This window comes from Elaeis guineensis, chromosome 2, assembly GCF_000442705.2.
Source record: "Elaeis guineensis isolate ETL-2024a chromosome 2, EG11, whole genome shotgun sequence".
Taxonomy (NCBI): Eukaryota; Viridiplantae; Streptophyta; class Magnoliopsida; order Arecales; family Arecaceae; genus Elaeis; species Elaeis guineensis.
In genome coordinates, this window is record NC_025994.2 from 96,731,240 (window position 1) to 96,802,345 (window position 71,106).

The following is a 71,106-nucleotide window of genomic DNA, read 5'->3' on the forward strand; positions in this document are numbered from 1 at the left end:
AGCGTTAGTAGTTGCTTCAAGAGTGTCTTACGAGTTGTTGCAATCGGCAGCATGATTTTCTGTCACGGATATGGCAACGCCCGTTATGTGGCAATACCATATCCCACCAATAGTTTATTACGGCTCGGTATGCCTACTAAATTGAGTATCACACTGAGTATGTATTCTATTGGTATCCGGTTGGATATTGGTATGAGATCTGATATCGAGATAGAAAAAATAATAAAGGGACCATCAAGTATACTCAATAATTTTTTATATTGAAGTAAAAAAAATTTCACATTATCAACCTTACATTCATTGTTTTTGTGATCCTCTCTATGCTGAGTTGGAGAGAATTTTGTGGACTGATTTGTGATTTGATTTTTGACTTCAATAAAATCAAAAAAAATTCTTCACATGATCAGTCCATGCATAGGTTGTTTCCATGATCCTCTCAATGTTAAGTTGGAGAGGATTTTGTAGACTGATGTATGATCAGATTTTTGTTTCAATAAAATCGAGAAAAATTCTCTACATGATCAGTCCGTGCATGGACTGTTTTCGTGATCCTCTCTATGCTAAGTTGGAAAGGATTTTGTGGTCTAATTTCTGACCTGGTTTTTGGCTTCAATATCCTAAACATGATTGGCATGAGTTCTGCCTATCACAAGTTGAAGATATGCAGTACCGAGGTTTAAGTATCAAAAATTTTTATTTGTTGGTAATTATTTATATCCAGTGAAGTACTTGTGAATGAATTTTTTTTATGCCAATCAATTGTTTTCTCCTTCTTATATAATCTAGTATTACATGATTGGCCATCCATTCAAATACCGAAGTAGTGCAACAATCATGCGGTGTCTCTTCAAGAGATGCTGAATTCAAACTCAGTATATCATTTTTCAATATATAAGACTTGATGAAGAAATGAAGATGCGGTCTGTAGGTTTTGTAGGATATTTTATTTTTTTAATTTTTTTAATTATATTTATATTAGAATGATATGATTATCTATTTGTATTAAAAAAAAATAAAAAGATAAAAAGCTCTTTGATATCGGAAATTAAAGAAAAATTAAATCTTAAAGTAACCAAACTTCGTTAATTTCAAACATCAAATAACAAACAAATCTGATAGCCACGTACGCCATATGAATGATTGGTTCCATTTGGTAAAATATGAGACTGGACAATTAAAATGGTGTGCACACCACCACTCTGGCTGTCTCATTTGTTTGTTCCTCCAGGATCATGAGCAATCAACCATAGTTAAGGCGGAAAATGTCATTTTGCACGCAAAAGCTCCCATGCGGCAGAGGGATCAACTGAAACATCTGCAAGCAAGATCAAAGAAAATTGCCAAATCACAGACTCCATGCCTCCAGCGATCGCAGTAACAAATCCCTTCATATATTTTTGCAAATCATATAATTTCTCAAACATATTTGCTAAGATGTTTGGAACAACGGTTATAGCGCTAGATCTATAAGACATGCATTTCATGACATAAAATAAGAAACATATAAATATAGTATGATTTATATTTTTTTTAAATAAAAATTATTTAGAATAATATGTTATTCTGATAGTGTTAATTTTATTTTTTTTTACTTGATAGACAAAGTTATAATAAATGCTTCATAAAGTCTTTTTTAATTATTTTTGATATAAAATCCAAGAAATATCAAAAATTTCAAAATCTCTTCAAATTTTGTCAGCGAGAATGGTTGTTGATTTTTGCACGTTATTAGTATAGTATTACCCTGATTTCCAATTTAATGTGAGATGCCTAATGAAAAATAGAGCTGCAAATGGATCAAATTGGACATCGGCATGGTTGACCCAATGTGATCTGTTTTCATTTTGGGTGTTGGACTCCAAACAAACCCCTTCGTTTTGGTATCATCAGGCTCATGAACAAGATAATAGATCAAGGAGGCTGTTTAGGTTGATTAATTTGGGTGCATAGTCAAGTATGACCAAAACCCAACCTAAAGTGTCCGACTGTACATTGGAAACGGGCTGAGTTTGGAGCTCAAGTTAAATATTTAGTTACCCTTTTATAGCTAAAAATACAATAATGGATATTTAAATATAGTTAAATAAGAGCATGCAAGAAATCTTGCTAGTTGAGATGGAAAAGACAAAAAGAATTACTCCGGGTGAAGGTTCATTTAATAAAAGTATGAAAGAAGGAAAAATCTGGATTTTTAGGCAAGATTGGATGGAGCCTAGATTAGATTAGACAAATTTTTCATTGATCCAAATTAGACTCGGATGATATATGAGCTACAATAGGTTAGATCAAAAATCACAAGACCCATACCAGACCCTATTTTCCTAAATTATTGGGAAGGGTCCTCGTCATGGCTCAAATCGATCAGTTGGTTTTCCTAAATTGGAAAGTCATCAAGAAATGGCGAAAACCCCAAGGAAATTACATGGCGAGGGGGCCACGCATGCTTTCTTGAGTGGGTTCATAATCTTTCCCAGTTTGTCTTTTTAATGACTCAGCGTTGTTTCCCAAATAAACTATATGAATCTGTACCGGAAACCAAAGAGCTTACATTCCAAAAAAAAACAAAAAAAACAAAAAACACATGGATCCTCTATGGTATGTGGTCCACAAATATTATGCATTCCTGAACAGCCATTATCAAAAGATAGATGAGATGACCATTAAATAATATGCACCATGCATATGTATGTATCAAAGTCATCCATCTTTTAATAGTGATTATCCATGACCATGTGGCATTCTACGATGGCTACACCCTAGAGATCCGTGCTCCGAGAAAAAAAAAAAAAAAAAAGAAGGGCTGAAAATTTTACCTGGCTGAACTTAAGCTGGTGCTCCTCCCCCGATAGCTGGAGATTACCACTGACAAACACAAGAATGCCACCACCGAATGGTGAGAGCTGGCTATCGATGGTGGAGATAAAATGCTTGCACTGCTCAAAAGGGAGTTGTGTGAGCTTCCGCCCAATGTCCTCGACACCCAAAAATTTCTGACCCTCAAAAGACAGCATGGAGGTGTGGTGGTAGAGAGTGGCAAGGGCAGCGCGATTGGTGTCGAATAGGTGGTAGTAGTGGTTCACAAAGGCCTTGGCCACCATCTCATGCTGCTCCTCTATGCCCATCTCCACCTTGTCCATCTCTCTCCCTCTACCTCCTACGCCACTCTCCTCTTTTATGTTGGTGCTGATAAGCGTGGTATGAGGATGTTATGTTGTCATGTTTCGATCATTGGGGAGCTGTAATATAGTGTCAAAGCTTCACCATACACCATTGGGTAAAAGATAGGGGAACAACTGTTTCCTAGTCCTTCTATATAGTAGACCTTCACTTTTGGAAAATTATTGGTGCACCTTTTATTTGCTTTATGTAAAAAATGTACCATGCTTAACTCCAAAGCAACTTCCAATCATCTTTTTTTGATGGTGAGGGGTGGGGGAGAGGAAATCTATCTAGCTTCCTGATCATATTAAAAGGTATAAATGCAGTGAAAGCCATTTATTGTAGAACAGATATAATTAGTATCTTTTCTTTTCTTTTTCTTTTTTTTTTTTTTTTGCCATTCAAACTTATAATGGGGTGTTTCTCTGGGTGAGTGATGACTTGGTGTATGCATTACAAGCAATAACAGAAGCATCATAAATCATTTCATGAAAATGATAATGCAATATCCTCTCCTAATGATGGTCGTTATGGACAAAGAAAAAGCCATTTCATTAATGATGCTTGCCATAAATCTAGAGGAATATATTTTTTTCTCCCCGATGCTTTTCTCTTTTTTTTCTGGATAAGACTCCTGATGCTTTTCGTGATCTATTCGGATACAGAAAGTGACACTATTGTAAAAATTTATTTGCAAATGGCCATTTCAATAAGTTCCTCAAACACAATTCAAAGACGGTCAGAAAAAGGAAGGGTCGAGATTGTATCTTTCACGTGTAAGAATGATTCCTTCTTTCCCAACGTCAACTGTTGAATTTCATAATATCTTTTTTTATATAAAAAAGGATAAAAAAAATCGGAATACTTTGAAACTATGTAATATATGATTCAATGGTTAATGATATGAAGAAAAAATAAATCACTTTTTTGCACAAAAAATAGAGCCCTGCCCAAAAGAGATGCCGGTCGATGGCGTTTCCACAAAAAGAACCTTCCGCCTGCAATGGGGGAACCAAAAAAAAAAAAAAAAAAAGCATCGAAGAAAAAGAAGGGCGTCTGTACCAGAAAAAAGGAGGAGGGCGGCGCTAACAACACTCCAACCCTTTGACGGACATCCCCCATTCTTTCTCTCTCTCCAAGTGGAGAATGGCATACAATTCGTGCATGGATGAGAAACGGAGTGCGTTTAGCGCTCGGGGGAGGAAAGGTCGCTGCACCACGTGGAGGTCGGCGTTCGCTTTAATAAAAGAAGAGATTCTGCGATCCTGCGGCCCAAAATAAGGACACACGTGTGATAGACGTCGTGCACCCAATTGGCACGTAACATTTTATGCGCTGGGCCCACAAAAACAAACCTTTTGGATGCTGATTGCTGGGCCTCTACCGGCTCCACTTCCGAACTACGAATAAATAAAATAACATAAAAAATAAAGGTATTTTACTTGCACCGGCTAAACCGGCTCCCACTTATCCTACCATCTCAATCACATTTTTTATTGTATTTTATTTTACTTATGAGATGGAGGAGATTAGGTTATCTAATTTTTTTTCAATTTATTTTGATAAGTTTTTTTTTTTTTTTTCTTCCATAAAAATGAGATTATCTTTTCGTTTTTTCCCCTCTTTTTTAGTTGCATTCCAATCACAAAATTGGATATTGATTCATATAAATTGATTATTGTGTGAGACTCTCGACTAGAGGTGGGGATGGGTTACAATGAAGTATCAGAACAATGGATTGGAGGTGTCAGATAAAATTTGATGGTCCCATATATTGCATCAGTGATCAAATATAATTTGCAATTATCAAATATAATTCATCGATTATGTGACACCTATCCCTCCTTTTCCTTATGACGCCATTGCATTGGGTTGCTAGCTACAACTAAGTATAGATGTTTCTGGCTAACAATTGCTACCATGGCTACCAATTGCCCTTATTTGACGGTAGATTATTTTTTGGGCCCGCTTGTTTTTCTACCTTGCTTCTACTTCTGGTTACAATTACCTTCTGCTTCTTTGCGTGACATGGATTTCTTAGAAGATTCTGGCTTATATGCAATCCTTGTCCTTCCTCACAGCTCTCCCAAACCACACCCAGTTTCATTCTTTTCTTTTCAAGAAACCACCTGAAGGCATTATCGGGATTTGATCAGGTATTCCAAATTAACTGTCCCAAATCTCGGCTTCTCCTCTAACATCACTCTCGGTATATTTTCATTGCTTGGCAGGGGACATGAAACCACACTACTGTTCTACCATCATGAAATTTGGAAAGACTTCATGGAATTCCCTCGAGCTTCATATGAGCTATGCACTTTGTTACCATCAAAGGATAGAAAATCTTAAACACCATCTCGAAAAATTGGAGGCAAGAAGAGAAGATAACCAAAAGAAGGTGGATATAGCCACTAAGAGAGGAGAAATCATCAATAACGAAGTGCAGCAATGGCTTAAAAACTTTGATACCGTCCATCAGGATATGAGAAGATTGGTGGACTCAGTGGACGACAAATGCTGCAGAGGATTGTTGCCGGATATGTGCTTCCGCTACAAGCTAGGCAAAAATGCTGAAAAGAAGATGGCTGTAATTAAGAAGCTCTTAAGCGAAGGGAATTTTGAAAGGGTGTCACATAGCCCACCTCCTCCAATTAGTGCTCCCTTGCCTTCTACTCAACTAGCTGAGGATAGCCCTCCTCCTCCAATTAGTGGTCCCTTGCCTTCTACTCAACTAGCTGAGGACCATTCATCCACAGAATCAACTATTAGTAGAATTCTGGATGCACTAAGAGATGATAAAGTTCACATAATTGGAGTATATGGCGTTGCAGGTGTTGGCAAGACGACTTTAGTTAACGAAGCTGCAATGCGAGCACGGGGGGAGGGACTCATTGATGAGGTGGTGATGGTCACTGCGTCCCAAAATCTAAGCATGAAAAGATTGCAAAATGAGATGGCAGAGAAATTAGGATTGAAGATTGATGAGGAGAGCGAGTCGGCAATTGCAGCCGCACTTTCAGCCAGACTGAAAGATATGAACAAGATCCTCATAATTTTGGATGATCTATGGGACAGGTTTGATCTTAGCAATGTGGGAATTCCATGTGGAGGTGAACAAAAGGGCTGCAAGGTTATAATTACATCTCGGAGCAGCAACGTTTGCAGGGCAATGGAGTGCCAAATGGTCATTGAAGTGGGAGTTTTGTCAGAGAAGGAATCATGGGATCTGCTGAAGAAGGTTGCAGGGAATGTGATGGAATCACCAAAGCTGGAAGAGGTGGCAAGGAATATTATCAAGGAATGTGGAGGTTTGCCTCAGGCCATCGTGACTGCTGCACAGGCGATGAAGCAGAAGAGTACCATGCTACGGGAGATGAGACGACGCCCTATACCCATCGCATAGAACTGAGGCATGCAAGGCCAAGGTGTATAAATCTGTTCAAAACGCAGCACCAAATAATCGTTGATTGATGTAACCAAATATGCATTCAGTGTCTATCTTATTTGTTTATCCATTTATTTATTTATTTATTTGTAATGTTATGCCTCTATCATATTCCGAACTTGCTATCCGTGTCGGATACGCTTATGTAAACCGTAGGACGATGCTTCAAAGATTATGTAAGATCTACAAAATATACAAAATTTTCAAAAAAATTCTTAATAACCATGTCAGTGATAAAATTCAAATATATTAGTCTAGGTAAATAAATCCATTATTATTGAATAATAAGGTTTACAAATTTTAAATATTCATCGAGTATCAAAAATTCAACTCAACAACTCCAACAATCATATCACATGCCCCATAGATTTAAAAAGAAAATAAATATGGTGTGAGTTTTATAATCCAATAAAAATTCCCACACTTACATTAATGTGATAATATAAGTAAAAAATAGTAAATAAATAATATTGAAGTGAAAACATAGATCATGAAATCTCATATCAAATATCCAATATATCTCAAATTATTATATATACATATATCATCACAAATATGACCAGTGATTTCATATGACTTATCATATATGTCTCGTTAATAGGATCCAAATCAGTCAATAAGCATCTTTTAAGTTTTGGACTAACCATGATTTGCCTCAATCTGTGACTAGCAAATCACAATCTGTACTTCAGTTTATGGTAGCATACCAAAATATTCATGCTTTAGCCTATTATGGCAAACCATATATAATGCTCATACTTCGCAAATTAAATTATCCATGCTTCGGGATGTGGTGGTAAATTAAGATATTCCCTCTTCAGCTTAAAGTAGAAGATAAAATAATCATGCTTGAGCCCATGATGATAAGACAAACTATTCATATTTCGGCCCACAATAGTAAACCAAGATTTGCCCATGACTTACCATTCAAAGTGTCACGATCCCACCCATGATTGGTAATCCATATCATAGCTGATCCAGATTCTCTTCACCTGATCATCAAATCATTCAGTTTTATTCTTGTCAAATAAAATATAATTTTCATGCCATAGTTTTTGCTCAATTTCAAAACAATCAATATTTATTCCCAGCAATCAATATGTGATACATGTATGCCATAGAGAATATAGATTTATAGATTCACATCAATAAATCATGCAATTAATAATAATCATCTGGTTCTACCAATAATAATAATAATCATTATCATCATCATCTAGGCAAATAAAAAATCATCATATATGATATATATATATATATATATATATATATATATATATATATATATATATATATATATATATATATATATATATATATATATATATATATATATATATATATATATATATAGACACACATGTGATTATGTAAAGAGATCTTTTTTTCTACCTACAACCAAATGAAGTAGAATAGATACTCGATCTGCAAACTCGGAGTTAGGTTTCCGCTTAACGCCTTCTTGTCCCAATAATTATTCACCTAGAGAGCTAGATCTCATCATCAAAAAATAGTAACTGTTCATGGATTATGATAGATGGCCATGACAAGATTGATCCGAAACCCACTCCTAGGGCCACATGATAATGGTTCGGGGCCGATTAAATAATACTAGACTAGAATGTCTCCTAAAATCAATCAAAATTGATCTAAATTTTTTGATCCTTCACTGATGCACAAGACATTTGGATAGAGGTTGAATGACGAAGAAAGATCAAGAGAGAAAAATAAAGAAAGAAAGAGAAAGCAAAAGGAGAAAGATAATAAAAAATATTATAGTTTTTTTTTGTTTTTCCCCTTTTCTCCCATTTCTTTTTATAGATGAAATCCTAGAGCTTTAACTAGATTAATCTAGCAAGCCCTAAGACCCGATTTTCCACCGGAAATTGGGAAGAAAAGGTGACTCCCATGGGAAGTCCCCTTCTTCATCAGTCAATCTCGTGACCAGCATGTGAGTTCTAATTTTTTGCTTTGAATTCATGCAATGCAATCCTTAGGTCCGGTCAATGGCCAGGCCCTTATACTCACTATCTTTAAGAACAACGTTCCCACCTTTTGTCATTATCTCCATTGACCAATGTAGCAGGAAAAGTGAGCATTCCTAAATATGGCAATTGAAGTCAACCGTTTTTATGCAAAGAAGAATCCAACTTCTTATCATGACGTCAATTGCTTCACAACTTCAAAAATCAATAAAAAAATTGATGAAAAATCAACATGTATCACCAGATTAGTATGAGTATATGTTTAGAGGCTATTTGAGTGCTTGCCTTTCTCGGCACAATTGCAACTAGAAATGCTGCATTTGCATTTGCATGTATCATTTTGAGTAACTTGCATCTGAAAAACGACAATTACGGTTCTTGCATTAGTTGTTTAGCATGAATAGATTGTGGTCACCTTGCAATTGGTATGGTAAGATTACCTCTACCAACATTATTATATAACAATATACTATATAATATAATATAATATGAGATAAGATAATTTATTATAGTATATATTGCTATAGAACATTGTAACATGTTATATAATATTGTATAATATAATATAGTATAGTATATAATCTTATATTATAACACAAAATTGTAGTATAATAATACACATAATGAATGTTCTAATATAACGACAATCCATTTAGTTATCATTGATAACATATTAAATAATTTTTATCTTATTCCACTTATAATAGTTACCATACTTGTATATATTCATACTATAATTATGTTATATTATTATAAGATAAATACATAATATTTTGTAATATAATATATTGCCACATGATATTATGATAGTAATCACTATTTTAATATATAAGTTACACTAAGAAATATTGATAATTATTATAATTTAATTATTAGTAATGTTCTTATTTATTATTAAAAGAAAGGAAGAGGGTCGCAAGAATCCTTCGAGGCTCAATATGAAGCTTGCTTCAAGAGGTGTGACTATTTTTTGTTGCATCTGCAGACATAGCTAGAGAACTTAAGGATCACATTCAATTACCTGCACCTCGTAGGATGTTGCATTCAAGGCTTAGATGCAAGGAATCAAATAGCTCGAGCATTGAGAGATTTTGTGTGCTCAAACATGACCAAGCCAGTTGTGAAGATAAGAGGTGTTAGTTATGAAGGCGAGTGTTGCTGAGTTAGGATGTCGCCGACTACAGAGGCAAGGGACGCTACCTAGTAGGATCCTGACCAGCAGTAGAGGTGAGGTATGCCGAGTCAAGTTGTGGCAGGTAATGAAAGCGAGAGAGATGTAGAATTGGGTCATAGCCTGTAGAGGCGGGGGATGCTAGGTTCGTCTCATGGCCGCCAGAGGTGAGGGAGATGCAGAGTGAGTCATGGCTATGGAAGCGAGTAATGCCAAGGTGGCTAATGGCCATGGAGGCAAAGGAGACACCGAGCCAGAAAATTTTTAGTTAGATTTAATCTACCAAGTGTTATAAACAAAGCTAATGTAGAGATGCCACGATAGTATATAGCAATATATTGAATGATTAAATAATGATATGTTGAGGTAGTTACAAAATTAAACAGTGGTGTATTGAGAGAGAGATTTTTGGATGTATTTAGTCTACCACATATGCTATAGATAAAGTGAATGAGAAAATGCCATATTAGTATTTGGAATTTAAAAATTTTCTAACCACCTTAATATATTTTTTAACTTTGTAACCACCTCAACACACCGTCATTTAACCCCTCAACATATATCTACGTTCGTGGCCATGACTCGAGTCTTGGCATTCCTCACCACCACATATAGAACTTGACTAGATGGAGACATTTTTGGACAGACTTGGTCTACTATATGTGCTGTAAACAAAACTAATGAAAAGATACTATACTAATATTTTAAATTTAAAAATTTTATAACTATCTTAACACACCATTGTTTAACCTTGTAAACACCTCACTATATATACCGTTGTTTAACCACTCAACATACCGTTGTATAGGTTGTGGCATTTTTTCATTGGCTTTGTGTACAGCATATATGGTAGAATAAAGTCTATCCAAGAATTTTTCGTGTTGAGATGATTACAAAATTTTTAGATTCAAAATACTAATGTAGCATCTTTTCATAAGCTTTATCTAAAGCACATGTGGTAGATTAAGTCTATCCAAAAATTTTTCCATAGATACATGTTGTGCTTACAAAAAGAAAATTCTTGAGTGGACTAAGTCTACTATGTGTGCTCTACATAAAGCCAATAAAAAAAATAATATAACAACATACAAAGGTAAATTGAATATTTAAGCAGCAATATGTTGGGATGGTTACAGAATTTTTAAATTTAAAATATTAATGTAGCATCATTTTATTGGCTTTGTCAGTACTACATATGATAGAGACTAGAGAGACAACACTAACACATCTCAGAATGGTTGAGTCTTTGTGGTCGCGGAGGCTATGTCTGCGTTGTTGGAAGCCGGCCTTATCTTCTGGCCTTTCTCACTGTCGAAATCTTGTTAGGCCAGGTGAGCCTTGAGCCCTTGTTGTCAAATGGCTAGGTCAGAGATTTCTCGTTGTTGTAATTGGCCTCGCATGTTTCAATGTGGCTGCCTGTTTCTGGGTCGCTGAGCGGATAACCCAACCTTGAATAAAACAGCCCAGTTTAAGGTCACTTCAGTTGAATCATCTACCCGTCTTGAGCCAGTTCCTGCCCCCAGTCTTATTGCAAACTCTTGGGTACATGGCGGAACGTTGTCAAGCGTGCCGGACATGCTTCCAGCTCCCCCAAAGCAACAGATGATTTCAATCTCGGAATATGAGGAGAAAAACATCAAGACGAGAATAAATTCTTGATGATGGGGAGATACCTGACTTGGACTTCTTCCTATGGACAGATACTGGAGCTTCTACATTCTTATTTTGTCTTGTTGGTTTTGGTATTTTTTTTGGTTGACAGTATCTTATGAGGCTGTCTTTTGGAGTGATTTTTTCATTATTTTTTCGATGAATATTTATTAATTTTTTACGGCCTCAGTTTTATTTGTACAAGTTTGAACTTCTCATGTATTGTTTCTAGTTGCGAAGTTTAGATTTGTGACTTTAGACCCTTTCTGCTCTTTTATTTGATTTCATTTGCTTGACAAAACGTGGGCCTAAAGCTCTCCTATTGCCTCTGAAAAAAAATTGTTACTTCGAGTCCTCATTGCTCATGTAATATAATCGAGCCCGTGAAATCTTTGGCATTTTGCAAAAGTGTAGCTATTGATTTTAGTAATTATATGTAAACTATGTTTAACTGATCAGTGAGTATATAATACATTAAAGAGCTTAAAGAACAGAAAACTTATGGAATGATCAAGCTTCATGAAACAGTTGTTAACCATAGCTATAAAATATTGATAAGGATTTTGTTGGGTGGATGTCTGGCCAGGACACCACCTCCCAAGATCCTTTCAGTACCACGCGATGCAGCAGGAAGAAAGAAGAAACAAAACAAAAGGAAAAACAATCAAAATACGTGGATCAGCCACAAAAGGGCTCGCCTCCACGGGGCATGAAAACTTCACTATGAAAAGAAAATTTTACAAGAGGAGACCTCACCCTCAACCCTTGTACACCCAATTCTCTCTCACATGAAGTTCCCCTCACAAAAGCTCTCTCTCTCTTGGAGACCCCCTGAACCCCTGAAGAGCCTGGCGACCGCTGTCCAGGAGCCTCCTGCTCCTTCTCTCACAGCGCCTCACGCCTCTCTCTCTCTCCTCGGTTCGTACGGCGGCGAGAAACCAAACCCCATGCTTCTCTGTTCGTCTCAGGCCTTTTTAAAGGCTTAAACCTGGTTTAAATTTGATTAGAGAAGGATTAGGAATCCTTAATCAAGCCAAATCACGTCCCAAGCCGTCCGATCAACACCGGGAGCTCTCTGGACCCTTAGATCGCGCTCCGGTCCACGGAATAGGGCCGTGGACCGCGCGAATCGAGTGGGAAACGTCCACGCGGTCCACAGGCCGCGCCGTGGACCACCCGGTCCACGGTGGACCGGGGATGGGCCAGCAGGCTGCTGGGTCGCGCGTCCCGCACGGGCCTGGGCCTGGGTCGCGCGTCCCGCGCGGGCCTGGGCCTGGGACGCGCGTCCCGCGCGGGCCTGGGTCCCGCGTCCCGCCCGGGCCTGGGTCCCGCGTCCCACGCGGGCCAGCGGGCCTGGGACGCGCGTCCCGCGCGCCGCCGCCTGCGGCCGCGCCGCTGCCGCCCGCCGCCGGTCGCCGGCGGTCCTCCGCCGCCTCGGTTTTCGTGCTATCTTCGAAAGCTCGTATCTTCTCCATCCGAGCTCCGATTCAGGTGATCTTGGTCTCGTTGGACTCCGTTTTTCGCCGCGAACCTCACTGTGGGCTCAATGTGGGCTGAATCTCGAGGCGTCAAATCCTAACAATCTCCACCTCGACTCGATATTCGGCCTCTTCCAAACTCCGAGAGCTTCTGGATCTCCTCGCCCCCATGCCCTGGGGCAATCGCCTGCTGATCATGGATGGGCAAACATGGGAGTCGAGCCAGGCTGCTCGATCCCATCTCCGTCGTATGCTGTGCTCCTCCTGACCTGAGACCTGCTCGGGGCATCATCCTGCGGCAATAGGAATCTTACCTTGCGACGTCGCCTCTCGTCCTCCCGAGTCTCTTGTCTCGTGCCCGATCCGCCTCCTGGAGCTCCACCTCGCTCTGGGCTCCACCTGGCTCCCGATGCTCCACCTCGCACTGGGCTCCCTGCCAGGTAATAATGTCCTCTGCTCCCCTTCTTCCCCTCCAGCACAATCCTATCGCCGCGTAGCACCCTCAGGATTCCTCCACCAGCTACCGTCCTGTAGCCTCTCGAATCCAGTCTGCTAAGTGAGATAAGATTCCGCCTGAAATCGGGTATGTATCGGACCTCCCCCAATCTCCTCACTGCACCGTCATGTGTCCTCCAGCTGACCGTCCCAATGCCTCTGATCGCACAGCTCGATCCATTCGGCAGATATACAGTGCTCTCACTGTTCTCCAGGAAGTCAAACTGCTCCTCTCTGCAACACACATGATAGGGACATGCAGAATCTAATATCCACTGCTGGGAAGAAGTAGATACCTCGTCAGATATCTCCAGGACATCTCCATCTGAATCGCTGCCGGCCGTCGCTACAGCAGCCACCGTCCGATTTTTCAGTTGAGGGCAATCTCTGGCTAGATGCCCCAACTCCTCACACCGGTAACACCTGGTTTTGCTCAAGTCCCTCCTGGACTTAGACCGCCCTCGATGCGATCTCCTGTCGCTCCGTCTACCGCCTCCTGCACCTCCAGAAGCCACCAAAGCTGAGCTATCGACACCTGAGCTCGAAGCTGGGTTCTCCCTCCTGAGAACCTCGTTCTGGAGTATCGCCGCGGTGACCTCGTCCATCTTGATAGTGCTCTTCCCCACTAGAAGAGCAGTCACCAAGGACTCGTACGAAGAAGGAAGCGACGCCAGCAAAACCAGCGCCCTGGTCTTCTCCTCAACGTTCTCTCCAACGCTGAGAAGGTCGGTGAGGATCTTCTGGAAGTGGCTCAGATGCTCCTGCACGCTCTGTCCCTCAGTCATCCGCAGTTGGTAAAACTGCCTCCAGAGGAAAAGAGTGTTGGTGAGAGACTTCGCCATGTACAACTCCTCGAGCTTCGACCACAGCACCGTCGGGGAAGTCTCGCTCAGCACATGGATCACCACCTCATCCGCCAGGTACATACGGATGGTACTCACCGCCTGCATCTGTAGCCGTTTCCAATCCCGCACCTCCATGGTGGTCGGTTTCTCATCGCACAAGAGAGCTTCGATCAACCCCTGTTGGATGAGCACGTCCTTCACCCTTGCCTGCCACAAGGAGAAATTGCTCTTACCATCAAACTTGTTGATCTCCATCCTGATTGTTCCTGTTTTCTCCATCTTCAGTCTTGCTCACCACCACTGCAATCTGCGTCCTTGTACCAACTTTGCTCTGATACCACTTGTTGGGTGGATGTCTGGCCAGGACACCACCTCCCAAGATCCTTTCAGTACCACGCGATGCAGCAGGAAGAAAGAAGAAACAAAACAAAAGGAAAAACAATCAAAATACGTGGATCAGCCACAAAAGGGCTCGCCTCCACGGAGCATGAAAACTTCACTATGAAAAGAAAATTTTACAAGAGGAGACCTCACCCTCAACCCTTGTACACCCAATTCTCTCTCACATGAAGTTCCCCTCACAAAAGCTCTCTCTCTCTTGGAGACCCCCTGAACCCCTGAAGAGCCTGGCGACCGCTGTCCAGGAGCCTCCTGCTCCTTCTCTCACAGCGCCTCACGCCTCTCTCTCTCTCCTCGGTTCGTACGGCGGCGAGAAACCAAACCCCATGCTTCTCTGTTCGTCTCAGGCCTTTTTAAAGGCTTAAACCTGGTTTAAATTTGATTAGAGAAGGATTAGGAATCCTTAATCAAGCCAAATCACGTCCCAAGCCGTCCGATCAACACCGGGAGCTCTCTGGACCCTTAGATCGCGCTCCGGTCCACGGAATAGGGCCGTGGACCGCGCGAATCGAGTGGGAAACGTCCACGCGGTCCACAGGCCGCGCCGTGGACCACCCGGTCCACGGTGGACCGGGGATGGGCCAGCAGGCTGCTGGGTCGCGCGTCCCGCACGGGCCTGGGCCTGGGTCGCGCGTCCCGCGCGGGCCTGGGCCTGGGACGCGCGTCCCGCGCGGGCCTGGGTCCCGCGTCCCGCCCGGGCCTGGGTCCCGCGTCCCACGCGGGCCAGCGGGCCTGGGACGCGCGTCCCGCGCGCCGCCGCCTGCGGCCGCGCCGCTGCCGCCCGCCGCCGGTCGCCGGCGGTCCTCCGCCGCCTCGGTTTTCGTGCTATCTTCGAAAGCTCGTATCTTCTCCATCCGAGCTCCGATTCAGGTGATCTTGGTCTCGTTGGACTCCGTTTTTCGCCGCGAACCTCACTGTGGGCTCAATGTGGGCTGAATCTCGAGGCGTCAAATCCTAACAGATTTGACAAAACAAAGTGAGTTGTGGTTGATCTCAGTCTGTACATGTGTTTTGATGTTGAGCTGGGCCAAGCTCGCGTGTATAGTTTTATTGGGCCCTTATATGGCTTGAATTCTGTTCATTCTTAAAAATTGAGTGTTGGTCTTGGACTCTGGTCCAGCACAGGGGGCCTAAAATTTTCGTGAAACTGCTAAAAACTTGACTGAATAAATCATGCCCATTACCGCTGAACTCTGGAATCAGGCTAAGATCGATATGGCCGATGTAATAATGAGGTCGGTTTTCTTCTGATATGTGGTGAAAATTCGAGTTTGTAGCTGTTATAACTCCTCGATTAATAGACAAATCTAAAATAAAATTCTTTTGTCGGAATTTTTCTGACAGAAGATCCTCTATTGTTCAAGTCGGCTAAAATTCAAAAAATAATAAAAAAAAGAGTGAGTTAAGAAAGAGAGCGGGAGCTATTCCACAACTTCCTTCCGGATCCTTGTTCTTCGCTGTTTATAGAGTAGCCATCATCAACGTAGGCAAGACATGCAATAATTGCATAAAAATGGCTATTATTATGCTTAACTGCATAGTAACAACTACCATATAATCTCATAGTTATAATTATTTTAAATGCACGATAATTATCGAGCGGACGTAACTACCATCTATATTTTTGGACTGGCATAATTGTATTTTCAGCTCATCTACGTTCAAGATGAATGAGAATGGATCTTGTTAAGATGGCTTTACTTTGGTTGTTATCGAGGATAGGCAAAATATCTGCCACTCCTGTGCCATTTAAACACAACTAACGTTTTAGCTGGTCTTGCTTGGTTGCACGGTCCAAATGAATGGAATGGAACCGCTTATTCGAGCTTTATACTTGGCTGGACGGAAACTAAATATGTCCAATTTAACTCGAAAAAAAAAAAAAAAAGGATAGAAAAAGAAGTGTCTTTTCACGATTGAAAGCATGAAAAAGAAGAGAAGTGGCACTTTTCAACAGAAAGAACAGCATTAGTATGGTGTTATTGATCAAGGGCATATTCCAGTATTCCCTATTCAGGTATTTTCGAACGTGCAGGGGAAGGGAATTCTACCAAAGAAAAAAAAATAAAAAAAGGTCGGGGGAAAAGAAGGAAGATGGGAATCCCCTAGGTGTGCCCTTCCACGAGTCCCTTTTTCACACACACACACACACACACAAAGATCATTAATAATTTATTAGTTAAAGAGAGAAAAAAATTTAAACACACTGTTGGACATATTATTGTTGCACATGAAATGCAGAAAAAGAAACCTCATACACGTCCCCCATCCTCCACAATGCCCATGCCAAGCTCCCCTCCGGCCTCACGCTTCACCTACTTCAAGTTCTGCACCTCCTATATATGTCAACTACTTCCTCCTCTGACACCCACCTCCTCTTCTCCCCGTGTGACCCTCTTTATCTGTCTCAGCCTTTCTCCATAACTCACTCGTCCACACTCATGATACTCTCTGTCGTCGCAACGTTGCCCTCCTCCTTTGCCACATGTTCCATCGTGGCTCGCTTCTCGACATCCATACCTTCATCTCCCTCTATTGGCCACCCCTTTCATTCTACTAGCCTCACACCTGACCCCTCATCATGAACTTCCTTATTCTAAGTGCTGCAATTTTGTCTCTGCTTGTCAAGTGTTTGGAGTTGTAAACCTTAAGAAGAAAATAGATCCTTGGAGACTATTTTCCCGCTCACTATATTCACACCAGTCTCCAGAAGGATGTTGGGTTGATATAGACAATATTCAAGTAAACTTTAATCCACGAGCCTAACAGAAAATCTAGTCTAATTCTATTTGATTCTCTCTCCCTCTCTCTCTCTCTTTCTCTGTATATATATATTATAAAATCTAATTTATTAATCTAATCCAGTTAAAAATAGATCCATATGAATTAAAAAATAAAATATTAAAAAATTTAAAAAAACATTCGATACAACATTAATACGTGGAATAGGGCCTTACAATTAGTCATATAACTTGCCATCTCGCAAATGACACCATTTGTCTCTATAGAGATGGATCACCTTGAAAAAATACAGAATAGAATATAGGATAAATATTTGATACATATTATTCATGCAATCAACATCAAAACTCATTCATATACATTAACAAGTTGCTAAATTAATTAATAATATTATTACAATGGATGGAAGATTATGATTTTTTTTTTCTAGTGTGTGTATATCTTAATATTGTAATTTAAAAAAAAATAAAAAAAATCAAGAGATGTATTTTTGACAAAGAGTGACAAATGGGTAGGATGAGCTAGAACGACGGTTGAGCCGTATATATATCAATTGATCCCTACTTATTAATTTAATTTGATCGCATATTCAAAATTTCATCTATTTTTTATTAAATAATAATTTGATTTATCTCTCATAATCAATTTAATAAATAAGTTTGATCAAATAAATATGTTAGATATATTTTAAATAGATTAAATAAAATTTTAGATCATGTTGTAATGACATCGTTACAATCTAACAATTAAATGAGTTAAATAAATTAAATAAATCAAGTTTAAAATCCGAATCCGTCCAATTCAATAAATGTGTCATATTGGATCCGTTTTTCGAAAATTCCAGTGAGAGGTTGCCGCTGCGGCCGCGTCGGTATATAAGCGGAAACCCGTCCATGCGAGATCGTATCAATCCACCGCGGGCCCCAAAGAACTGGGACCCAAATGGAACTCAAGATCCCCCGCGTCCTCCTCCTCCTCCTCCTCGTCGCCGTTGCGGCCCTCATCTCCCTCTCCTCCGCCGCCTCCCCAACCGCCGATGACCTGGTGGCGGAGCTGGAGACCCTCCGATCCCAGTCCCCCTCCGGCGTGATCCACTTCGACGACAGCTCCGTCGCCCGCTTCCTCACCTCCGCCCCCCTCCCCCGCCCCTACTCCCTCCTTGTGTTCTTCGGCGCCTCCAAACCCGACCACCACCTCCGCCGCCTCCGCTCCGAGTTCGCCCTCGTCTCCTCCTCCTTCGCCGCCCATCATGCCTCCTCCCGTCGCGTCTTCTTCTGCGACCTCGAGTACCAAGAATCCGAGTCCTCATTCTCCCTCTTCGGCGTCACATCCCTCCCCGACATCCGTCACGTCGGTCCCCAGCATCGCTCCCTCCGCGACTCCGACCGGATGGACCAGTCGGATTTCTCCGGCCTCGCCGCGTCCATGGCCCAGTTCGTCGAGGCCAAGACCAGCCTCCCCGTGGGCCCTATCGTCCGCCCTTCCCTGATTTCCCCTCGACAAATCGCCTTCTTGGCGGTCGCCCTCCTGATCTCCGCGCCGTTCTTGATCAAGAGGATCCTCGAAGGGAAAACGATGCTTCACGACCGTCGGCTCTGGATGGGCCTCACGGTGTCCGTCTACTTCCTCGGCGTCGCCGGCCTTATGCACAACATCATCCACAAGATCCCCATGTACGTGAAGGATCGGAAAGATCCGAATCGGCTCATCTTCTTCGTCAAGGGCTTCGGGATGCAGCTCGGCGCGGAGGGCTTCGCCGTAGGGTTTCTGTACACGATCGTCGGGTTGATAGTGGCGTTCGCGACGCATGTGTTGGTGAGGATGAGGAATGAGGCGGTGCAGAGGGGGTTCCTGCTGGCGGCAATGCTGGTGGTGTTCTGGGCGGTCAGGAAGGTGATCTATTTGCATAATTGGAAGACTGGGTATACAGTACATACCTTCTGGCCGACCAGGTGGAGGTGACGGAGATGTGGATTGGAGTGGTTGTCTTGCTCCCTAAACAAATAATTGTAGGTTGGTTTTAAGTTTGCATCTTTTCCTCTACCTTTCTAATTTTGCTTGGAAAATCCCAAGTTTAGATCAGCTATTGACTAATATGATTGTACAGTACCTATGAGCAAATCAGGATGTATCCAGGAAAAAATTCTGTTACACTATAGAGTAAAATCTTATTGCACCAAATATGCCAATTATTTTGGAATTGGAGTTGAGATCAATTCAGGGTTGAACCACAACCGACACTAGAGTGCTTGAAATCGGCTAGAACCATAAAATAACTTTATGGAAATCTCCTTAAAGATAATCTGTTCCAAGCTGCACCGTTTAGTCTTTAATTAAGATATTTGAATCTGTACCTTTGTATGATAATGACATTGTGGTCCAAAATTAGTAATATATTTTTTTGAAGAAAAACAATGCTGTTTCTGCTGTGTATATTCAGCCACTTTCCATGGCCATCAAGTTGCTGCCACAGTTATTCAGGCTTCGCACTTGTTAACTCTAAATCTCCTATATATGTTTGGTTCTTATTCTGCACTTGTTAAGGTTTTCACCCAACGAGTTGAGATCCTGTTGCCTTTTCATATTCCTTTCTTCCCCTTCTATGGTCAACACATATCAAAACATTTTACGTCAAAGTAATATTTAGATGATGCAGTTATCAGATTTTTTTTTTTTTTTTGCTAAAATTAGATCAAAGTTCTGAACCAATTATCTGATATCCTATTGTGAATAAAAACTGGGATACCAAAAGTCCACTACAGCCTCAGACCATGAATGTAAATATGAAAAATAATGCCCAATGGATTTATCACTGCATGATCTTACATAATCTAATGATTCATATTGATTTGCTAGAAATTATTTGACATGTGTTGGTCATAGATAAAAGAAGATGCGATGAGCTGATACTATCTCAAACTCATAAGATAAAAGAACTTTACAAATCAATCACATCTTATGTGATCTATTAACAAAATAGATTAAATGATGCATATAAGAGTGAATTTTATGCATCAGTCATTGTGCCTGGGGTCTATAACTTTTGTCATTTTGACTTGGGATTATGTATCTCATGTGAAACTCAATCTTACAAATTTTGTCAATAAAATTGCAATTATGATTCAATTTTTGGGATTGCAAATACAAAATATTGTCTCTTGAAGTTGGTTATTTGCTATAGATACTCATAGTTAATGTTGGTTTTGTAGTGTAAGAGTTAGGATATGGCCTTAATAGCTGTAATGTAAGAGTTAGAATGTTCAGATGTTGAAAACAGGAGATGATGCTTCACCTAAGTTGGAAGGGTCCTGCAACAAACTACCACATTTGGTGAGTCATCACTGTTTGTGCTGTCTAAATTGAGTGATGTCAAAGAGGACTAACTAGCTCTGGAGAATCTGTAAAGAACTGAAAAATTCAACTGTGTGAAGCATGCGTGAGTGAGCTTATGCAACACGTACAATTTGACAAAAACTCAAGAACAAAGCATGATGCAATAATTTTTGATGTTTATGAGTTGTAAATTGAAGAGGCAAAATTTCTCTTTTTTCCATTATCTTTACCTTCTAGGTTCTTGCTAAAGATAAATCAGGTGAGAAAGAAAGAGATATTTGTGTTTCATTAGTTATTGACCTTAATGTCCACAAGGATGATTGGTGAAGGAGATTTAATCAATCTGTTGGTCTGTGAAAAGTTACTCAAGTTGAAAATTTTTCTAGTTGTTGTGATTAAGGACTCGTGTAGTGTTTTGGAGACGTTATATAATTATACAGATCTGACCAGTTTCTTTCTACTTTAGGATAGTTCTTTTAGCTGTTGCCCTCTAAGCTTTGGTCTACTTGTGCATCAAATTACATCAAACATTGTATTATTCCCTTCCATTTCTATTAGCCATTTTTAAAGCTTATCATCCAGTTCTTTTCTTTTTGTGGTGCTTATGCAAGCTAATGTGATATATCCTTGTTCAGATCTTAATCCTCCTGCTTTCCTTCTCCGTCCTCCTGTTATCAGTGTTTCTCTGGTTCCAGTATAAATCCTGATATATCTTCTGCTCATCTACCTAGTTTCTGCGTCAAAGAGCTGGAACCATCACTCCTTTAATACATGTATGAAAACCAAGAATTATTCTCCCGATCACCATTTTAGCATGAAAACAAGGAAACTCTTTTTTCCTCATCATACAACACACCTCGTACCCTATTCTGATATTTTACACTTCTGCAGGTAGAAAGAGGTCTTCCTTGGTCCTATCTTTTAAATTAGTTTAAAGTACTTAGCTGGTACTTAGGTAGAATTTTGGGCGAGTCAAATTGCTCTGTGAATTGTTGAATAGCATGGTTTCACTGAGAGTTCAGATAGCTATCTATGAATGCATATTCTTTTGTAGACCAACTACTCTTGAATTTGATGGCATCTTACCCTGTTTATCAAAATGTTGTTTATTTGTTCGATGCTTGTTTTATCTCTAAATAGTATATCATCTATGATATGATATGATATATTAATAATTCTTACTCTTTTGACTTGTACTCCCAAGATAACTGCATGTTTATTTTAATACCTAGTTGTGTCAGCAAATTTTTCATTTTGAATTATGTGCAACCAGGAGACAGAATTTATAATTGGATTCTTGTGATATCGAAGCTTTTGCAAAATTTTGTGGACAAACTGCTCGATTGTGTTGATATTTGTAAGTGATACTGAAATCAAAATAGTGGTTTCTCTAGGTTGAATGGTTTCATCTGGAATTTTTGTGCTCATTTAGTTCAGAAATGATGTATTGACAGCATATTGATCTTGATCTTGGAGTTGCATGAATTGAATGGATTTGGAAATATGGGTGAAATCATTCTATATACATTGTTCCATTGGTTTCATATTCATCTAACCATTGGTTTCAACGTCCCGATGGATGATCCTGCTTATTTGGCTGCATGATTTTTGTATAATTTTCTGGATTTCAATTTACTTTTTTTGTAAAACACTGAAATGTCTGAATTACTGATTTTTTCTTGTTTCACAAGAATGTAGCTGTCACTTATATACTGCGCCACTATCCAGTGGCTTCTGATGTATAATGCAAAACAGTTTTGGTCAAATCTCAAGTGTGGGATATTTGTGGTTTAAATGGGAAAGAACTGTATCTGGCTTATTTTAGCATATACACAAAAATATATTTTGACTTACAATTTTTTTTCTCTCTCAGCTGTAGCATCTGATTGGTATTTTGAGATTGCCTTGCCTTCCAATATGTGCAACTTAAGATCCTTGATAGTATTTCGTGGAAAGATAAGGAGGGAAGTTTACGTTCCTTCTGTTTCAAGCTTATGTGATTGCTGAGAAGGCAATGAAAGAAGCAGGTCTACAGGTGCCTTATGTTTCCCACCAGTATCAGGATGATCCAACAATGTGGTGGACAAGCATTCATACAGCCCGCTGTGCGCTTGACCCCTTTGTGAATATTAACCTTCATATTTGTCTAGTAATATTTGATGCTGGTAGACAGGTTTGGGTGGCACTTAATTCCATCCAGGATGTTGGACACTATATAGGCTTTGTGAATTTATGGAACCTACATTGTGTTGTGATGCAATTTTCTGTACATATATTCTAATAAATGATCTTAATTTCCCAATCCTCATGCTGTTTTCTTCAATGCACTGTGCAGCAAACCTCGTTCATATTACCAGATTTTTGCATTGGAGTTGTATGTTTTATCCCTTTGCTGATATGGTCAATCATGTGCGGCATGTGCTAGACTCTGATATCTGCCAATTTTTTCGGGTCTCATGTTATTCTAAACATTAACTTTGTTGAGGTTTGAAATTTGCCTGTCAGCTATTCTGGGTTTCATTTTGTTATTTCAACTTAGAACCATCGGATCAGCTTGCTCTTCTTCATGATCATTTTTCTTATTCAATAAAAGATTCTTTTTAACTGAAACTATTATTCGTCTTTATGAGCATGTTCCTTGGTTTCCAAGGTATTGGTAGCCTTCATGATTGGTGCTGTCATGCTTTGTTTCTTAACAAGCTCATTGTTCTGTATGGCAGTTGGATTGACATAGCAACCTTGAGTATTGTAACAAAGCTGATGTGAGCAAACAAATAAGAGCACCTAACAACCAGCAAACTACTTGCTTTTCTAGCCAAGAAATGATCAAGATCCAGTGATGAAGAGCTGTTGTTGAAGAGAGACATCTTCATTGACATAGACAATAAAGAAACAGGTTACAGCCTTGATGGAGCAGTAGAACATCCACCATCCTGCAAATCTGAATAACCTGCTAGGCTGCTCAAAAGATGACTTGCAAAACTATTTTGAACTAAATGACAAAAATGAAAGTAAAATGTCATTGTGCTAAAATTTTGGAGATCAATAGGTTAATCAATTCCCAGAAAGACATTAGAATATCAGCTGAAGTGAAAATAGTATGCATTATCATCAGTTAAATACTAATTATTAATCATCTTCCATATCGTCTCTGTGTTACTGACATACCGCACTTGACGTACTTCCATGTCATTCAGATATTTGGCTGGAATGAATATTTTTTTTTCTGTATAAGCTGGTGTATATACTAAGGGTATCAGAGTTGCAAAGGAAACCAAGGGTCTCAAAGGAGCCCAAAAGTCTGAGGCAATGTACTACTTCCCAGGCTGACACTGAATGTTGTTGAGTAATTATCCCAGCTGCAGCCTTTTATTTTTTATTTTATTTTATTTATTTTATTTATTTATTTATTTATTTTGCATATGTTCCCTGAGACTTGATGCTTCTTCCCGGTGCCCATCAGCTGCATTTACACACTTCAGTACTCAAGACTAACCCATTCTAAGTAGCTGATGCATGGATCATGCCGGCATGAACCGCAACCCTTGAACAGGTAATAGTCTTCCATAGGCGAAGTCATCTGGCTCAATTTCTGCTATCTTCACTTGATCATATACTTCTGTTAGGATTTGACACCTCGAGATTCAGCCCACATTGAGCCCACAGCGAGGTTCGCGGCGAAAAACGGAGTCCAACGAGATCAAGATCACCTGAATCGGAGCTCGGATGGAGGAGATACGAGCTTTTGAAGTTGGCACGAGAATCGAGGCAGCGGAGGACCGCCGGCGACCGGCGGCGGGCGGCAGCGGCGCGGCCGCAGGCGGCGGCGCGCGGGACGCGCGTCCCAGGCCCGCGCGGGACGCGCGACCCAGGCCTGCGCGGGACGCGCGTCCCAGGCCCAGGCCCGCGCGGGACGCGCGACCCAGCGGCCTGCTGGCCCTTGCCCCGGTCCACCGTGGACCGGGTGGTCCACGGCGCGGTCTGTGGACCGCGTGGGCGTTTCCCACGCATTTCTCGCGGTCCACGGCCCTATTTCGTGGATCGGAGCGCGATCGGACGGCCCAGGTGGCTCCCGGTCTTGATCGGACGGTCTGGGACGTGATTTGGCTTGATTAAGGAGTCCTAATCCTTCTCTAACATGTTTTAAGTCTTGTTTAAGCCTTTAAAAGGCCTGAGACGAACAGGAGGGAGTGCGGGTTTTTCGGTTTCTCGCCGCCGTACGAACCGAGAGGAGAGAGAGGCGTGAGGCGCTTTGAGAGAAGGAGCAGGAGGCTCCTGGACAGCGGTCGCCAGGCTCTTCAGGGGTTCAGGGGGGTCTCCAAGAGAGAGAGCTTTTGTGAGGGGAACTTCATGTGAGAGAGAATTGGGTGTACAAGGGTTGAGGGTGAGGTCTCCTCTTGTAAAATTTTCTTTTCATAGTGAAGTTTGCATGCTCCGTGGAGGCGAGCCCTTTTGTGGCTGATCCACGTATTTTGATTGTTTTTCCTTTTGTTTTGTTTCTTCTTTCTTCCTGCTGCATCGCGTGGTACTGAAAGGGTCTTGGGAGGTGGTGTCCTGGCCAGACATCCACCCAACAAGTGGTATCAGAGCAAGGCGGTACAAGGATGCAGATTGCAGTGGTGGTGAGCAAGACTGAAGATGGAGAAAACAGGAACAATCAGGATGGAGATCAACAAGTTTGATGGTAAGAGCAATTTCTCCTTGTGGCAGGCAAGGGTGAAGGACGTGCTCATCCAACAGGGGTTGATCGATGCTCTCTTGTGCGATGAGAAACCGACCACCATGGAGGTGCGGGATTGGAAACGGCTACAGATGCAGGCGGTGAGTACCATCCGTATGTACCTGGCGGATGAGGTGGTGATCCATGTGCTGAGCGAGACTTCTCCGACGGTGCTGTGGTCGAAGCTCGAGGAGTTGTACATGGCGAAGTCTCTCACCAACACTCTTTTCCTCTGGAGGCAGTTTTACCAACTGCGGATGACTGAGGGACAGAGCGTGCAGGAGCATCTGAGCCACTTCCAGAAGATCCTTACTGACCTTCTCAGCGTTGGCGAGAACGTTGAGGAGAAGACCAGGGCGCTGGTTTTGCTGGCGTCGCTTCCTTCTTCGTACGAGTCCTTGGTGACTGCTCTTCTAGTGGGGAAGAGCACTATCAAGATGGACGAGGTCACCGCGGCGATACTCCAGAACGAGGTTCTCAGGAGGAAGAACCCAGCTTCGAGCTCAGGTGTCGATAGCTCAGCTTTGGTGGCTTCTGGAGGTGCAGGAGGCGGTAGACGGAGCGACAGGAGATCGCATCGAGGGCGGTCTAAGTCCAGGAGGGACTTGAGCAAAACCAGGTGTTACCGGTGTGAGGAGTTGGGGCATCTAGCTAGAGATTGCCCTCAATTGAAAAATCGGACGGTGGCTGCTGTAGCGACGGCCGGCAGCGATTCAGATGGAGATGTCCTGGAGATATCTGACGAGGTATCTACTTCTTCCCAGCAGTGGATATTAGATTCTGCATGCCCCTATCATGTGTGTTGCAGAGAGGAGCAGTTTGACTCCCTGGAGAACAGTGAGAGCACTGTATATCTGCCGAATGGATCGAGCTGTGCGATCAGAGGCATTGGGACGGTCAGCTGGAGGACACATGACGGTGCAGTGAGGAGATTGGGGGAGGTCCGATACATACCCGATTTCAGGCGGAATCTTATCTCACTTAGCAAACTGGATTCGAGAGGCTACAGGACGGTAGCTGGTGGAGGAATCCTGAGGGTGCTACGCGGCGATAGGATTGTGCTGGAGGGGAAGAAGGAGAGCAGAGGACATTATTACCTGGCAGGGAGCCCAGTGCGAGGTGGAGCATCGGGAGCCAGGTGGAGCCCAAAGCGAGGTGGAGCTCCAGGAGGCGGATCGGGCACGAGACAAGAGACTCGGGAGGACGAGAGGCGACGTCGCAAGGTAAGATTCCTATTGCCGCAGGATGATGCCCCGAGCAGGTCTCAGGTCAGGAGGAACACAGCATACGACGGAGACGGGATCGAGCAGCCTGGCTCGACTCCCATGTTTGCCCATCCATGATCAGCAGGCGATTGCCCCAGGGCATGGGGGCGAGGAGATCCAGAAGCTCTCGGAGTTTGGAGGAGGCCGAATATCGAGTCGAGGTGGAGATTGTTAGGATTTGACACCTCGAGATTCAGCCCACATTGAGCCCACAGCGAGGTTCGCGGCGAAAAATGGAGTCCAACGAGACCAAGATCACCTGAATCGGAGCTCGGATGGAGGAGATACGAGCTTTTGAAGTTGGCACGAGAATCGAGGCGGTGGAGGACCGCCGGCGACCGGCGGCGGGCGGCAGCGGCGCGGCCGCAGGCGGCGGCGCGCGGGACGCGCGTCCCAGGCCCGCGCGGGACGCGCGACCCAGGCCTGCGCGGGACGCGCGTCCCAGGCCCAGGCCCGCGCGGGACGCGCGACCCAGCGGCCTGCTGGCCCATCCCCGGTCCACCGTGGACCGAGTGGTCCACGGAGCGGTCTGTGGACCGCATGGACGTTTCCCACACGTTTCTCGCGGTCCACGGCCCTATTTCGTGGACCGGAGCGCGATCGGATGGCCCAGAGAGCTCCCGGTCTTGATCCGACGGTCAGGAAGGTTTCTTGGCTTTGTTAAGGAGTCCTAATCCCTCTCTAATCATGCTTTAACCTTTGTTTAAGCCTTTAAAAGGCCTGAGACGAAACAGAGAGGTGGGTTTTTCGGTTTCTCGCCGCCGTACGAACCGAGAGGAGAGAGAGAGGCGTGAGGCGCTTTGAGAGAAGGAGCAGGAGGCTCCTGGACAGCGGTCGCCAGGCTCTTCAGGGGTTCAGGGGGGTCTCCAAGAGAGAGAGCTTTTGTGAGGGAAACTTCATGTGAGAGATAATTGGGTGTACAAGGGTTGAGGGTGAGGTCTCCTCTTGTAAAATTTTCTTTTCATAGTGAAGTTTGCATGCCCCGTGGAGGCGAGCCCTTTTGTGGCTGATCCACGTATTTTGATTGTTTTTCCTTTTGTTTTGTTTCTTCTTTCTTCCTGCTGCATCGCGTGGTACTGAAAGGGTCTTGGGAGGTGGTGTCCTGGCCAGACATCCACCAAACAACTTCAATAGCTGACTCATAGGAACTCTCCTGACCATAACCCAAATCAAAGCATTCCATGAAACAATATCCTTTTCATCAATCCTCTAAAAACCTGTTGAGCATTGACTAATGCACCACAATCTGAGCACATAGCGATCGCAGCATTGCCCGCTAAGCCAGATGCTTCAATACCCGTTTCAATTACTTGGGCATGGACTTGAGAAGGAGAGAACTAGGAACATTAAGCTGTTGTTCTGCATAATTAAGATGCTCCGGGGGTTGTTTTGGAGACTTGCGTGAAAACTAAAAGAAAAAATTGTTTAGGCAAATTTTATCCTGGAAATAGTGGGGCCCACCTGCATGCATGCTCGGACAGACGTCCGGGCGCCATAAAGCCATGAATGTAATTACGAGTATTCAAAGAGCCTTCATGTCTCAACCCGTTTGTTTTGTTCGTGAAAAAACGTCATACCAACTCATGTCGAACGTTTGTTCTGAGTTTTTTTAGTTTTTTTTTTCTTTTTTTTTTTTAATTTTAAAAAAAAAATGAAGGGTGAAAATATCCTTGCTTTCCAACAGCCGAGGATTGGGATGTGGGAAGCTCCTTTTTCTATTATTCTGATTTTTATATGTAGGATTTCTTCTATGCAGCTATGCTTGTATTTCTTAACGCCAAGAATTGACTCCTTTGTCGTCTTTCTCTTCCTCTAATTTCTTTTCTGCCGGCCAACTTCTTCTCGACTCTCCTCCTTCGACTCCTCCAAATTAACCCCTCTCAAGTTTCTATTCCTCCGAACCCGTCTTTCAGCACCCCCTCCTCGTGGAATACTAACAAGATGAACAACCTTCTTTCGGTAATAATCTCCTTCCTTTTTGTAGTTGCAAGCGGAAGTAAAGTTTATCTGTTCCAATTTTTTTCCCATGTATGATCTTTTCATGGCCTAAAGTTCTTTATTTCTTCTTTTGTTTTTTTAATTTGATTATATAATCTTATATATAAACTGTATAGTCTTTCTCTGATTCCTGTGGGGCTTGAAAATTTTGGTGTTTTTGATACTTCTTCCAGAGTTGGTATCAAAATATAAAAGAATTCTTTGTTTAGGGGAGTTTTGTTATTTGTATACACGGATTTTGCACTGGTTTTAAGGGGTTGGAACTTGTTAAACTTCTTTATATACGTATGCTGCTACTTGTATACATGAATTTCGCATCACTTTTACCAACAGAACAAGTTGGCACCGACGGAAATCAACTTCTTCAAGAAAACAGTTTAGTTTAGTTTGATTCTGTTGCGGCCAATCGCCTCGTCGCCCGATCGCCGGGAAGCGTACACCTGCAAAAGGAAGTCCGCACTGACCGGAGGCGGCTCCGGCGGGGACCCTCCGACGGTCAAGTCAGAGAGGTGACTGGGCAACAGTGAAATGCAGACAGAGAGCTCTGAGAAGGAGAGAGGGAGAGGAAGAGAGAGGAGCGAGCCTGCGTATGTGGGAGAGACGGGCGGATCCTCCTTTGCACTGTTGCCTTCCCCGATATATATAGTGGAGCGCGGTATGGCGCCATCATTAATGGCGCGGACAAGTGAGGAACTGTCAACTCACTGTAGGCTGTCAGAGCCGCCGTGAAAACGTTATGTCGCCGTGTAGCCGTCTAATCACCAGGGTTGACCCGGCTCTCGGCGGGACAATGCCCCTAGGTAACTGTGCCGCATGTCCGTGTCAGAGCTGACAACGTCTGGCGGCCGTACGGCGGTTGGTGGAGTCGGCCGACCCAAGGTCGGTGGCCAACAGAGTGGCGTCGGACTCCTCCGTCGGTCGGCGAGCTTCAAGTGAGTCGGCCTCTGGGTTTGGTCGGTCGGGAGGGATACGCCCGATATACCTCCAGTCGGCGATTGGGCCATTGAAAAGCCGTCAGTAGCGTCCGTTAGTCGGGCACTCCCGGCTTTCAGTCGGGGCGCTCCGACCGTCAATCGGTCGGTATGCCCGTCAGTCGGTCGGTCGGCCAGTCGGAGACGGTCGGTCGGGCCGCCAGCCGGTCGGGCCCTCCGATAGTCGGTCGGTCGGTCGGTGGGTATCCCCCAACAGTTGCCCCCCTCCACTCCTGAGTCGGGTGGTGAGCTGACGACTAGGAGTGGATTTGTCGTGCGCGAGGATCCGACCGTACCGCCGATTGATACGGTGTCCGGTGCCCTGTAAATGTCAAGGGGCTTACTGGCGCCCGACATCCAGTCGGCGCCAGGCGTCTCGTCCTGTCAGCATCAGGTGTCGGTCGGCGTCGGACGTCCCACCGTGCCGGATGTCCCGCTGGTGTCAGCGATAAAATCGGTGCCAGGTGTCATGTCCCATCGGGAAGTGGAACCGTCGTGTCCCATCGGGAAGTGGAACCGTCGTGTCCCATCGGGAAGTGGAACCGTCATTCCCGCCGTTCCCTCGGGAACTCCAAACGTTGCGTCCCGTCGGGAAGACAAAACGTCGCGTCCCGCCGCGACACGTGGCGTGTGGCCATCGGTTCGCATTCGGTGGAGCGGATGGAGGCGACGTGGCGCAATCTGAAGGGGGGTGCGTCGAACCGTTGGATCGTTGGACGGCCCTGATGATGCCACGCGGCGAGATCTGGGGAGTCTTCGCTGGGCGTGCCTTCATCTCGACCGTTGGGGAGCACTATATATACAAAGTTACCCCCACATGGTTTTTTACCCCTCTCATTTTTACAGTCGAGACTCTGCCCACTTGAGCCTCCGCTCCAGGTACTTCTCCGCTCTGTCTCCCATTTGCGACTCTTTCCTTCCAAGGGCTAGAGTAGCCTTCCCCCTCTTTCTTTTTCCTTTCTTCCTTGCCATTTCTTTGAGCTCATGGCTAGGACGTCCCCACGAGGTAGTCGGTCGGGAGAGCCGACCGAAGACACTCGATCGTCCCCGGAGGTGGAGGCTTCTTCACTTTCGGGGCCGAACGTCGATCGGCTCCGGGAGCAGTACTGCGTCCCGGAGCAGATTCGGCTGTTCGCCCCTGGCGCCGATGGTCGGGTTAATAGCCCGCCCGAGGGTCAGGTGGCCTTCTATCTGGAGGATCTCCGGGCCGGCCTTCGATTCCCGATTCCGGAGTTCGTCCGGAACGTTCTGGACTATTACGGGTTATGCCCGGCACAACTTGCGCCGAACTCGGTTCGGCTGATAGTCAGCTTCGCCCTCCTGTGTCGGCTTTTGCCGACCGAACCTCGGATCTCTCTTTTCCGAGTTTTCTTTGTCCTCCGCCCTCACCCTAAAGCCCGAGGGTGGTGGTACTTCATTCCTCGGAAAGGGCTCTCTTTCATTACTGGTCTTCCAACATCCATTCACGGATGGAAGAACCAGTTCTTCTTCACGTCGTCCTCTGCCCCTTGGGGGTTTCCAGTCCGTTGGGGGAACCCCCGAACCGATCCAAATGAGAACAGTCGGGTGGAGGCCGATGATCGGGAGGACTTTTATCGGCTAAAGGATATCTCGGTGCCGAAGCAGAGCGAGCTCGTCACCGAGCAGGCCTTGTACGACGCCGGCCTTAGCCCGGTCCCCCGTTTAGGTCGGTTTGCATTCTCCCGACATCTTCATTTTCTTTTCTGTCTTCTTCTTTAGCTCTAACCTTTCGTCGTCTTTTTCAGATATGCCGCCGAGGACGCGACTGTCGGCAGCCGACATACGTCAGCACGCCGTGAGGAAGAGGCCGGCGGCAGGTGCCGGACCGTCGCAGCCTCCCAAGAGGCCCCGCGTGGTTCCGCCGAGCGACCCAGCCGGGTCGGAGGCGGAGCCGATGATCGCACTGTCGGTGCCGACAGTGCTTGTTGATGTCCCGTCCGAGGGACCGTCAGTCGGGGGAGCTGCTTCGCCCGACCGTCGAGCGGCTGACTCTGCCGGGGGCACGCCGACCGCCCAGCAGATTCCGGAGGTTCGGGAGGAAGTCCGCGAACCTGAGCTGCCGACGCATGCCACCGCCGCGCCGTCTGCCGAGACTCGGTCGGGCTCGAGCTTGCCGTCTATCTCCGACGTCAGGGCCTGGACGGCAAGCCGAGGTAAGGCCCCAATGGCGTCGGGTGACGAAGGTCGGTCGGCGGGCGGGTCGGCCGACTTTCCGCTTCCCGAGGGTGCGTCGGGCCTGGCCAACCACGACTTGGCCAGGAGACTATGCCAAGCACTCCTCCTTCCTGCCGACATCGAAGCGATGAAGAACCAGCGTGTCTCCGACATGCTGTCGTCCTTCTATCCGATGATGATCCGGGTAAGCTCCCCTTCCTTCTGTTTTTAATCGTAGCATCGCAAGTTCGGCTTACTAACAGTCGGCTCTTTTTTGTGCAGCTGGTCTTCAACATATCCGAGCTAGAGGCCGGATATCGGAAGTTTGGGGACATGCGCGCGGCCTGGAGAGATAAGGTCGCGGGCCTCGAAGCCGAGAAGGCCATCCTTCTCGACCAATTTCAACAGTCGGTCGACCGGGAGAACCGACTCGAGGGGGAGGTCTCCCGATTTTCGGAGGAGATCTCCGGACTCAAGGAGGCCAAGGCGTCGCTGGAGTCGGAGCTCAAGTCGGCGAAGGATGACGCGGCCAAGAAGTCCCGGACCATCCGTCGGCTCCGACACGAGCGAGACAGTGTCGGCAAAGAGTTGGAGGGCGAGCGCGAGCAACTTCGGGCGAGTCTCGAGAACCTCGCTAAGGCTGAAGAGGGCCATGCCGCCGCTCAGGCCGACGCAGACGTTGCCAAAGCCGAATCAGAGTCGGCGAAGGTGGCTTTGGGTCGGGCGGTCGAGGTCTTCCGGGACTCAGAGGAGTACCGCGAAGAGCTCCTCGAGAGCGGCTACCTCTCGTACCAAGTCAGGTACGAGGATGCCCGGGAAGCCGTTCGGAGCTTGTACCCCGAACTTGACCTCAGCAACGTGGTTCTGCCAGGGTCGGAGGCCCCAGCTGCGGAGGAGACGGCCGGACCAGCGTCGGATGGTCTCTCCACCAGGGCGAAAGCCGAAGACGTCGCAGAGCCGGTTGCCGAAGACCAGTCGGCTCCGATGGCTGAAGTCGGAGCAGATCTTCCGACCAACTCGCATCGTCGTCCAGTGGAGGACGTCGACTCCGATGATTAGTCGATTTTATTTTGTCTTCTGTTTTGCTTTGGATTGTAATCGGGCTCCGGCCTTTACCTTGTAGACTTTCCTCTGTTTATGGAAAAAATTTTTTTAAGTCTTGAATGAATTCTTCTTTTGCCTTCTCCCCCAGTTTGCAATGCCAAACACGTCTGCAATGTCGAACGTTAGTCGCTGACTTAGTCAAGTCACCAACTCGCATAAGTTGGTAGGGCTTCAGCAACTTGTTCAGCCCCGAGAGTAAAATGTGTCCCGACTTTAGGTCGGGTTCCGACAGTCGAAGTCGGCGTCCAGCGCATTGTCGGGGAAACGATAGTAAGTCGGGTCTCCATACCCCTGCGTCGGGTTCGATATTTTCCGACGTCCGGTGGTAAGCCGAATGTCGTTCAGCCGGCCGTTGGTCGGTCGGCAAGTCGTAGATGCGACAAAGGTCGCGTCGTGTGATAGACGGTGGTAAGCCGAACATCCCTCGACCGGCCGTAGCTCGGTCGGAAGTCGCGACAATAGTCGCGTGGGCTTTTTGCCTTTCTTCGGTCGGGGCCCGATCGGCCTGTCGGCCGATGGATTCTGCCCGAAAATTCGACCGTAGAGGGAGCATGAACTCCCGTTCATAAGAGTCCGTCGGCCCTTTGTGGAGGTCCGACAAGTCGTCGAAGGAGTATTGACTCCCATCGTTGTAGATGCATCGGTCCGTGTAAGGGGCCGATGTGTCGTCGGTGCCAGATCCGCGTCGGCGCGTCAGGGCTGAGCGCCGACCGGTAGTGGAAGAGTTAGAACTCCAATTTTTCAAACTGGACATGTATTCCGACAATTGAATTACAGAATTCACTGGCAATACAGCTTCAAGTTGTCGGCGTTCCAAGTCCGGGGAATGGTTTTTCCCTCAAGGGTTTCCAGCCGATAGGCTCTCGGCCCGAAGGTGTCAGCAACCCTGTAGGGTCCTTCCCAGTTGGGAGCCAACTTCCCTTGGTCCAAGGGCTTCGACACCTCCACCTTCCTCAAGACTAGGTCGCTAGGCCTGAAGAGCTTTGGTCTGACCTTGGCGTTGTAGTACCGGGCGACCCTCTGTCGGTATGAGGCCATTCGGATTTGAGCCTCATTTCGCAGTTCGGGGAGAAGGTCTAGGTCGGCCCTCCGACTTTCGGAGTTGTCCGGCTCGTGGTACTGCTCGACCCTTGAAGACGGCAGGCCAATCTCGAGCGGGATCACAGCTTCTGTCCCGTAGGCCAAACTGAACGGCGACTCTCCGGTCGGGACACGGGGGGTCGTTCGGTAAGCCCATAGGACGGAGCCCAGCTCGTCGACCCAGAGACCTTTGGCTTCGTTCAGTCGGGTCTTGAGTCCATGGAGCAAGGTTCGGTTCGTCACCTCAACCTCACCGTTGGACTGTGGGTGCCCGACTGAAGTTAGTCGATGACGGATGTGGAACCTGGCGCAGAAGTCCTTGAAGTCTTGGTTGTCGAATTGCCGTCCGTTGTCGGTGATGATGGTGTGCGGCAATCCGAACCTGAAGATGATGGACTTTTGGACGAAGTCCTCCATCTTCCGCTCGGTGATCTGCGCCAAGGGCGCGGCCTCGACCCACTTCGTGAAGTAGTCGATGGCGACAACGATGAACTTCCTTTGGCCCGACGTCGGTGGGAAGGGGCCGAGAATATCGACTCCCCACTGAGCGAAGGGCCATGGAGCGACAATGGGAGTGATTTGGCTGGCCGGTTGGTGCTGAATATTGGCATACTTCTGACATGGCTCGCACCTTCGGACCAGCTCCGCCGCATCCTTCCTCATGGTCGGCCAGTAGTAGCCCTGTCGTAAGACCTTGAAGGCTAAGGACTTGCCCCCCAAGTGATTCCCACAAATTCCTTCGTGAACCTCTCGGAGGGCGTAGTCAGCGTCGGTCGGCCCCAAGCACCTGAGCAGAGGGAGGGAGAACGACCTCTTGTAGAGTCGGCCGTCCATGATCACATATTGTGACGCCGACCATCGGAGTCGCTTGGCCTCCGCGGGATCTTCGGGACTGATCCCCTCGGACAGGTACTGGATGATCGGGTCCATCCAACTTGGTTCAGACGTTAGCTGCTGTACTTCTTCGACCCGATCGATGCTCGGCTGTTGGAGGTTTTCGACAAACGTCCGACCCAAAGAATCATAGGCCGACGTTGCCAATCTGGAGAGAGCGTCGGCACGGGCGTTCTCCGTCCTGGGGATGTGGGAGATCTCGAAATGCCCGAAGCGGGCCACGAGATCCTTTACCTTCTGAAGATACTTGATCATGGTCGGATCTCGCGCCTCGAAGTCGCCCTTGACCTGCCCCACGATCAGCTGAGAGTCGGAGAATGCCCGGAGGCTGTCGACGCCCAGTTCCTTCGCCATCCTTAAGCCCGCGAGGAGTGCCTCGTATTCGGCTTGATTGTTGGAGGCCTTGAAGTCGAACCGGAGGGCGTATTCGGTGACTACCCCATCCGAGTTCGTGAGCAGGAGCCCGGCTCCGCTTCCCTGAGCGTTGGAGGCTCCGTCGATGTGAAGTACCCAGGTGGAGATCGGGTCTGGCTCAGAGACCGAATCTCGTCCCGGGCCTTCAGCTCCCGACCTTCGGTCGGTCGTCGGGCATTCAGCGATGAAGTCGGCCAAGACCTGAGCCTTCAAGGCAGGCCTCGGTCGGTACTGAATGTCGAACTCGCCAAGCTTCATTGCCCACTTAGCGAGTCGTCCGGATGTGTCGGGTCGGCGCAGTACGGCCCTCAGGGGCTGGTTGGTGAGTACCACGATGGCGTGGGCTTGGAAGTATGGTCGGAGCCGTTGCGCGGAGACGGTCAGGGCGAAAACCATCTTTTCCGTCTCCGAGTATCTTGCTTCGGCGCCGTGGAGCACTTTGCTGGTGTAGTAGATGGGCTGATGGGTTTGGCACTCGTTTTCCCGAACGAGCACCGAGCTGATCGCCTCAGAAGATGTGGCCAAGTAGAGATACAAGGTCTCCCCGACCTGCGGCTTCACGAGCAGCGGCGGGGAAGCCAAGTACCTTTTCAGGTCTTCAAAGGCCTGTTCGCACTCATCCGACCAAGAGAAACCGTTCGCCTGGCGCAGGGTCTTGAAGAACGGGAGGCACCTTTCAGCTGATCGGGAAATGAATCGGCTAAGAGCGACGATTCTTCCGTTCAGTTGTTGGACCTCCTTCTTGGTGTTCGAATGACGCATGTCGAGGATCGCCTTTATCTTCTCAGGGTTGGCCTCGATCCCTCTCTGAGAAACGAGGAATCCGAGGAACTTCCCCGAGGTCACCCCGAAGGCGCATTTGGTCGGGTTGAGCTTCATTCGGTGTCGTCGAAGGGTGCGGAAGGTCTCCTCGAGATCCTGAACATGGTCCGGGATCTGCGTGCTCTTTACCAGCATGTCGTCCACGTACACCTCCATGTTACGCCCGATCTGGTCTTTGAAGACCTTATTGACGAGTCGCTGGTAGGTGGCGCCGGCATTCTTCAATCCAAAGGGCATCACCCGATAACAGTAGAGGCCCTTGGGGGTCACGAACGCGGTGTGCTCCTCGTCTTCAGGCGCCATCCGGATCTGATTGTACCCGGCGAAGGCGTCCATGAAGCTAAGCAGCCGAAATCCGGACGTCGCATCTACCAGCTGGTCGATCTTCGGGAGTGGAAAGCTATCCTTCGGGCATGCTCGGTTGAGGTCGGTATAGTCGATGCAGATCCTCCATTTTCCGCTGGCTTTCTTGACCATGACGACATTGGCAAGCCAATCGGGATACGTGGATTCCCGAATGAAGCCTGCTTCGAGCAGCTTGTCCACTTCTTCGTCAATGGCCTTCTGCCTTTCTGGGGCGAAGGACCTTTTCTTCTGCCTCACCGGCTTCATCATCGGGTCGATGTTGAGTCGGTGAGTAATTGTTTCTGGAGGGATGCCCGACATATCTGCTGCCGACCATGCGAATATGTCGGCATTGGCCGTCAGCAGCTCCGCCAGTCGGTGGCGTTCGGTGTCGGGCAATTGAGACCCGATCCAAACTTTTCTGTCGGGATTTTCTCCTATCGGGATCGCCTCGAGCTGCTCGGCCGGCGAACCCCGCTCTTCCTCCTCCCGTTGATCCAGTTTGTCGATTGTCAGGGGATCCTTCGTCTCGTCGCTTTGGGCGGAGATTTGGAAGCATCGTCGGGCGAGCTGTTGATCTCCGCGCATCTCCCCGACTCCGCTTTTGGTCGGAAATCGAACAAGGAGATGGTACGTCGAGACGATCGCCCTGAGGGCGTTCAGTCCGGGTCGCCCGAGTATGGCATTGTAGGCCGAAGGAACTTGGACGACCGCGAAAATGAGGGAGACTGTGCTTTGCCGTGGTTCGGTACCGACCGTCATGGGCAGGGTGATTTCTCCTTCTGTCGTGACGGTGTCTCCGGCAAAGCCGATCAAGGGCGTGGAGACCCCACTAAGTCGATCAGTCGGTAGTCGCATTCGGGAAAAGGTCGAGTAAAACAAAACATTTGTCGAACTTCCATTATCAACAAAAATTCGTTTTACATCATAATTGGCTATTGTCGCCGACACAACAACAGCGTCGTCGTGGGGAGTCTGGATGCCCCGAACGTCGTCTTCTGAAAAGGTAATCACGTCGTCCGGGCGCGGCTTTTTCGTCGGCTCCCCCCCTGTAGACGTCCCCGATCCCAGCCGCTTGGAGATCATGTTGATGACTCCAGCCGTCGGCTGGTTAATCGGTGCCTCTTCAGTCGGCTGGGGGCGTTGATCGACAGTCGGTCGGGTCGGCGGACCCTTTCGAAACTTGCCGAGATACCCCCGGCGGATGAGATTTTCGATCTCATCCTTCAACTGGATGCACCGCTCGGTGTCGTGGCCGTGGCTCCGATGGAACCGGCAGTACTTCCGATGGTCGAGGCCCTTTGCCTTCAGAGGCGGAGGCCGTCGCAGGTATTCTTCCCCTTCGATCTCCATCAAGATCTGCGCACGGGGAGCGGAGAGAGGAGTGTAGGAGTCATACCTGGGACGCACCGACCTCGGAGTCTGTCGGCGGGGTGATTTTTGGATCTGTCGGGGTGGAGAAAGCCGACTATCGGCCGGGGGCCTGCTTGGTTTGGCGGGCTCCCGACCTTTTCTTCGCTTCTCCTTCGGACCCCTGGGCTCGACCAAGCGTCGGTCGGACGCTCCTTCGTCCGCGCGCATATACTTGTATGCGCGCTCCAGTAGCTCGGCGTATGTTCGGGGGAGGGTCTTGTCCAGAGAATAAGTAAATCGGGACGACCTCAGGCCCCTCTTCATGGCTGAAACCGCCATGTCTTCGTTGAGGTCCCGGACCTCGAGCGTGGCCGCGTTGAATCGCGCCACGAAGTGTCGGAGCGTCTCGTTTTCCCCCTGCTTGAGGGAGAAAAGGCTATCCGACGTTCGCGGCGGCTTTCGGCTGGTGCTGAAATGGGCCACGAACGAGTGCTCGAGCTGCGCGAAGGAATGGACACTGCCCGATCGAAGACCGGAGTACCAAGCCCTGGCAGCCTTGCGAAGTGTGGCGGGGAAGCCGATGCAAAAAAGAGCGTCGGTTGCCCCCTGAATTGTCATGAGAGCTTTATAGCTCTCGAGGTGGTCGACTGGGTCGGTGGAGCCGTCGTATGGCTCCACGTTCGGCATTTTGAACCGACTGGGAATCGGCTCATCGAGGACCAGTCGAGAGAGAGGCTGGGCGGTCTGGAAGTCGACGTCGTTCGAAGACTTCTGGCCGTCCATCTGCAGTTGGGCGAGCCGGCGGTCGATCTCCTCGAACCGCCGCTCGTAGTCGTCCGCTCGTCGATGCTGGGAGACCCCGGGAGTGGAGCCTCAGGAGGATTCTGAAAGAGAGGCCGACGGTGTGCGCGGCCGCTTTTCCTTCCTCGCCCGTTCCAACGGGGAAGGAGAGGGCCGCTGAGACCGTCGGTCGTCGCGCCGTGGTCGCCCCTCCTCCTCTCCGTGGGAGCGCTGTTGAGAGCGCTCGCTTGGAGGCGACAGGGGTCGGCGCGGCCGTCGGCGGCTGCTCCTGGAAGGCATAGGTCGGGCCGCCGGTTGTTGCTGGAGGCTTTTGACTGCGTCGGTCAGTACGGTCATCTGCCGTACGATGGCCGCAATCTAGGCCTCCGTGGTAACTGCAGGGCGCGGAGAGCTAGGCTCCGCCGCTGGTGGGGGCGGGGAGGCTTCTTCCCGGCGGGAAGAGCGCCTTACCGACCCAGTGACTCTCGATCGTTGAGCTCTTGTCTTTGTCATGCTATCCCCTTCCTGGCGCGCCAATCTGTTGCGGCCAATCGCCTCGTCGCCCGATCGCCGGGAAGCGTACACCTGCAAAAGGAAGTCCGCACTGACCGGAGGCGGGTCCGGCGGGGACCCTCCGACGGTCAAGTCAGAGAGGTGACTGGGCAACAGTGAAATGCAGACAGAGAGCTCTGAGAAGGAGAGAGGGAGAGGAAGAGAGAGGAGCGAGCCTGCGTATGTGGGAGAGACGGGCGGATCCTCCTTTGCACTGTTGCCTTCCCCGATATATATAGTGGAGCGCGGTATGGCGCCATCATTAATGGCGCGGACAAGTGAGGAACTGTCAACTCACTGTAGGCTGTCAGAGCCGCCGTGAAAACGTTATGTCGCCGTGTAGCCGTCTAATCACCAGGGTTGACCCGGCTCTCGGCGGGACAATGCCCCTAGGTAACTGTGTCGCATGTCCGTGTCAGAGCTGACAACGTCTGGCGGCCGTACGGCGGTTGGTGGAGTCGGCCGACCCAAGGTCGGTGGCCAACAGAGTGGCGTCGGACTCCTCCGTCGGTCGGCGAGCTTCAAGTGAGTCGGCCTCTGGGTTTGGTCGGTCGGGAGGGATACGCCCGACATACCTCCAGTCGGCGATTGGGCCATTGAAAAGCCGTCAGTAGCGTCCGTTAGTCGGGCACTCCCGGCTTTCAGTCGGGGCGCTCCGACCGTCAATCGGTCGGTATGCCCGTCAGTCGGTCGATCGGCCAGTCGGAGACGGTCGGTCGGGCCGCCAGTCGGTCGGGCCCTCCGATAGTCGGTCGGTCGGTCGGTGGGTATCCCCCAACAGATTCCTTTTTGCTCGATTTGTAGTTGCTGAAACTAAGTTACATGCCTTTGAGTTGAGTATGCAGCATAGTCATCAAAATTATACTTTGTCCATGGTTATAATAAAGTGCAACTACAATTGCTCAGAGATTTTCTATGGAGATGACACTGAATTGGCTTGTTGGATGACTTCGAAGTGATTCATAAAATATACCATGAAGAGTCTAACAAACCATAAAATTTAAGATGTTGATGGCTTTCATTTCGAGGGTCATAAATTAGACACTTAAACTGAATAGAGGTTCATATGTAGGATATTCTTATTTTTATTTGACATATAGCTCAACCTTAAGAACCTGAATGGCAAGTATAAACTGATTCAGATTGCTCCAAAGGCCGCAGGGGTACATCTGTTCAATAACTAGAAAGACATTTTCCAGTTGGATGGCTTCCCGTTGACTTTCAAAATTGCCTGATGCCCAAAGTTATAGGTGGGGACAACTTTCATGTGACAGGTGCCCCCTACCATTAGTCATGTAAAGACTGATGATTAGAAGTCAACAAGACATCAACGGGCGTCCAAGCAAAGTAGTGTATTTTGCAATTCATGTACTCCTAGGCTTCTGTTTTATCTTTATTACCCTCATTCAGACCACATAGGCACTTATTTTGTCCTACTACTTCATCACTAATATTATGTTCTTCATGGTGCACTCCATTGCAGGATTCTTTTGTAATGAGCTTAGATCGGTCTCCTAAGGAGAGAAATATTGAATCAGGAATTCAGATTCCAAAAAGTAAATCAGACTATGGAATGGAAGATTTTTTTAAACAGGTAGCTCTTACTACGAGCTCAGCTCTGTCTTGTTCTGTCAATATATTACGTATTTGAACATGGAATCAAGAAATATTTTTGAATCTAAAGTGATATAAATGTGGTGGCTTATATGTTCAACTTTCCAGGCTTGATTATCTGTTCTATGTCTTCTTTCTTGTTTACCTTACCAAATGTACTGTTAATTCATTTTCCAGTTAGTTTTTTTCACTTGCATGTTCTATTGTCTTCCTTTCTCTCACGCTTTTAGCCACTTGCCTTGCCATGCATATTTTAATTAGTACTTACAGAGATGTTAGATTGTGCGTCAGAATGTGTCTTTTCTTGTATCTTCTCAATATATAGTTTGGGTTCTTATGATGTTAGGTTGAACATGTTGAAAAGCTGATGGAAAAGCTATCTAAACACCTTCAAAAACTTCAGGTACCAAGATTGCATTTTTTTTTTTTTTTTTTTTTAAATATTTCTTAGTTCTTGTAATGCGACCGGTTGAGTTGCCTAGAGCATTTTGTTTTGTTCCGTCCTCTCTTATACTTATATTTTCTGCATTGCTTAAAGATTACTAAGACTTCTTGTAAGATATGCCTATCTTATGCTATGAAGTTGCGCAATGCCAAGGGAAAGGCAAAAGCAGCAATCAATTATAACATGTACAGCATGTGAGGTTAACTAATTATTGATAAACTATAACAGGAAGCTAAGGAAGAGTCTAAGTATGTTACTAAAGCCTCTGTCATGAAAGGTGCGGTTCTCTTTTATTATTAAACTTTCATGTCATATCATGGTCCTCCTCCTCAAATATCAAGCAACATGGTGGCCAAAAATTAATGTTTGATTTATTGCAGCAATCAAGCAGCAAATGGAGAAAGATGTGGATGAAGTGGGAAAAATCGCACGTAACGTCAGAACAAGATTAGAAGAAATTGACAGAGATGTATTATTCATCCTATGTATTTTGTGCCACTTCTTTTTTAAGGATGATATCTTTAGTTTTAGCAGTCCTAACTTGCTTCTTCTCTAGAATTTAACAAACCGAAGTAAGCCTGGCTGTCAGAAGGGAACAGGTGTGGACCGCTCGAGGATGGCTATGACTCTGTGAGTCTTACATGCTATCTATCTGGCATTTCCATCGTTTCTATTAAAAATCAACTAAGCCAGAAGATTGTGCTGTTACAATTGGTCACCTCAATTATTATTATTTCCTTTATTTGCAGTGCCTTGAAAAGGAAATTAAAGGATAGAATGAATGATTTTCAGGTATATGTCAGCTATTATTTCTCAATCCATTTTACGACAATGTCTATGCCTTCGCTATTGCATCTTCTGATAATTTGATGTCTTTTGCAGAATCTCCGGCAAACTATCCAAGATGAATACAGAGAGGTTGTTGAAAGAAGGGTCTTCGCAGGTTCAAAACCTTTCCTCCATCTCCCTCTTAGCACATAGACTCATATGCTGTGGTTCTCCTTATATTACATTCTTTGTTAGCATTTTTGTCCTTGAACTTATGGCTCAAGATCTTGTTATCTGAACAGTCACGGGAACACGACCAACCGAAAAGGTTAGCCTTAGACCTAATGCAGACTTTTCATCACGATTATGCCCCGCTATTGCACTGCTTAGTGACTGCTCAAACCTGTATAGATGATTGAGCATCTGATCGAGACTGGAAATAGTGAGCAAATCTTTCAAAACGCAATTCAGGCAGTAGGTCGAGGGCAGGTATGTCCATTTTCTACTGTATGCTATAGAGAATATGCAAACATTATGTCTATTACACCATGTTGGTTATCTACTACCCAATGTCTTCACCCCTGTTCCAAGAAGTCATCTACTGTATGCAGATTTAACTAGTGCTCTGATAACTGATAATGATGCTCTACAGGTGATTGGCACTGTGCAAGAAATTCAAGAAAGGCATGATGCTGTCAAAGAGATTGAGAAAAAACTACTTGACCTACATCAGGTAGCTTCTGTCAATGTCAAGATAATTAAGCTTATTCATGCAATGATTTGGTTTAAATATTATTTTCTTTCCAGGTTTTCATGGATATGGCAATACTAGTTGAGGCACAGGGAGACATACTAGACAACATTGAGTGTCAGGTAAGCCTTTGTGGTCTAAGCATGTGTGGTGACAATTCTGCAACAGAATGCTATGATATATGAATTGAATATTGCTTTTGTAGAGCTTTTGTATGCATGCATGCACATGCATATGAGTGAGCTTATCTCTATTATAAAGTGCATATCATCCTGTTCCTTCCCTTCGAACTATTTGCTTGCTGCTATTGAAAATGTTTAACAGGTTATCTTGTACAGATTATGCAATGATTTGGGTATCCTCAGGTCTCAAAAGCAGTTGATTATGTTCAGACGGGAACAACTGCACTCAGAAGAGCAAAGAAGCTGCAGCATAAATCCCAAAATGGATGTGCTTTGCTATTTTAGTTCCTTTGATTAAGGCATTCATTATTGCGGTCACCATGCTTCAAATATGGAAAAAAAATCTACTCCCCCCAACTTTCATTTCTCATTTGTTGATTTTATTAACACTACATAGGAACTGTTTCATTGATACTACACCATGATGGTTTTTATCCATGTCCTAGTCTGAGGGCACTGTTTGAGGCCAGCTTGTTATCCCCTTGTGTTGTTCAATTCTGTTCATTTCATTGCTAATCACTTCAAAGCCCCAGCAAACAATTCCAACAAACTGGGCTTGGACTCCTGTGTTTTTATTCATCTCAGAGCAGAGGATGGATGATACTGTTATTGTTGATCATAAGCAGGATGGCAGAAAACTTAGAATCACGCATGATCTAGGCTCACTTGCTTAAGCAATGGAACCAGATTTTGGGCCTGGATTTTATAGAACTGGGAACATCCAGGTCAATGATCAATTCACCATAGACCGATGTAATTGGTTCAAAATAGCCGCTTCTTGAATGTTTCATTTAATGTTTTCAATATTTTCATGTCTTCTCCAATCATGTGTGGCATGGGATTGTGTTATGACTTAGTTTACTGGCTGATAATCCATGTCTTGAAGAAAAATCTTGTTCACCGTACCAGGTCTTCTATCCCTTTTTTTTTTTGTATTTCCTGATCCAAGTACAGGGCAATACCCCTAAGTTGCATCTCCTGCTTTTGTGGTTGTATCGCAAGCAAGAAATTAAATAGTTTGGTCCTCTTTTCAACTAAGTTCCTCTCTATTACATGAATGGTTTAGTCAGATTTTCAGCACTTAGACTTGAACTTTGATGAATAATATTTCACTCCTAAAATTTGACTTCAATTCACTCATTGTCAGATGTCCAATCATGAATGGTGGTCATACCTAATTGACAACACTAACAAGGCTAACATCCAAAATTAACTGAATTTGAATCCAAATTGGTTTTATCATGTAATTTTCATGACAACTATGATGCAGGTTTTGTTTGATCCTCACTTTGCGGCCCATTGACACAATGGTTTCCCTCTACTTACAGTTAACCAAGAGGATGCTATATTCACAAATATATTAATTGCAGGTGTATTATTAGAAATATCATTAACTGATTTACTGTCAAACTATTCATGAACCTTGTATACCAACTTACTCATCAATTTTGTTGCTGCCTCTGATGCACTAGTTTTTGCTTACATTCACATGTAGGCATAGCAACTTCACATATTTTGTTTTGCTTTTGCATCATTACAAAATTGAAGGGCATTGATATTTCTTTATCATTTTATTATTTAACTTGTACATGTTTCTCCCCTGCCTCACCTATGTGCGATGCCCCCCACACAACAACTTCTGCTAAGAGATACTCAGCATTTCACCCGAGAGCATGGCCTGAAAGTCCCCAAACACTGCCTCACCAAATTGCTTCACAAATTTGCACCACTCAAACAGGACTCTAAATATGATGATCCAAAAATCATCAATCACCTCAATAGGTTTCAAACTCATGATCTAAAAGCATAGATGTACCAAATGCTTGGATTATGCTGCATAAGGTTGGCATCTTTGGTTTCACTTCTAGGATCTTAAATACTGATGCTTACCTCACTTCCACAAAATCCACCTTCAAGCAGTCCGCATTAAATTTTTAGGGGACATGGCAATTTGCCCTCTCCACTTACAAATGATGTTCAATTAAATCAATTGTTGTTGTATTGGCATTTCCTTGTATCTCTTTGATATTTAGATGATGCTGTATTAACTTTTACTGTCAGATCCCTTTTAACAGTAAGAAAGATTTGTCAGTTCTTAGTTCCACCATCAAGATGATTAATCTAGTATAGCGTTATAGTAGCAAGCAGAAACAGAGTGACTGAACACTACTCACTTCTTGAAAAGCTTTCCAACGACAATGTAAATCAACCCTCACATTAATTATACAGTTAATTGGAGTTTTAGTTGAATATATTATAACGCATTAGTTTGTTAAGGAAGCTCAATCATTAATTTTATTAGTTCCCGCGAAGTTAAGTACACCCCTCTCAATTTTTATCTACTTTTTATTTTATTTTATTTTATTTTTTTGGAACTTTTATCTACTTTACTCACATTGCAATGTCTTTCCAGGTGTCAAATGCTGTGAACCATGTACAGTCTGGAACAGAAGCCCTCCACACTGCAAAAAGTCTTCAGAAAAAATCAAGGAAATGTATGATGATTGCTATTGTTATCCTTCTGGTGATTGCAGCAGTCATTTTGCTCTCAATCCTGAAACCATGGAAGAAATGATTGAAAGAAAGCAAACGCTCATGACCTTGCTCTACTTCATCCAATTCATTTTGCAGTTACATGGAAAAAGATGGCATGGCACCTAACTATTTTCATTCCGAAGCACAGATTCTTCTAGTTCTTGAAATAAATGGCCATAACCTTAATGCTAACCTGGAGTTCCAGTTCAGACATTTGCCTCCTCCTTGCAAAGTGATGGTTGCAGAAGAGGTAATGCGCCACGTCAGTTCTAATCAGATGCACATGATTCGAAGTCTGCAAATAGAAACCGACTATAATGTTATTCTCTTCATACTCCAACACAATAAAATTGATATTGTTTCCCATCATCTTCATGATAAAATAGCATAACAAAAGCATGAATACAGTGTTAAGGAAAAAATTATGATTTTGCATTCTGTCAGTTCTAATGTCTATAATAATAATTGTGAATTTCATCTAGAAACATTTCAACAGGACTGGCATAAGTTGTCAATCCTTCATATGAAGGCATACTTGCAAAGGCATCAACCCAAGAAAATTCTCCTGCATATATTAATTCTATGAATCTGTCACTTGATGTTTGTAGGAGTCAGCAAGAGCTCTGTGTCCTTGCTATATTGTGCATGCTATCAGTAATCAAAACCAAAACTCTTCTTACCAAAGGAACCAAAAATTTAATTCTAAACCTGTAACCAATTAAAACTCCTTCATGTAATGTCTGTGAGCGAAGATTGTATATTTCATTTGAGAGGCTTTATGACAAAGGTGTCACTCAAATTTTCAGGTTGAACAAATACAAAGCACATGGAGTTTGTATTGTGGAACATCTGAATGTTGCTAATAAACAATACCAAAAGCATTATTCTTTGACAAAATAATATCAAAATCATTTGATTTTTTCAACTATAGTGACCCATGAAACAGCTGGATCTAGACAAACTACTGAGTTGAGGAAAGAGCTTAATATAGCAAAAGCATAGCAATTTGAGGTGAAAAGGATTCCAACACTTCCAGAATTTATTTTCATGTTTTTTAGGTTTTTTTACAATTCAAGTGCTTCACTCACTAGCTAGGATCATGTCCCCACCATGACTGATTCTAGTCAATTTACAATTCTGATCATTTCCGATGCAACCCTTAATATAAACATTAAGTTTGTTTCACCAGTGTAGGTTCAGGTTTTCAGGAATTACTTCATTCAGCGGTAATTCTCATCCCACAGTTCACTAACTGAAAAAGCCGCATTCATAATATTTCTCGCAACTTTCGTCGAAGTCTCCCTAGTCCTGCCCTCTGCTTTCAAACCCTTCATATCACCTCGATTGAGTTACTTCAATCTTTTGGACTGTGTGTTTTCCTAGATTGGAAAAAGTTTGAAAGAGGGAAGAATTTATTCTAGATACAGTGGACACTTTTAGCAAACAGCTATTATCAGCTCAATCAGTCAAGAAATATGGTTAAGAAATATCCAGTAAAATATTTTTCCAGAAACCATGCCTAAGGATATTTACATGAAAAATTCACCCTTGGCAGCAAAAATCCAATGTAGATATGGTTAAATGAAAAGTTTATGCAGCAACTCCAATTTCCTACAATAGCAGTCTATAACTAAATCATGAGTCGAGAAATCACAAGAACCCAAACGCAACAGCTCAACAACCCTCGCAAGTTTCCCTTCCTTGCAAAGAAGCTTAGCAAGAAGCGCCCACGTATTGGAATCCGGCAAACTCCCAGCCCTGACGACGGCAGCGTAGAAACACCATGCCGTGCTGGTCCTATCGTCCGAGCATAATGCATCAAGAACTGGCTGACACTCCAAAACCCTAATTTTTCTGAAAGACTCCAAAGAACTGGCAATTGATCCAGACTAGAATGAGATTCGAGAAGAAAGTTAGAATAGGTGTAGGCGCCGGCGGTGATCGGCTAATCGAACCGATCACCGCCGGCGCTGGCTTGGATCGAAGGGCCGGATAGAGAATGTGCTTCGCGGAGTCGAGAAGGTCCGAATCGACGAGGATTTAGACCATCTTGGAGAGGGAGGCGGAGGTCGGGGTGGAGCCGTAGCTTGGAATTGGCTGAATTAAAGAATTGGAGGGAGATCTCGGGGTGGGATCTAGTTAAGGAGAGAACTTGGAGGAAGAGATCGGGGGAGGGACGGGAGAGAAGGGAGGGCTCGGAGCTGTGAAGAGATCTGGGCGGCGAGGGCTCGTCGGTGGGATTGATTGTGGGAGGTTCGGAGGATGGAAAGGGATTGGAGAGGCGCTGGAGGTCAGGGAAGAGGAGCACGGGCTGTGAGGTGAGGTTTGGACCGTCGAACAGATGCTACCTTACATCACACGGGTAAGGCGGGGCCGACGACCGCACTGACGGTGGCCGGGTGCATGTGCTCGGAGAGAGGAGCAGAGGCGACGGTGGCGGAGGAGGAGGAGGAGGGGAAGCGTGGGGGCGGTTGGAGAGGGCACGGGGAAGCGACGCCGGTCGCCGGAACAGAAGAAGAAGGGGGAGATGATCACGCGGCAAAAAAGAGTAAGACCTAGGCTCGGTGATTGCAATAACGGCCGTTGTAACAACGTTCTTTCTTTCTTTTGCCTTTTTCTGTGTGTAAATTAAAATAATAGATGTGATCTAGCTTTTTTTTTTTTTTTTTTTTTGTTAGGATGATGGTATAATTTTTTTTTCACGTAAATAAAATAATATTGATAAGTAGTAGCTTGAGCAAATAAAATCATTACTTTCTCATATTAACTTTCTTTTTCCATTATTACAACTAGTATAACGGCTAATACTCAATTTCGAATATATTTTATAAAAGCTGAACTGAATAAAGAAGACTGGGAAGAGCTCAATTATTTGGGATGATGCTCGAGTGACATGATTACGTGGCTCATTGACCAATAGAATTTATGATAGATAAGAAAGCTAATACTGCACTCAACACCCAGAAACTCGGGTATGTCTTCAAAATGGTCTTGAAAATATTATTAATTTAAAAATTTTTATGTGTGTGTGTGATGCTTTCAAAGCTCTATATTATCTCTATTTTTCTTTTTATTTTTTTGATGGCTAGAGAACTCCATCCCTTATGGTGTTTATTAATAGTTTTATCATAGATGCACATTTGCGAAAAGACATCGGAAAAAAAAAAAAAAAAAGGAAAAAGACATCGGTTATGAGCAGATAGGCACCAAATAATAGGAATGAATGTTACAAAAAGTTCGGATGAATAAACCATGAAATAGTTATCTAAACCACGGCAAAATGATCTGGTGAACACATGGGAGATCGTATGAACATTACAAATAAAAGGTGATACTAGATTATCTATCAAGTGCCAGCATAAACTCTTGCATAAAGACATGTAGACATATTTCTTCTATGCCGTAAATTAAGTAACAAAGGTCCTAAAGGCTTGACATCAAAAACAACCAGCCCAATCTCCATGGAGTTATTACAGAGTATTATTCATGCGTACTAAAAGAAAGCTAGCGAGACCCTCATAATCCAAGAGAATCATTGCATCATGAACAGATTCTCCTTACATTCTTGGGTTGGCAACCATCATGTTGCCGCCATCATTCATACCACCAGGATTAGTCCATGTTTCTTTGAACTGCTCCTCAGTTACTCCTGTAAGAAACAACAAATATAAAATGTGTGGATTTCTCGCATGAACACTGAAATGAGTTACAAAGAAAAAAAAATATAAATAGACAACTGTTTAACCATTGATTTAAATCTTGAATATTCATTTCATTGCCTTCACTTTTCTAAAGTAAATTTAGCTCTAATGTTTTCACTGGAGTCTCTATCAAAAAACTTAATTCATTGGTTTAAGCCATTAAATAAGCAATTAATAATCCAAAAGAAAAGTAATCCAACAATGCAATAACCAAAACAAAAATATGCAATTCCATCCATGCAGACCCAATTTTCAAAAATAATTTTCCATAATTGCTTCTATAAAAGCTAAATTAGGCAAAATAAGTAAATCATTCAAACAGAAACAAATTGATTCATTGCCATTTTACAAATTTACATGCATATGCGTCCGTATGTGTGTATATGCTTTGAAGTTCAAACTTATTTTTATATCTTCATCAATGGAACGATTAATTTCTTTCGGCCATAGATGTGAATCAAAGTTAATTTATTGTTAGTTTGTAGATATATCCTAATATTAAAACAAAAAATTAAAAAATAATTAGTTTTATTAAAAAAAATAAAAAACCTAAACAGAGGAGTATGTAGTAAAGAAGGGAGGGTGGTCTTGCCTTTGCCCATGGCTGCAGTAGAAGAGATCCCACCCTGGACAGTCTTCAGCACCCTATCATAGTAATTTGCCCCGGACCACTTCTGGTGAGCCAGTGTGTCCACCCCATTGTTCCTCTCCTCCCTTTGGATCCTCTCCACATAGGCCAGCATCCCCCTCCTCGCATAGTCCCTCGCAAACGTATCGATCACCAGCGCATCAGCATGGAACCCACCCAGCGTTATGAATTGCCAGCAGTAACCCAACTTGGCAATCTGGGGAATGAACTCCACCATCTGTTTGTCACTCATCCCCGACGCATCCCAATTGAAGGATGGCGAGAGGTTGTAGGCCAACATGATCTCTGGGTGCATGGACTTCACCCCATCGGCGAATTTAGTGCACTCCACCAGGTCTGGGCTCGACGTCTCCATCCATATCAGGTCGGCATGAGGTGCGAAGGCCCAGCCCCTGACAATTGCTGCCGTGACCGAGCCTTGGAACCTATAGAAGCCTTCTCTGGTCCTGGGCAAGTCCCAGTCCCAGAAGAGATTCCTAACACCCAGCCTCTCAGCTATCTCCCTCCCTTTCTCATTTGAAAGACACTTCTCATAGCTTGAATGATAGGCCCATTCGTTAAGCCTCCGCCGCTTCTCGTCTCCACTGATGTTGAGGCTAGTGATTGCATTCTTGACGCAGTCAGAGAAGGATTTCAGTTTGGCCATCGATAGCCACTCGTCCTCAATGGCTTGGAGCTCGGCGCCGGCCCTTCCGGCTGCCATCGCTTCAGCTAATACACTGGCCAAGCTCCTTCCTCTGAGGTTGGGATTGGTGGCTCCCAGTATGAACTGATGGTCCCTCGAATCCACGTTGGTTTGGATCAAATTGGCCGCAACAGCATCGGTTCGAGCCACCAAGACAGTCTCGACACCCATGACGTCGAACTGCAGCCGCGCTGCTACGAGACGGTTGATGTGCTCGCCGACAGCAACCAGGACTTTTCCGGCCATATGACCGCACTTCTTGGTTACCGACGACTGGTCCTCGATATGGACCCCCGCCGCACCCCGTTCGACGAAAAGCTTGCAAAGCTTGACGGTGGCGGTGGCGCCACCAAAGCCGGTGTCGCCGTCGGCGATGATGGGCTTCAAGTAGTCGACATAAGGAGTGCGAGCTCGCTCTTGGCGGCTCATGCTCATTCGGTCCTCCCGTTGCTTGCGGTCGTGGTAGAGCTGGGCGAAGAAGAGGTGTTCGACCTTGTTGGGGACGGTGTCGTATGGGTAGTCAGCAAGGTCGGGGCCAGGCTCGTTGGTGGTGGTGTGAGTGGAGGAGCACTGCCAGCCGGAGACGTAGATGGTGTCGAGGTGCCTGGCCATCATGGTGACCTGGACGGGGTCGAGGGCGCCGAAGGTCCGGGAGGCAGTGCCGTTGGCTTGGTGAGTCTTGAGGGTGCGCCAGAGTTTCTTGGCAAGGTCATTGGAGGCATAGCTCTGGCGAAGGGTGCCGCGGAGGGAGACGACGTCACGGGCGGTGTAGGGGCGGCGTGTGAGCTTGAACCTCTCAGTGTTCCACCATGCTTGCACCTCAGCGACCTCGGCCTCGAACCGGCCTTCTTCCTCCATGATCTGCAGTCCAATTGACAAATTAATTATGCTACTGGATGATCATATGTATCAAAAAAAATCCTGATCATAGAATGGTTGCATCTATCAATCCATATCATGATTCATGAAGCATCTGAAGATTTTCTTCAAGTTCAGAACTCCAGTCATGGATTAGGCCTGTCACTGGACCAGATCTAGGCCTTGCGTTATTGACATCCTGGCAGACCTCAAGGAAGTCTGGCCTGTCTTTCTAAGAGAATGGGATGGTCTATCATTAAGATACCAAGTTACCAAGGCAAAACACGCAATTTTGCACCACCTCCATGTTATGATTGCGATTCTATAGTTCGTATGCTATGTACTTGCATCGTTTTCTTCACATCAAGTATCTAATGTGCTATTAACTGAACTAGAAAACTGTGTTCTTCTGAAGGAACGACATATTACATCACAAATTGTCTTTTTCTAATGATTATGTACGTATGTATGTATTTTTTATGTATTACATATACAGTACGTGTGTATAGAATGTTATAGAATGCAACAGTCAAAACCCTTTTTTTTTTTTTGATGTGAACACTCAAAACATTTTTATTTCTTGTTCCAATAAGCTATATCAACTATAACACCCAAAATTATGCTTAAAAAAGGGAAAAATCTGCCTGTTAATGAAATGCAAAGTATCCGTTGGTGGGAGATAACTACTGAAGAACAGGGGGAGGAAAATCAATTACTGGGGAAGGTACTTTTCTTTGTTCAAAACAAGTAAAATTAAAAACGAATACCTTTTTTATTCCAAAAAAAAAAAAGAAACTTCATAAACTAGTTTGATGCGCTACTGTCTTTTTTGAGATAGTATGATGGGTCACCGTCAGCTTATTCTCCAATCCCTCTATATGGAAATAGAAATATTGAAACTATTGAGAAAAGCAGAGTTATGGGGAAAATTCATTACTGATCAATTCGGGAACTTGAAAATAGTCAAATAAATAGAAGACTGGTATCCTATCACCAAAAAGCAAAGAAATAAGAAGAAAAAGGAGAAAGAAAACTAGTGGTATTCTGTGACAAAGTGCCATAGAATATTTCAAATTACAAAAGCCGATGCATGTTTCATGCCTGGTGCACTCAAAATTCCAAGCCATTTCATATGACATACCAGAGTAGCTGGAACCCATGGTTTTGGAGACGAGCATGAGTACCATGTCCACGAAATTATATAAGAAAAAATATATCTCGCATTGCACATAAAAGGATGAAATTAATACTCGTTTATAATTCATTGTGTAATGCACGAATGAGTTAGCCAAGCCCAGATTCTGGAGATCAAAATCCCATTCGAGCAATTGGCTCTAAGTTCCTTGAGTTCTGATACACGCCATGATGTCAAAACTAGAAATCAGAAATTAGAAACCCAGTCCTACCACTCATAACAATTAATGAATCCTAGGATCTCTCGACAAAAACTAAATCAGCCATGGGAAGTAAGTAAGAAAGGAGATATCGTACATTAGTTTTGGGAACTAACCATTGAAGGTACTGAAAAAGATGAAGCCATGGGGGAACCCTGAGAGGTAGTTCTTGCTAAGGGCTGCAACGAATGAACGGGGTGTCCTCCTCCATTCTCTCCATTTATAAAGGAAAAGGGAACCATATCCTTTCGGAAAAAAGTCGGAGTGGTAACTGCCCATTTTTCCCAAGAACAATAGAACAAAACTTAACAGACTAGTACCTTTTCCTGTTTGTTTGGCGATGACAACTTACTATCTTCATCTCCCTAACATGTTTATTATGATGTAATTATTTCTTTTTTTTTCTTTTTTTTTTTTTTTTTTTTTTGAGGATGTAGTTGGCTGCTACCTCCACGAGATCATACCTCCAAAAGCATTCATAAATATTTGGAAGTTCATCAGCTCATGCAAGTTAACACTTTGGGCTCTCTTGTTGCGTATGAACTGTCTGTGACTAGCAAGATGGACACCTGTGCTTCAACAGATCATAGCCGCCCAATCAATGGCCACGCGTCCCTTTCTGGTGAAAACAAACTCTCATCAACAGCTGCCAAGACTTGATGAAGTCAAATTTGATCATGATGAATAGTCCAAGTCCACTCCAAAAGGATTTGAAACCTCAGAAATTTATCCAAAAAGAGAAGCAGGACCGGCTGCAGTAACGCATTACATAAGTCACCAATTGTTTGTGGTCTTGTTACTCTTGTACATCTATTATGTATATTTTTCACATGGTCGATCCTGTGATGAGTTGGGTCAATTGCAATCATCAAAATGGATGAATATTGGGATCAAGTTTATCCAAACTTGCATTCTATAAAATGAGGTTGCGTTATGTAGTGAATGAGCCAACTAGAGTACTGCTGATAAGTTCTTTTGATGGTGAAGCAAAAGATCAAATCCCACCATCAATATTGGGAAGTTTTAAACATAACACGAGCAAAATCCAATCGGCTTCATCTACCCACACAGAGGCATTAAAGAGAAATAGCATTGCGTGGTAGAAAATAATAAAACCAATCCTGGAAAACAAACCAATTTGTTATTTTGTTCCAATGTGAAATCTTAGATGCCATCCTCTACAAACAAGTTGAAGAATGATTCAACAATCTCGCAGGCTAAAAAGCAATTTTTTTTTTTCATTTCATTTTAAGCATTGTGAATTGGGTGTTGGCCGCAGTCGCAAAGTTAATAACACATTCTATATCTATCATGGTATATTTTACTTGCAGAAATCTTCTGCGGTTGGAGTGACATGTAAAACATGACCCATAAATTGGATATAACCAACGTAGCACGCCTCTTGCATCAATTGGTCCAGGCATTAAATTATTGATCACAAAAAACTATTAGTCAACTGGATTTGAGATAATTCTTGGCTGTTCCAATTGGTGAATTTGATTATATTTTTGTTTGTGTCCGGATTCCCTACTTCGAGAGCTTGGATTTGTTAGGTGGTGACGACGGAATCAGTTACAAGAGATTGGACTCTCGAGGCGCGAAAATGAGGGATAAGGCCGAGAGAGCAAAGTAGGATGGCCTTATCGTCCGACGCGACGTAGGATATGGTGCCAAACTTTCTGCAAGATTACGTGTCACGCGTTCGGAGCCGCGGAGGGCTCGTGGATTGAGGCATCCCTCGAGCTCGTCCATATCCCAAGCTCCAGGCCTGCACATTTCATATTAGGTGGGTCGGATCTGGTTTGGGTTCTATCCTTGAAGAATCGATGGTCTTCTCTCATGACGTCAATCATTGGATGGCTACATGGTCGCTCCGGGACGTACACGGCCTTTAAGAGCTCATTGGATGGCTACATGGTCGCTCTGGGACTTATACGATCTTTAGGAGGGAAGATGTTGGGGTGATTTGAGGGCTATACATGTATTTTGAGAGCCATCAAAGATACAGTCTTACAATGAAAATTATAAAAAAAATCAATTATTTTTTTGTATAAAAGATGCAACTCAAATCTGATCTGATTTGAGAATGAGATGAGATCCAACTATATAAAGGTTGTGCACTAGGCACGGTTGGCAGATGGTTAGCATTTGGGTCATGATAGCTTTCACAAGGTGAGAAGAGATAGGTCAATGTCCTTTTTAATCCTTCTTTTCACTCATGCCATATGATACACCTTAAAATTAGCCTTTATATTAGGAGCGATAAAAATCGATCCGATCTGTCAATCCAATCTGCATTCGATCCGTCTTAAATAAATTTATATTTGTATTAAACGGATTCGGATCGTAAATGGATTGATCTGTTTAATCTGTTTAATAATCGGATCGGATTTAGGTTTCCAGTAGCTGATCCATTTAATCCGTTTAATAAATAGGTTGGATCTTGGATCGGATTGGATCGGATCGAATTGTTACATAATCTGTTTAACCCGGATAACATAACTTATTGAAAGCCTTTACAGTGTGGAGCATGCTTCTTTTTTCCGAATTCGTCCGCCCACACGTAGGAAATTGGATCGCATCCACATAAAATACTAACATCCTGTTGATAACACACCACACTATCCTTGATTTTTCTGTTCCCATCCTGCAGTCCCATGCTTTTTTTCTCTTCCCCTCGGCCCTTCCCTTTCCTTCTTCTTCACGCCATCAGAGGTTTGCCGAAGGCCAAGACCACAGCTACTGGGGTTTTCTCGTCCCCTCCAAGGGTTCACCAATGAGGGGCTTTGTGTGGGACACAGTCGCACAGGCACAGGCCAGCATGAGGACACCGGCGGTCGTGGCAGAGGAAGAGGAGATAAAGGAGGTGGGGAACCGGAGGGGGAGGTGGCGGTGAAGGAAGGACCAGTCGAGGAGGGTAAAGAAGTGATGGAGACGGCCGAGAAGGTGGAGCCAGCGAGGGAGGGGGGAGAGATTTAGGGTTAGGGGGGCGCATTAAGGGCCAGGCCACGAGCGCAACTAGAGGTGAGGGCCCCCTATCAGGCTATGGACGAAGCTGGATGCATCTAGGATTTCGGTTAAGCTGCGGGCAAAGCTGGAGGTGAGGGCTTCCGGTCAGGTGAAGTTGGAGGCGGTCGACAGCACGACGGTCAAGCAGAGATGGAGGTGGTCGATAGTGCGATGGTCGGGCAGAGCGAGAGGAGAGCGATCTGACGGAGATCAGGCAGGACAAAACCCTCTCATGTTTTTATTTTTCTTTTAAATAAGTCCGATTGATCCGATTGATTTTTTTTTAATGGATTATTATAAATAGATAGTAAACTGATCGGATCGGATAATCCGTTTATTAAGTAGATGGGATTTGGATTTTAAAATCTGACCTGTTTAAATAAATAGGTCGGATCCGGATTCAAAATTTTTTGAGTCAACCCATATACGACCGATCTGTTTATATCCGATCCGATCCAATTCTCACCCCTACTTTGTACACATGCCAACTGTTGCCACTGAACTTTGAGATCAAGGTGAGGTTGGTATATCCGAGGTGATAGTGAAGTCGATCTATTTTTGATATACTGCATGGGCACAACGGTATGAATGTCACTACTTGGTTGACGATTGAATTTAATTAAATAAAATCATCATATGTGAGATTTTTTTTAGAGAATTTTTCGACGCTCAAATCAGTCGGAATTCAATAAATAGTAGAGATAATGAGGATTGAAAAAGAATGAAATATGTTGAATGACTTACATGAGAGTATCTTACTTTTCATATTTATAGAGGAGTTCGATAGTCATTATTAAAATGAGTATAGCAACAACTACAACCATGATTAGTGTACAGTAATGGCTATCCACGTGATCGCATGGTTATGGCCACTTTAATTATATGATAATGACCAAATGCGCGTAACTACTGCTGCTAATCTCGGGCCGGCATGATCGTGCTTTTAATTCATTCGCATCCGAGGTGAATTGGTTGGACATTGTCAAGGTGACTTCACTTCAGTCATGATCAAGGTTAGAAAAAAAAAATCTACCACATCACCAACCAATGGAAGTTCACCACATGGCCTTCGTTAACAAATCGTTAAGCAAACATGCATACTACACGGATAGTTATCAAGCAATTATAGCGCACGTCACCTATAAAGGCAGCATTTGGGGAATCTTCGGATATGCTTTGTTTACACTTTCTCTATGCTTTCTCCGTACTGCAAGCCACCCTCCCTTGAATCTCCACTATTTCCCCAAGATCCCTACCCGACTTAAACATCGAAATGCTCGCACTGGGCAAACTTTGGCAAGTACACTTTAGTTCCTGTTTTAGGTTGGACAACTTTGTACAATCTTGGCCAATCACTCTCTCGAACTCACCATCTTCAACTCAGACCGGCTTTGCCAATCCAACCAACATCTTCACTGACCTCACCTGCACTGGGCGACCTTATCAACACCATTCTCCAATCACCTCATGATGGGGCCAAATTTTGGCGGTAACACCAAACAAGATCATAGAGAATCTTGCAACTTGCTTCTGGTCTCCTGATAGAAAGTCTAGTAAAAATTTACCGTCACCAAGGGACTTCACCAACGAACCAGCAAGCAAGTTTAATAGTTAAATACTGTTCCAATTGCAAGCGAACGAGCAGGGGGCCAACTCACCCCCGGTATGATAACCCGGTCTGATCGGAACAATCATACGGAAAAATCAATTTTAGTGCCTGGATTTTGAATGTAAGTTATTAAACTTTTTTGAGATAAATAAATATATTATCCTGAGTAGCTGAGATTGTTGTTTGGAGTTTAATAGAAAATGATTACAAGAAATCTCAGTAAAACAATTAAAAAAGCATGTAAGACATCAAGCAATCAAATGGGATATGAATCAGCCCAAGCACCTCTACTGATCTCCAATTACATTTCTTTTGTGCTTCTGCACCATTAGTCCATAAAAAAATATAAATAAAAATAAATAATTTGATAGCTTGACTATAGAGATGGCAATGAATACGATTTAGATCGGATATTGTGCTACCGATCTCCAAACTCAAATTTAATATCCTATATTCAAACCCTATCCAATACGTAATCGGGTAAGAAAAGAGATATGCATCTCCATACCCAATAAAATTGAAGATACCTACGGATAATCCATTTTCTCCTATCTAACCCATATCCACCCCATACTTATCTCATATCCGAAAAAATAAACGATCAAAATAATTTTATGCATATTTTCAATCAAAACAAAATTTTCAATTCAACATACAACATAATTTATAAGTCCAGATTTATAGAAATCAAACATAGAAATAGAATTACAATTCAACATAGGACATATAAATAATCAAAATAATTTTATACATATTATCAATTAAAATAAAATTATCAAAACAGAATTATAAACATATATATTTGAATACTACTCATATCCGTAAGTTCGAGTCGAATTTAAATTCGAATTTGGGTAGAAAATAATACTATTCATATCCTACCCATATCTATGTTATAATTTTCAGATTTTATCTAAATTCAAATTTGAATCCGAACTTGATCAAATTTTATTTTTTTAAATTTAATCAAATTTAGATAGGATGCATGCCCAATAAAGCAGATCAATTTTACCGTTCCTACTTGGCTAGCTTATGATGAGAAGCGGTCACAATTGACTTTTGGATTGCTTCCTTTACGTTGCGCACGCGCACACATACGGAGAGAAAAAAGGAAAATAAAAAAATAAAGCCTACATGTTGCCAGACCTCTCTCTCTCTCTCTCTCTCTCATACAGCCGCGCACACAAACTGAGCCAACTAGCACCCTCAACACATCAATGCATCTTAAGTGACAATTAAAAATCTGCCTACTATATCTAATGGAAATCCGCCACATGAGACTACTCTAATTATGAAATCTCTGGATAAACTAGATAGTATTGCAGACAGAAGTCCTTAAAAACAAATATCTCATGAGTTTACATGATCAGTGGAGAGAACAGCTCGTACACAATAACTTCCAGTTTCCTTCTCCCGTTATCCTCTTCCTCCTTTCCGAGAAAACATGACAATGCCGATGTCCAGCATGGGCTCTTCAGTTGCTGAGCCCAAAAACATTCTTAGACCTGGCCCAATTATAGACTCTTTGAGGCTAAGTTGAACTTACAATTGGGGCCTGAAGTTGTCAAAGTCACAGGTCTGTGTCAAGCCACTTCAGATTCATAGGCCCTGATGTATCCCACAAGAATAATAAAGCCACGCCTAAATGGAGCCAATGCAGGGCCTAGGGTATCATTAGGAGGCTCATCGACTTGCCAGAAGTGTACTGTGGTTCATAGTCGGATCAATATTTACCAGAAAACTTAACAACTGGTCCTTGTTTGATCGCCATTTAATATTTAGCCCTTGCGTAGCCCATCCACAAGAACTTTGGATATTATAAATGAAATAGGAATTATGGAAGGAGCACTATATTTGAATTATGGAAGTAATATCCCGCTGTATTTTTCATAAAAGGAAATAACTATTCAAAAAAGTACAAACAAATGTATCTTAAGCTTTTTTGGCTGAGCTACAAGCAGCGTGTAAGATGGCCATCAGGAGGCATTTAGTACATTACATAAATAATATTGCTATGATAATATGATTGTAGAGGAAATATGATTACCTAATAAAATTACAGAAAATCTTATATTGTAGTGTTTGATATGTGCAGTAATATTATTATAAAATTATAGAAAATCCTACGTTGCAGTGTTTGATATGTAATTTAGATTATATAGAATATAAACTAATTTTTTCAAAGTACCTCCATTACTTATTGATTATTGTCTATTTTCTAGAGGAACAACTTAATTTTGGGATCAACTATTTTCATGACATCACCCCATTATGTCTTTTTTCTATTTTCACCAACTAAGACTATCAATAATTTTTTTTAAAGAAAAAGAACTATCCATAATTTGTTTTGATTTATTTTGATGAGAGTACTTTGGATCTGAAATTATCTTGTTACAAAATTGTAGGATTGCAAGATTACATATAATCACATAATCAACTCTCTCTAGACAATCAAATTATTTTTTTTAAGATAATGTTGTATTATATGAAATGCAACATTACATATAATGTAGCATTACTTGTGAAAGTGATGAAGCAAATAGTGTAATCTGATTATCTGTTGTAAAATTATATATAATCCTGTGAAGATTATATGCTACCAAACACCATCTCAATTGGAGCTAACAGAGATTCCGCTATCATATTTGAGGTGCTCTACCCCTTCCAAACTCTCTTAGTCTCTCATCACCCTTAACTATATATTAGTATAGGTTCAGCAAGCAGATGAAAAATGTAGCACAAGTATACCTCATTAGTACAGGTTCAGCAAGCAGATGAAACATGTTGCACAAGTATATCTCAACGAAAACAAGCTTGACCTCTGAAGGTTGTAAACTTCCGAAATCTCATTATACTGCGAGTTTGAACTTGGACCATTTGGTTATAACCACGCCAAAGCAAAGCAAGTCAGTAAAATTTAATTTTTGTTGGATTTTGTTAAACCATACATTTTGGCATAATACAAGTGCTAACCAAAAACGATACTTTATAAAGCATGTAAACTATCAGATATTTATACTTTGCGCCCTCGCTTCTCTCGATACAGTTCTTGTATTGTACCGTCACGTATTCCACTTTACTAGAAACCAGATCTTCCAACGCCCCACCTTTTTTTGTCTGCACCTGCCTACGCTCATCCCCTCGGGTTGTATCAGAATAATAGATTTTTCTTTCGCGATCTCGACCATCCGATGGCACTTGGCGTTTTGAGATCGATGCAAAGAGCCCGCTCGTGCAAGGATAGAGGAGGATCGGCGGAGGGCAGCGGGGATGAAGAAGGGCCGGTCGAGCGATAGAGGCCCGGCAGAAAGGGTCGTGCACGAGAACGGAGGGGGGCCGACGGAAGGGGTCGCACTCTTCTCTATGCGATAAGGTCGGACGTGAAGAAAAAATCAAAATAGATTCAGATCAATCATTCTTTCTACCAGCCTGTCCTTATATTTCATTTCTACCGAGCAAATGTTGTTTGTAATATGTTTCATGGAATTGGGAAATGACGGCTGTGTTTCCACCGAACGTTCCGTTCGAGTCCACTGTTTTTTTTCTTCTTTCCTCACGGAACCATCTCTTAACAGAACTTGCCAATCCGAAGTTGCCGAAACCCCAGTGAAGAAAGAGCAAGCAGAACAGCACAACAGTCCTCCAACAGGGTACATTAGAAGAATCGTAAATACACGTAGAATAATAAATCGAGACAACGGAACATGCAACATCAAGTTATTTATGGACTAAAGAAAGAGGAATACTAATATTATTAACAAGCAATAATTGCCAGAAAAGAAAAAAAAAAAAAACAACAACAACAACAACAGAGGTTTCAGATTTTTTTTTTTTTTTTTTTTTTTTTTTTTTTTTTTTTTTTTTGAGAAGGTTTCTTTGTTTCGACGCAGAGGAGGTTTCTTTCACTTCTCAACATTGACACATAACAGCCCCTCACCTCATCCACAGCCCCACCCTTCCCTTCTCCCTCTATTATTTTTCCTCACAGCTACTCAAGCATCAACGACATTCCCACCGTCCGTCCGATGAGGCCAGCACCATCTCCGGTTGCACCTTCTCGGTCCCGATGGTCCCGTCCAACGCGTTCGGCCTCCCCAATGCCTTCAAAGCGAGATGCGCCGCCTTCTGCCCGGAAATCATCATCGCCCCGAACGTTGGCCCCTGCCACACCAGAACGCATCAACAACGCTTGGCAATCTTGCCTCCATTAACACACGTAAAGATGGAATTGCTACCATTCTGGGCGCGCCATCGATCTCGGCGTCCTCCATGCCGGTGATGATCATCCCCGGGACGATCTCCTTGGTGAGGCGGACGATTCGGGGACGATCTCCTTGGTGAGGCGGACGATGGCATCCTCCGCCGCGTTCATGTCGACGGCCTTCATCCCAGGGACCGAGTCGATCATCCCGATGTCCTTCAACCGCTTCACACCGGTGGCTCCGAACGGGCCGTCATGCCCGTAGGAGCTCACCACCACTTTGGCCTCCACCACGTTCGGATCCATGCACGACTGGGTATCGTGGTTCATCGACACCAAGGCCCAGTTAGTCACCACGCCGCCGACCCTCCCTTCTTTCACGATGAGGTCCTCCGCCGCCATGGCGTTGAAGAGCTTGACGTTGGGCCAGGCAAGGAGGCGGCTCATGATGGTGGAGGTGAAGAGCGCAGCGTGCTTGATGACGACGTACGTGTCCTGCTCGTCGTAGGGATGCCGAGCTCGTCGAGGAAGAGGTGGGCGGGCTTGCGGACGACCATGGCGGAGAAGAGTTGGCCGCCCAGCCAGGCGCCGCCGCCGGGGGAGACGGACTGCTCCACGATGGCGACACGGACGGAGGGGTCCTTGGAGAGCTCATAGGCGCAGGAGAGCCCGGCGGAGCCGGCGCCGATGACGACGACGTCGGTGTCCGCGTAGGTGATCATATCCGTCATGTATCGCCGGGTCATCTCGCGGGAGACGATCGATTCTTTGATGGGCTCGAAGCGGATGGAGTTGAGGTCATACCTGGGGTCGGCGGTGGAGGCGGAGATGGAGAGGCTGGAGGAGCCGGGCGAGCGAGCGGCGGCGGCAGAGACGTGGGAGGGGGGGAGAGGCCGTGGAAGGAGGAGTGGCGGTGGTCGAGGAAGGGAGTTTTGGGCTTGGCGGCGAGGGTGGAGGTGGTCATGGTCGCCATTTTGGAGGATAATTAGGGCTTCGAGGTTCAAGGTTTCACGCCGTTCGGAGGTTTTGAATAGGTTTTTCGGATGGGGAGAGCGCGAGTGGCTTGGAGTGGTTCAAGTAGAAAGGCGAGGCGGTGGGAGACAAATCTCATGGGGGAACACTAGTATGGTAAATGAGTGGCTATGAATGTTGTAGATGTTTTTTGGGGTGGGGTTTTTATTTAAGTTTAGCTGCGTTGTTTTAGATTAATTATTTTTTGATTGATTATGAAAAAGATACAATGTTCCTGTTTTGAGTTAAAATAATTGATTAACTAACTGCAGGAGATACTTGGGTGGGAACCGTGGAAAGTAAAGCTCACAATCCGTTGGATCCAGGCCCGTGGTCCAGGGATATTTATCCGACGGATTTGAATCTGATATTAGCATTGGACCTATTTATCTAAATCCAGATCTGGACCCGATAAATTATATTATAAATGGATAGGGTATAGATATTTAATATCCAGACCTAGATCCAAAATCTGATAATATAATATAATATATATATTAAAAATATTTAATATCCCATCTAATATCCTCTTTCTGTCTCTCAGTTTTCTTCCTCCTTCTCTCTCAGTCTCTTAGTCTCCTCAAGGACCATGACGGTGCCTCTTCCTCTCCGCCGCGATTTGCTCGCCGACGACCGGATCCCGACACCAAACGTCGGCCCTCGACTCCCTCCATCAGCTCCTCACTTCCGATCCACCCAAACTCGCCCCTCCTCACTGTCAGCAACGAGGTCATGGCCACCGCCCACCCCAACCTTATCACCCACTTGGTCGCTGCCATGTGCTTCCTCTCTGCTACCTTGGCCGAGATCGGTTTCTCTGAGATCTACATCTCCACCCTCCACTCTCAGTATCCTCTCCGCCTCCGAGCCCCCATCCTCTAGCCGCTTCCATCAAGGCTACGACCGCACCATCTTCGCCCCCATGCTCGATTTCCACCGCGAGGCCAAGACCTCCTTCGTTGTAAACACCCATGCTCACCGATGGCCAGACCCCGGCACCAGAGCTGTGGACAGAGGAGATCCAGCTAGCCTCTCCCCCGCGAGATCTGCACCGAAGGTGAGGCTAAGAGGAAAAGAGGTAATTTAGGTGCATAGTTATATAAATAAATATGTCCCTATCTATGGTAGTTTGGTCGAAGTCAAGGGCGATATTCTATCCTTGAAAGTAGACCAAAGCAGCCTTGCAACCCAAAAGAGCTCATTATCCTCCATTATCGGAAACACTCCCATCTTCACTTAGATGGCTACTCAGAATGCAATCAGATATCCTGCTTCTTCGTATCAATTTCTCAAAATCTGAAAAAATTGCTGATTTCCATTGAAAAACACGTTTCAAGAAGAGTCTTCTATCTGTCAGTTAGTTCACATCTGATTTTCCATGCAAGTTTGATTTGACTCCTATTGTTGTTGTGAAGGATCTCAGAACGAGGATGGAGATTGCTAGAGGGCAAAGGCACGGGAAGCTGTATGCGTTAACAGATGATCGGGTTTATGGAAGAAGCAGGCGGGCAAAGGTTCGAATCCTTTTACTCTAGATTATGAACATCCGATCGGATTTATCAAGAACGAGCTGACAACTACAGAGGAAGTGGCTCGGGCTAGGAAAAATTCCTGTCCCCTCTTGGAAAGCCAGCGAAAACTAAAAAAAAGAAATTATGCGCCGCTAGCTTCCTACTATTCTATTCACCCACCCCGGCTGGAGTTGAAACAATACTTATTAAGGCAACGAAAAGAACCACCAGCCCAATCGAGGGTGATGTATATGATGGGATATAGTTGAAGAAGAAGAAGAAAATAGATTCTTCTCTTGAGCCTATTTTGTTTGATTGATCTTGCCACTAAAAATAGATAGGTAGGTTGATCTGTCTTTCTCTAGATCCTACTGAGCTATCAAAGACCAGATCTTTGCACTTCACGACCCTATCTGAGTATGTGCTTAGTGCAAGGCCTCATAGAATGGATCAGTCGGAGATCAGCTTACTTCATTATATAAAAAAGTAAAGTGATGTCATCTTACTAAGCTATTCATAAAATTTTCACACTTCATCACTTCATCAATAGTCAGTAGATGGTCAAGCTTAGCTTCGAATTGAGACTTGAAGCTTTAGTCGGAAAGAAGACAAGACCAGGACCCCAAACCCACTATCGAGAAACTCAATCTCGGAATCGCTGAAGACCCCAAGGAGGTCAAGATCGGAACTGCATTATCTCCAAAGCAGAGGCTCGTCATGATAAGTTTTATCTAGAGCTACAAAGATGTTTTGGCTTGGTCATACCAAGACATGCCAGGCCTTCTTCCTTTCGCCTTCGGCTTCCACTGAAATGCTGGTGAGAAGTCGAGTGGAATTACTTTATTTCCTTCTTTTCTTTTCTTTTCGTCGAGTGAAGGAAGAAGTCATCTGATCCTAGGAATTTCAATACTCATTCATTACTTTTTTTTTCCTCATCCCTTTCGATTATTTTGATGTTTTGACTTGACTAGGAGGAAATAATACTTATAGCCTCTACTCGTGTCCTAGCTCGTCTATCAGCTCCTATCATGGTTTTTGATTGGAAAAGTGCTTATGAACCTACTGTATTGGGTTAGAAAAGTGATTTGACTTTCGTCGATTAATTTGGTGGCCATTTTTTTTTAAGCTGGAAACCAAAGTATTGAAGAGAACTTAGTCTCATCGACTTGTCTGCCTCGCATCATGTCCACTGCCATCCGAGCCGCCTCTCTCCCTCCGCTATTGCCTTCTATGGCTCCGCCATTCTGCACGCCCTCCTCTGCCTCACATCATCTTCGTCGCCATTCGGACCGCTTATGACGAGGAGTTTTGGATCCCGAAATCAGGTTCGGATACCTGAGATCTATTAGAGTCCTGGTCCGGTACTTCAAGACCAGATTTGTCGGGTATTCGGATTCGGATCCGGTACCAGTAACTAAGATTGGGTCTGGATCTGGATATCTAGGTTTCGATCTGAACCAAAGAGAGATGAAATAGTGGGCACATCTAGGTAAGGGAGAAACAAAAAATATCCAAAAATATTAAAAAATTACATAAAAAATTAAAAAAATTAAATCCAATAAACATTAGTATCAATTATAGATGGTTATAATTAAGAGAGGGATCAGAAATTCTAATTTTCACAACATATCAGAATCTAAATCGCTTTAGGAAATATACATTTGGGGAGCCCGTTTCCTACTTTCGCCTTGATGGATGCGGGCACCGATGCAGGTGTAAGACAGCCTAAAGTATTGCTGTCATTGCATCTACATGCATCCCATGAATTTTACATCACTGCATATGCATGTCCCCATAGCTGAATCATCGGCTCACCATAGTGTGAAGTACTTGGGGTGGGTAGTTATTTCTCGACTCTAGTTAGTCAAAAAAAATTCTATATTTTAATCATATTTTTTAAATTTTTAAATAATACAAGCATTCACCTGTACTGAGCTAATTTGAATTTGAAATTTACGAGTCAAATGAGAATTCTAGCTCTTTAAGTATATATTTTCCTAACCGAACTGCACCAAATTTGTAGGGGTGTATTTGGCCGCCAATTTGCTAAAAAAATACCTAGTTAGAGAGAGTCGGACTCTATGATGAGAATAAAAATGAATAACTTATATATCGGTTATTTGATTGAAAAGAGTAACATTTTCATTCTAATACTGAAGGAGGGATAGAATGCATGTTAGAATCCTTTAAAATTCATCTATATACTCTAAATTCTATTTCGATTTCGATTCCAGTCACAAATCAAACATATCAAGAGATTTTGTTTATCAAATTCTTCTTCAAACATGCATTGCACCCAAGTATTTCTTTTTGTGTATAAATGATCAGCCTCTTTGGATGACTAACCATCAAGGCTATTTTGGATTCTATAGCTGCTGAGGATTCCATTATCAAAAGCAAGAGCTTGTGATTCCAAACCCCAAAAAAATAGAATAGTTTCATTGCTTATGTGCCAAGATTATTGGGCTTGAAGCTATTGGTCGGTAGGCCTCTTCGTGTTAGCACCTCAAAATGCATCCCAACATGGTGATATAATGTTTCTGTTTTCTTGATTGTTCTAATAAACTGGGTGGGCAACCTCCCATTTCATCAAAAAAAGAAAAGAAAAAAAAAAAAGCATAAAGCAGAGACATACTTAAAAAAATATGCTTTCATTAACAAAATTATTATATCGAAGAAGCAGTATGGTATTGCTTTATTGATCGAAGCTCATTCAGGATTGCTCCATCAGCATGGAAAGACGCAACCACATCGCCACTGGTTGTTATCTGCATTTAGAAAACACTCTGGAATTCCCCCACCGAACCCCTGGCTGTTGCATTCGGATGCGCAAACGCTAGGCGTGCAGCCACCGTCCGAAACAATCCAAACACAATTGTCTGCAGTCACCTTGGGCACCACCATCTCAACTAAATTACATCACAACTTGCAAGCGTTACATTTGATTCAACATGAAAGAATAGATGCATAAACAAGTAAACACGTCGGTACATACCTAGATACATACAACAGAGTCAAGCAAATCATCAACAATTTCTCACGATATATAGTAGTACCGCAATTTGTGAGCTTAGATTTTGAGGCCCACGGATTTTTTATGCTTATTAATATTGGATCTTAACATCTAATTTATGGAGTAATCTGTTGATTCACGATTCTTTAAAGATTCGTTTGGTTCGCGTAAAGTAGAGGAGAAAAATGGCAATTTCTGAAAAGTGGAGAGGAGCCTTTGCCTTTTGTTTGGTTGGAATTTTAAGAGGAGAGAAAATAAAAAAAATTCTTTCCATAAAAAAGTACTTCCCACATTTCATAAGAAATGAAAACTTACGTAGGAAATGAGTTTTGGAACTTTAATAGAATAAAAATTAATAATTTTTTTTTCAAAAATATCATTTTATAAATATGTGATTGTAGAGCATTTCATAGAAATTCTTGAAAATACCAATAAATATTATCCTTATAAATATTAAGATAATATTATATTAATATTATACTAATATTTATATTAATATAATATAATATTTATATTTATATAAATAATATAATATTTATAATATATTAATATTATTCTAATACTTATATTAATATAATATTTTTAGGAATATTAATATAAAATTTATATTTATATACTAATATTTGTATTAATATAGTACTATATTATTATTATATTCATATTTATATTAATAATATTAAAATTTTAATATTGTATTAATATATTATTAATACATATATATTAGTATTATAATATAAAAAATTATTATGATCTAATGTTATATTATAATATATTAATATTCTATTTATATTAATATAAATATAATATAATTATTTATATAAAATTTAGGGGCAAAAAATTATGATTTTATGTCTATTAAGAATATAATAGGTATTTTATATAGTTTTTCTAAAAGTGAATGTTTAACTAAACACAAGCTATTTTGAAATAGGTCAATTTTCCATAGTTAACCAAACATATCAAAATTATATTTCTAAAAAGTAATTTTCACTATGAGAAAAGTATGTTTTTGTGATAAATTTATTTACGATAAATATATTTTCATCGCAAATAAGTATATTAACGATAAAAAATAATTTTTATCGTTAATAATTTAATATTTATGATGAAAATAATTTTTCATCGTAAATAGCTTCATATTTACGATGAAAAAATTTCATCATAAATTCTAGTTATTTACGATGAAACTAATCATCATAAATAATAAAATATTTATTTTAATTTAATATTTTTAAATATTCATAATAAAAATATTTTTATCACAAATAATCTTAGTATTTACGATGAAAAAAAGAATCATCGTAAATACCTATTATTTATGATGAAAATTATCATCATAAATAATAAAATATTTATTTTAATTTAATATTTTCAAATATTCATGATAAAAATATTTTTATCATAAATAATCTTAGTATTTACAATAAAAATTTATTTTTCATCATAAATATTAATTATTTACGATAAAAATTTTTCATCACTAATATTTGAAAGAAAATAAAAAATTTTAAAAATTTAAAAATTATAGATTATTTACGATGAAGATATTATGTCACAAATACAGGAGTATTGACGATGAAAAATATATTTTCATCGTAAATAGTAAATTATTTACGATAAAAAATTTTCATCACTAATACATGAAAAAATTCAAACATATAAAAATTCAAAAGCTGTAAATTATTAGTGGCTAAAATATTATGTCACAGAAACATGATTATTTGCGATGAAAAATTATTTTTCGTCGTCAATACTCACCTATTTACGACAAAAATTTTTCATCGCAAATATACAAAAAATACTAAAAAATTTAAAAAATTCACAAACTACAGATTATTAGCGATGAAAATTTTACATCGTAAATACTTAATTATTTATGATGAAAAATGATTTCAGTCACAAATAATCCACTATTTACGACAAAAATATTCGTCGCTAATACTTGAAAAAATAAAAAATTTTAAAAATTCAAAAATTACAGACTATTTACGATAGAAACAGCTTTTCATCATAAATAGCTAATTATTTATGATAAAAATTTTCATCGCTAATAGATGAAAAAATTAAAAAATTTAAAAAATTTAAAAATCATAGATTATTAACGATGAAAATTTTTTTTTCATCATAAATAGTCAATTATTTATAATAAAAATATTTTCGTTATCAATATTTTTTAAAAAATTTAAAAAATATAAAAATTATAGATTATTTGCGATAAAAATATTGCATCGTAAGTAACTTAGTATTTGCGATGAAAACATATTTTTTATCATAAATAATCTATTATTTATAATGAAAAAAAATCAAAAGTTGATCATTATTTACGACAATACATTTTGTCTCTAAATTTCTCTGAATCTGTCTCATTGCTCAATTTTACATAGATTGTTGATTCTATGGACTAACCTAAGGTCACAAAGTATAAAGGCCTTGTATCTGCCCAAGAACATAGAAAGGAGATGATACTGGATCTTTATATATAAAAATATGATCCACAAAATGGTTATTCACATGGTACTTGATCTTTATAAAGAATAAAACTTTATCAACTGTTCTATGGACTAAATTATGTCATATACTTCTAAACTATATGCGGAAGGTCTTTGCTGGGTTCTTCAGTATTATTTTTCAAGAGTGCATTTATGATCTTAATTGGTATGCGATGATTGTTTGCCGCAGATACTCTCGAACTAGCTAAACTCTTATTATTGCTATCCAGTTCAAGATTTATCCTAAAATTGACATACTCTTGAGCAGGTATTATCTTTTCTACTATGCTCCTTTTGCATCGGATCTCAAATGTCTTAACTGCTCGCGGATTAAATTTGAGTTTGGATGTCCATTCAAACCTTTCGATCAACTCATGGCAGTGTTATCACCAAAAAAATAAATCTAATTAATTAAATTTTTTAATTATAAATTATATTTGATTGTTAGTTAACATCTGCAATGTATCAGTAGGAAAACGTTTCTCGTCTGACGTTATATGATTACATAATTTTTTTGCATACATAATTTTTTTATGTACATAATTTTTTTAGAAAAAAAATTATAAATTAACTATTTATATAAATTCTTTTATTAATATTTTATTTTTCATCATGAATATTTTTTTAATGTTATTTTTTATTGTTAAATTTTTTGATAGAAAATTTTCATAGTGAGAAAAATCTAAAATTATTTTTTTATGAAATTATTATTGAATTTTTTTTTTACAAAATTTATTTTCGATCAAAACTATATTTATGTTGCTAATAAGATTATTAATGACTAAAATTTAATTTTCTTAAGATCCGTGTGGGTATTTGTTGAGTCCAACATGTGCCATGTTTCGAGGAAATCTTAGATATTTAAGTAGAGCTAGGAATAGGATCACAATTAAAGAACTTCTACAAGGTTTGGATCATCACAAATTCATATAAAAATTAAGAATTTAGATATATAATTTTATAAAAATTTATTATTCATTTTACTCGAGACATGGACAGTATAGTAATATATTAATTTAACACAAATTTTAAAAAAATAAGAATTTCTTTTTTCTGTAATTATTAGTGAAAAAAAATAATTTCTATCGCTAATAAGATAATTAATGATGAAAATTTATCATCGTAAATAATTTTTTTGTTGAAAAAATTTTTTTACTGAAAAATATTTTGACGGAAACTATTAGCGACGAAAATTTCCATCGTTAAAAATTTTTAGCGATGAAATACTTGTTTTTATCGTAAATAATATTTTTTGGAGCTTTTTCAACAGATTTTTTTTTTGGTGGGAACTATTAGCGACAAAAATTATTTTTATCACTAATAATCTTATTAGCGATGAATAGTTTTTTTTATTATAAATTAATTTTTTGTTTAAATTATTAACGACGAAATCTGATTATTAGTGACGAAAATTTTTGTTGCTAATACAATGCGTCCTGTCAAGTCCCACCTGAAACCTATTTTCTTCCCCATTGCCCCCCCTCCATTGCTCTCTCTCACGCTCCC

At 43.0% G+C, this 71,106-nt stretch overlaps 5 protein-coding genes and 1 pseudogene across 7 annotated transcripts; 3 read left to right on the plus strand and 3 right to left on the minus strand.

Annotated features, from left to right (window-relative positions):
- Positions 1-1,056: 1,056 nt before the first annotated feature.
- LOC105051931 (nuclear transport factor 2B) lies at positions 1,057-3,283 on the minus strand. Its single transcript, XM_010932584.2, has 2 exons — positions 2,814-3,283; positions 1,057-1,315 (listed from the first exon to the last, which is right to left on the minus strand). The coding sequence occupies exons 1-2, from the start codon at positions 3,135-3,137 to the stop codon at positions 1,241-1,243; spliced, it is 399 nt and encodes a 132-aa protein (XP_010930886.1). The 5' UTR covers positions 3,138-3,283; the 3' UTR covers positions 1,057-1,240.
- A 2,112-nt stretch (positions 3,284-5,395) lies between these two features.
- Positions 5,396-6,562, plus strand: LOC105052720 (putative disease resistance protein At5g05400). The gene has a single exon (XM_010933647.1). It carries the CDS (start codon positions 5,396-5,398, stop codon positions 6,560-6,562), a length of 1,167 nt encoding a protein of 388 aa, XP_010931949.1.
- An 11,706-nt stretch (positions 6,563-18,268) lies between these two features.
- On the plus strand, positions 18,269-23,023 carry LOC105052730 (probable dolichyl-diphosphooligosaccharide--protein glycosyltransferase subunit 3). Of its 2 annotated transcripts, none has more exons than XR_002165213.3 (2): positions 18,269-19,382; positions 22,576-23,023. XR_002165213.3 is itself a non-coding variant. In XM_010933658.4 (2 exons), exon 1 carries the CDS (start codon positions 18,312-18,314, stop codon positions 19,329-19,331), a length of 1,020 nt encoding a protein of 339 aa, XP_010931960.1. In that variant the 5' UTR covers positions 18,269-18,311; the 3' UTR covers positions 19,332-19,378; positions 22,576-23,023. The 2 variants fall into 2 exon arrangements, 1 of the variants encoding a protein (XP_010931960.1); XM_010933658.4 differs by having other exon boundaries at positions 18,269-19,378.
- Positions 23,024-28,548: 5,525 nt separating this feature from the next.
- Positions 28,549-45,819, plus strand: LOC105051949 (syntaxin-132). The gene is made up of 13 exons (XM_010932605.4): positions 28,549-28,646; positions 40,659-40,769; positions 41,136-41,192; positions 41,463-41,511; positions 41,615-41,703; positions 41,791-41,864; positions 41,984-42,026; positions 42,117-42,177; positions 42,305-42,330; positions 42,414-42,491; positions 42,655-42,735; positions 42,810-42,875; positions 45,349-45,819. Exons 1-13 carry the CDS (start codon positions 28,629-28,631, stop codon positions 45,508-45,510), a joined length of 915 nt encoding a protein of 304 aa, XP_010930907.3. The 5' UTR covers positions 28,549-28,628; the 3' UTR covers positions 45,511-45,819.
- A 2,929-nt stretch (positions 45,820-48,748) lies between these two features.
- On the minus strand, positions 48,749-53,065 carry LOC105051958 (isocitrate lyase). 2 transcript variants are annotated; one of them, XM_073252296.1, is made up of 3 exons: positions 52,855-52,936; positions 49,764-51,366; positions 48,749-49,119 (listed from the first exon to the last, which is right to left on the minus strand). In XM_073252296.1, exons 2-3 carry the CDS (start codon positions 51,361-51,363, stop codon positions 49,028-49,030), a joined length of 1,692 nt encoding a protein of 563 aa, XP_073108397.1. In that variant the 5' UTR covers positions 51,364-51,366; positions 52,855-52,936; the 3' UTR covers positions 48,749-49,027. The 2 variants fall into 2 exon arrangements, with proteins under 2 accessions (XP_073108397.1, XP_019707319.2); XM_019851760.3 differs by having other exon boundaries at positions 48,750-49,119; positions 52,874-53,065.
- Positions 53,066-61,084: 8,019 nt separating this feature from the next.
- On the minus strand, positions 61,085-62,701 carry LOC105051965 (thiamine thiazole synthase, chloroplastic-like; annotated as a pseudogene).
- Between the last annotated feature and the right edge of the window lie 8,405 nt (positions 62,702-71,106).

What these genes read in the sequence shown, in the direction of transcription:
- LOC105051931 (XM_010932584.2), bottom strand. Translation starts at nt 3,137, where the DNA reads ATGGACAAGGTGGAGATGGGCATAGAGGAGCAGCATGAGATGGTGGCC. An exon ending in ACCAGCTTAAGTTCAGCCAG is followed by an intron (nt 1,316 to 2,813) that starts GTAAAATTTTCA and finishes TCTTGCTTGCAG; the next exon opens with ATGTTTCAGTTGATCCCTCT.
- LOC105052720 (XM_010933647.1), top strand. Translation starts at nt 5,396, where the DNA reads ATGAAACCACACTACTGTTCTACCATCATGAAATTTGGAAAGACTTCA.
- LOC105052730 (XM_010933658.4), top strand. Translation starts at nt 18,312, where the DNA reads ATGGAACTCAAGATCCCCCGCGTCCTCCTCCTCCTCCTCCTCGTCGCC.
- LOC105051949 (XM_010932605.4), top strand. An exon ending in TCGAGGATGGCTATGACTCT is followed by an intron (nt 41,865 to 41,983) that starts GTGAGTCTTACA and finishes CTTTATTTGCAG; the next exon opens with TGCCTTGAAAAGGAAATTAA. An exon ending in AGGCAGTAGGTCGAGGGCAG is followed by an intron (nt 42,492 to 42,654) that starts GTATGTCCATTT and finishes GATGCTCTACAG; the next exon opens with GTGATTGGCACTGTGCAAGA.
- LOC105051958 (XM_019851760.3), bottom strand. Translation starts at nt 52,999, where the DNA reads ATGGTTCCCTTTTCCTTTATAAATGGAGAGAATGGAGGAGGACACCCC. An exon ending in CTTTTTCAGTACCTTCAATG is followed by an intron (nt 51,367 to 52,873) that starts GTTAGTTCCCAA and finishes ATTGGACTGCAG; the next exon opens with ATCATGGAGGAAGAAGGCCG. An exon ending in TACTGCAGCCATGGGCAAAG is followed by an intron (nt 49,120 to 49,763) that starts GCAAGACCACCC and finishes TGTTTCTTACAG; the next exon opens with GAGTAACTGAGGAGCAGTTC.